General features: G+C 42.3%; 3 protein-coding genes across 4 annotated transcripts; all 3 read right to left on the reverse strand.

Moving 5' to 3' along the window:
- Positions 1-11,725: 11,725 nt before the first annotated feature.
- Positions 11,726-25,019, reverse strand: SERPINB8 (serpin family B member 8). 2 transcript variants are annotated; one of them, XM_066352755.1, is made up of 7 exons: positions 24,765-25,019; positions 22,565-22,742; positions 21,146-21,283; positions 19,560-19,677; positions 17,481-17,623; positions 15,603-15,755; positions 11,726-13,107 (listed from the first exon to the last, which is right to left on the reverse strand). In XM_066352755.1, the coding sequence occupies exons 2-7, from the start codon at positions 22,730-22,732 to the stop codon at positions 12,703-12,705; spliced, it is 1,125 nt and encodes a 374-aa protein (XP_066208852.1). In that variant the 5' UTR covers positions 22,733-22,742; positions 24,765-25,019; the 3' UTR covers positions 11,726-12,702. The 2 variants fall into 2 exon arrangements, with proteins under 2 accessions (XP_066208852.1, XP_066208851.1); XM_066352754.1 differs by lacking the exon at positions 24,765-25,019 and adding an exon at positions 24,279-24,371.
- A 1,662-nt stretch (positions 25,020-26,681) lies between these two features.
- Positions 26,682-39,934, reverse strand: SERPINB10 (serpin family B member 10). The gene is made up of 8 exons (XM_066353043.1): positions 39,856-39,934; positions 36,318-36,494; positions 34,600-34,665; positions 33,999-34,136; positions 32,901-33,018; positions 30,706-30,848; positions 29,356-29,511; positions 26,682-27,681 (listed from the first exon to the last, which is right to left on the reverse strand). The coding sequence occupies exons 2-8, from the start codon at positions 36,483-36,485 to the stop codon at positions 27,277-27,279; spliced, it is 1,194 nt and encodes a 397-aa protein (XP_066209140.1). The 5' UTR covers positions 36,486-36,494; positions 39,856-39,934; the 3' UTR covers positions 26,682-27,276.
- Positions 39,935-44,077: 4,143 nt separating this feature from the next.
- On the reverse strand, positions 44,078-58,680 carry SERPINB2 (serpin family B member 2). The gene is made up of 8 exons (XM_066353042.1): positions 58,501-58,680; positions 54,490-54,666; positions 52,492-52,611; positions 50,683-50,811; positions 50,052-50,169; positions 47,326-47,468; positions 45,787-45,951; positions 44,078-45,031 (listed from the first exon to the last, which is right to left on the reverse strand). Exons 1-8 carry the CDS (start codon positions 58,564-58,566, stop codon positions 44,627-44,629), a joined length of 1,323 nt encoding a protein of 440 aa, XP_066209139.1. The 5' UTR covers positions 58,567-58,680; the 3' UTR covers positions 44,078-44,626.
- Positions 58,681-71,237: the final 12,557 nt, after the last annotated feature.

Here is a 71,237-nt window from a genome sequence, read left to right on the forward strand (position 1 = left end):
AATGAATAGGCGATAAACTATACCTGATACCTTACCTTTATAAATACTCAATTGCTATAAAGTAATAATGGTCACAGTTTAGATTAGAATATACATGAATATTGCAATATGCTGAACTTACAAAAATATCAGGGAGTATGGTTCAACACCTAAATGTAATAAACTATAGTAGTATTTTATTTTAAAGGAAAATTGGATTGCATACTATCTTTCAAATAAAGTTAAACTGGCCCCTTCCTATCTCAAAGTGGCATTAACTATGTATCTTGAGCAAACTCTTTCAAGTCTCAGTTTTCTCATTTGCACAACCATTACTTCTATTCTCTCTGACATCTAAAAGTTCGAGCAGTAATGATTCATCTTCATGGAGAAGTTCAATACAATTACTGACTTGTTTCTCTGTATTTATTGTATGATCGTCCTGTCAACTGCCCAATAGATATATTGAAAAGACCAAGATAGGCCCACTGAGATGTGAACCTCTGTAAGCTGCTCTGATTTTTGCTGTTCTAGAATCTCTAAGTGTCCTGTGTCTTGTCTCTCTCTCTTCTCATGTCCTGATAGGAGAAGAGAGGGAGAAAGGATCCTTGATGGTTTGAGATATTTGGTTGATTCTAAAGACAACCATTCAGAAGAGGAGATTGGGAGAGCGAAAGATCCATATCCATCATGCAGGTGTTGCATTGTCTAGTATTTCAGCATTTCAGCACTTGCATTTAAAACCCAGAGCACATATATTGTGAGTCAGATTCAATTTTGCTCTAAATCAGTTGGGTGGGTCCAGAGCCAGGGTGCACTGGCAGTGAAGGTACCTGTTTAGGGAGATGATAAATGGAGTTCTTAAGTCCTTGGCAGAGGAGCTGACTTGGAGATAAGAGATAAGAAAACTAGTTTGCATAGAATCTCCAGTGATTAGTTGGGGTGGAAATCAGAAGGTCTCTCGCAGCCTTGATTATGTAATCAATTTTATTACCTTGGCACCTTAGTTGGCACATCAGCATTTTTTGCAACTTTCCGCCCTCCCCTCAGTCCCTTCAGGAACGTCTTTTGTTTGAGTGAACAGTAAATAACAAGGAGAACAAGGGACAATTAACTGTTACCGTAGCTCTATGACTAATGAAAATTCATACATTGCGCTTTGGGGGAAAATGTATTTAATAACATGCCTTCTGGGTGGTGGTGGTGTAAGTTAATGTTGCTGTTTTAACTTTGCTTGGAAGAAACTGGAGTAGAATAACATTCCCAAGGTTATCCAGCAATCTACAGCCGCCAGAATTACACAGAGATCCTCCCCACTATGGCCCTGAGCTACCTTGTGAAGGAAGTCCCAGGTACTGTGAAGAAAGTCCCAGATACCAGCAGCATCCTCTGGCCACACCCCAGACTCTAAACAAAGAACTCCTCTGTGCATAAAGAAGCTGCTTGGCTAGCCAGCTAAAAATGTATGTATAAAATCATAAATCTTAGTACTCCTGAATCTTTTCACATGCAGTCACACATTTATTTCATCATTTCTGAGGGGTTTTGAACCCAACAAAAACTTAAGATCAAAAAAAAAAGTTTTCATGGTGATGTGATGATTGGCAGGGTGGAGATCCAAGTCTCTTCTCCATCAGTTATTTCTTTATTAATTTAACCAAAATCTCCTTGGTCACATTCTGGGTAGTTCAGTGTGTCCATAGCACAAATCTCAGAGCACAGTAGTATTAGGTAGGGGCAGACCCTCAGGGCTTTCTTAATTTCTCCTGTAGTTATTGGTCAGTTACTGGGAAATTCTGTGCAGAGATGGGACTTAACTAGATTTTCTTGGCTGGTTCTGGCAACACTGGAGGACGGAGTGGAGGAGAAACTGGTGTGGAAGGAGGGGCATGCCCCCTCTTCCCTGAGAAGGAAAAAACAAAAAGAATACAAGGGAAAGGAGTCAGCAAGGCTAACCAAGCCAGCCAGTAATAAATTAACTATATCCCACAGTTACAATACAAAGCAAGAATAGCAGGATCTGTATGTAACTATGGCCAGTGATCTGGAAACCCCTTCCCCCTTGCTGACCCCACGGAAGCTTTCCCTCCCCTCTCCCTGAGTCCTGGGAAAACTTAAACAAAGAAATCACATGCCCATTGCTTAGATACTGTAAAGGTATATAACCTATAAAAAAATCCATTTCAGGGAGCCTGTGTTTTAGAGCTACAATCCACACATGCTCCGCTGGCTTTAATAAATTCTACTTCCTTCATCAAGTTGTCTGGGCATTTTTGTCCTCCTTTGATTCCTGCAATACTGGAGCAAGAGTTAGGAAATAGCCCTTTTCTGAGAGAGAGATGATGAGAACTTGAACCAGATCATTGGCCATGGCTATGGAGAGAGAAAGACGAATTGTGAGAGATGCCTGTGTTCACAGGACAAACAGGAAGTAAGAGGCGGGAGGAAGGGGACATCCAGAATGACTTCCAGGCTTGCTGGCTTGGAGAATGGGATGGATGATGGTGCCATTGGAATTACAGGAGGCAGGCGAGGTGTAGCAGATGCAGGGTCTCTACTTCGAACTGTGTTAAGTTTGAAATGCCTGCAGACAATCTGCAACAGAATTTCCTGTAGACAGTTTGCTACGCAGGTCTGGACTTCAAGGCAAAATCTGTACTAAGATAAAGATTTTATATTCATGATGTAGTTGACCTTCATGCATCTTGGCTGGCCTTGAGTCTTCACCCAGCTGCTGTTTGACCTTAAATGAAAGCTCTAGTCCTTAGAACTGAAAAACTAGAGACAGTTATTCACTTTCTTTTTGTCTTCATTATTAATGTGGTTTTTTTAAAGCCATGAAGAATTTCTGATGAACTTAGCAAGTACTAGGAATAATATGCTGTCAAATATCAAGAAATGTCTAATAAACTTTGGTGCACTTTTGTAAATCCATAACAATAGGGAATGTAACTCATGATTGTTTCCCCTGTCTCTTCTCTGTTTCTAATGGTTTTGCTGAGTATTTTTTGACATTTTCCTTCTGCCTCATGGGATTCATTAAAGATGAGTGCTTTGTGAGCTGCAAAACATTAAAAAATTAAAATGGTAATAATGATGATTAGACTTTATACATGTAAATCACTTAACAAAATGTATTCACATAATAAGTACTCAATCAGTATGTATTTTTTACCCACCTCAGTGGACCCAAATGCTAACAATATCTTCAGCACCACAAAAACTAGAGCAGTACTAATAATCAGATTACTAGTTGAAAAAAAAAAATCAATTTTAAATATTTCAACTCACTTTGCATTGATTTGACCTTGACAACATTTTAAGTTTTCTTTTGATCCTTTTATTTCTTTCAATACACCAAGAGGACATGGATGCAATAACTGAGCCTTTTTATTTTTAATTAGAGAAGATTTATTTGTTCAGAAATGTGTCTACTGAAACAAACCCAAAATTGTTAAGTTTTGAAAAATAATATTAAAAAGCAAGAAATTTAGATGGATTCTGATAGATCAATTTTGGCTTAGCCCAAAAGTATTTCTTTAAAATTGTCATTTGTCTGGAATATGTGAAAAGGAAATCATTGTTTGGTCAACAGACTAATAGCGACACCAAGTGGTATAGTTTTGGAAATGTTTTTGGTCTATTTTTTAAACATCTGAAGAGAATTAACAACCTGGGAGAATTGTTCCTGTGAGCAGTTTATCTGTAATCCTACTCTAAATGGTTGGACTTTCTAAAATTATAATGACAACCAGTGCTTCTGTGATAAAAATTTTGTCTCCAGCACAGACTCCGGGTCCAATAAAAAATTCGGGATATACAACCATGATTAGTATAATAAATGAGCATAAGTAATTTGCTTATCCTTTTGGAAATAAGGGGAGACAGGTGTTGGGCCATAGGACGTCAGCATTCAACGCAGCTGCTGATCATTTAGAGGAACCAAAGGAAAGATTCAACAAAAAAGTCAAATCCTTTCTTGCTTTCTATTAGGTATATGATTTGCAGCCCATTATTTAAAATCTCTCATTAATACATCCCCTCCCATCTCCAAAATAGGAAGATCTAAACTCAGCCCGATGAGGGGAGATTCTCTAATCCGTCATCTGTGTATTATATACTTACTTTTTCAAAATTAGGACCCTAATAAAGATGAGATTCAGGAGGGAGTGGATGAGTCTGGCCCAGAGGACCTAGGGAAGGGTTGGAGGATGGTAGAGTTTTAGAGAATCAAATGAGAGGTAGCAGAAAGGTAGCAATCGGGATGCTGCCTAGACTCTCTTGTTGTGCCTGGGTGTCTGCCGTCCCACAAATATAGAAGGAAGTGCAGAAACCACTCTCTGTTACTGTTTGCGATGGTGGAAGTCTTAGAGCTTAGAGCAGAACAGGTTGTGGACAAGAGACATCAGTGACACCAGTGGAGTCTCATGCCTCCCGTTCTTCTTCCACGCCTGTGCTTCAGGACTGCCACCAATAGGATTTGTGCTTCTGGGCCTTCGTTCAAAAATAGTTAATAAACTTCTATAATGTGTAAGGTGATGTTCAGGGTGCTGCTAAACAAGTTATACTAGGTCTCTGGGTCTTAGATTTCATAAAAGTAAGAGTGATGTTGAGATTATTCCTGAAATCCCTCCCTATTCAAATACCACATCTCTGTGACTTTCCAATAAACCACCCTTCCATCACTGTCACTCTTAGAGATAACAATGTGTTTATCCCTTCCACTCATCACCTGTGATACTTCTCTCTGATGTCTGCCTAAACGTACGAAGATTGTCCTTTAATCTCCCCTGAAAGCAGAGATTTCAGAGATCCTGGGCACATTTGTCAGAAGACCTTAGGGATCATATGGACAAACTCTTTCATGTTACAAAGGAGGAGACATTGAACCCAAAGGACTTGAAGTTACTTGTTCGAGGTCATATCACTGGTTAGCGAACTTCTGAATTGTTAGTAACTGCTTTCTTTGCATCCATGGAGTGAATTTCTGAAGTCCTCTACCTGCAAATCCACCTATGCCCACATATTGAGGGCTGAAGTTCAAGGTCATCAGATGCTGTGGCCCCCTGTTTGTCTTGCTGTCTTCAAACCTGCACTTCAAACCGGAGCAAACCTGATTTCAACCAAAACGATCTTGATTTCAAACCGGAACAAAAACACCTGGTTTCAACCCTGTTTCTCAGAAAACACATGTGCCCTGCGACCGGATTCAGCCAAACACTTCCTTTACAAGCCTTCGGAAACACTTTCTGACCCACTGGGTACGCGAGGCCTCCCCCAGCCAAAGGTAGGATGCATGTCAGTCACCAGCCGTGCTTCTCAGGGAGGGTAACCAGGTGAGCTGCGACCTGCCCCCAAACCGAGGACCCCAGTCCTCTCCTGGGAGAGAGAGGCACATAAGTTCCAGAATATAAATAAACTGACTTCCAATCAGCAGCGGGAAGGCGGCAGCAGCCACTGAGCCTTGCGGGGGTTCTTTGCTCCAAATCATGGTCCTGGAATTGAACGCCGGCTCTATCGGGAAGACAAGGAGATGTCAGGGGACCTCAGTTAACACGAGCAGGTTGCCGAAGCCCTCGCTCGGGCACAGGCAGCAGCCCTCAGAACCGTTAGCAAAGGCCTTAATTCTGATGACAGATCTTCAAAGGCCCCGGGTGAGAAAAAATGTGTCAGTGAAAAAATGTTGAAGTGACAAGTAGCGGTATTTCCGCCGACAAAAGACGAAGATGAGACAAATGTTAGAACAGAAAACATGATTTTATTTGGCGACTCTCTCCCTGGCAACAATCATCAAAGCCATGAGCTGAAATGAAAAAGGTGGTGATATAGCAAGTTACACTAGAGCCTACTTAGGTTTCTAGCAATGAAAAGTCATCTTTGAAATAACAAAAGCTTGTCAAGATAAGGAAACTTGCGATGCAGAAGGCCAAGCCAATGGCCTCAAATAGCCTCGTGCGGCACATTTGTCAGAGGACCTTAGAGCTGGAAGCCACTTAGGGATCATATGGACAAACTCTTTCATGTTACAAAGGAGGAGACATTGAACCCAAAGGACTTGAAGTTACTTGTTCAAGGTCATATCACTGGTTAGTGAACTTCTGAATTGTTAGCAACTGCTTTCTTTGCATCCATGGAGCGAATTTCTGAAGTCCTCTACCTGCAAATCCACCTTTGTCCAGATATTGAGGGCTGAAGTTCAAGGTCATCAGATGCTGGGGCCCCCTGTTTGTCTTGCTGTCTTTGATCCAGTCTGGGTTGTGCTTGCACAGACTTGCTGGAAGGCACCTCACTACCATAGACAACCACCCCCACAACTGCTGATTCACTCGCAGTTAGATCTGTCTGACACAGGATAGATAAAGAGAAAGACGGTAAGTTCCAGAAGAATCCTGGGCAAAAAGGATGGGGAGCTGGGGAAGGCATGGTGCAGCCTAGAAATGGAAGACCTCAGAATAAAGTATTATAGATCAGAGGAAAGCTAGAATGCCCCCTCACCCCCAAATTTAAACACTGCTTAGTATGAGAGGTCCTGAGGATCACTCAATAGGTGAGACATTCGGACGACTCACCTTTAGAAACTTGCAGGGAATTTGGAGCTCTGTAGCTTTCAGATAAACAGATTACACATTTTTTAAGACTATGTAAAGAAAAAAATTTTTAAGCAAATTAAAACAGAACTAACAACTTCAGATCAAAGGGGGGAAAAGCAGCATGAAAAATACTCAGAGAAAGACAATCTGGGAATGATCTCCGGCAGATCTAAAGATTCTGCATATGCAACGGAAATCAAGATGTATTATTTATGAAATGGGATCGCAGCATCAAGGAGAGAAGTGTCTGGTATGACAAGGCTGAGATCATCTGCAAAAGGAAGGATTGCTCCAGGGACAGTCAACCGACACCCTCTCTCCTCAAGTCCCCTGCTGTCCCAGCCACTCTCACGGCCTTTCATCCATCTGAAACAATCTTCTGAGCTCCAAACACAGCTAGGGCACTAGCTCCATGAAATAACATGGCACAGGAATCTCAATGTTAGCAAGTTTAAAATGGGACCCTCAGTGCCCATCTCACCTAAGACTTCCTACGGCTGATCTCCTTCAGCTATTCCCCATTGCAGGAAACACATCTCCTTCCATTCCCTTGCTCATCCAACTCTTTCATCACTTTACTTCTCATCACCCCCACACGTCTGCTGATACATTCTGTTCAACGCCTGGACCTCTGATTTCTTCTTTAAAAGATCATTCGAACACAGTCCCTTTCCTATATATATTTCTCCACTAATCTCATGTGAACAGCCCTATTGCTTGTCAAGACTATTAAATAAATCATCTTCCAACTGGGCTTCTTGTTTCAACTTTCACCCCCTCTATTTTATTCTCCATAGAGTAGTCCAAATAGTTTTTAGAAATTGCAAATTTAATTGTATTCCTCCTAAACTTGAAACTCTTTAATCATCAGTTTACTATAGAAGGACCAATATTGACACTCAGCAGAGTTGATCTGGAAGAAACAGTTAAGACAAGAATGTTAAAAATTCCATTTAATATCTTCAGCTAATTCTAGAAGTTATGCATGCTTATACACACATCGACAAACACAACACATAGATACACTGACATGAAAAAAAGGAATAATTGAAAGGCAAAAATATATATTTATGAAATGTAAAACAATATTGCCCCCAAAATCAGTAGACAGAGTAGGAGATAAAGTTCAAGAAATCTTTCAGGATTTAAGAATGGAAAATCGACCTGTGGTGGCGCAGTGGATAAAGCGTCGACCTGGAAATGACCTGAGGTCGCCAGTTCGAAACCCTGGGCTTGCCTGGTCAAGGCACATATGGGAGTTGGTGCTTCCAGCTCCTCCCCCCTTCTCTCTCTCTCTGTCTCTCCTCTCTCTGTCTCTCTCTGTCTCTCCCTCTCCTCTCTAAAATGAATAAATAAAAAAAGAATGGAAAATCAACAACACAGAGAAGAGTTGCACTGTAGGGTCCAACACTCAATGCATGTGCCTTCCAGACAGGAAGGCCAGAGGGAAGAAATAACCCTATAAATTACACCACGTTTCGTCAATTCTAAAATGACCTCACCTCTAAAACGCTTATGATTTCAAGTACCACTGAGGACATAAAAGCTCTGCCAATTAAATTACAATACACTTTCACTTAAATTTCTATTCTATAAATATATAGAATGTGTGTATATATATATGTTTAGGATAAGTCATTTTTGTTCATAAGTAAAATTAAACACTTGCAAGATATACTTCAAAATAACCTTAAAACGTACTCAAAGTCTGAGTCTCTTAAGCCATGATGGGGCCTAGAACCATGGATGCTCCTGTTTTGCATCACAATATTGTGCATTGTGCTTTCAAGAGCTTTGTTCTGTGGGCTTTATTACTAAACGCCACCAAATAGAAGCAAACGTAACATTCTTGTCTCTGTGATTTTCTCCCAAGCTGCTAACACCCTTTCTGCACACTTTGCTGTTAGCGTGAGATAGGTAATCTTTTAGCACAGCTTTTTGTTTGTCTGTTCTTAGCTCCTGAAAATCACGGTCATTGCTTTGCAAGAACAAAGAAAATTTCACTCGCTGCTCTAATATCAAATTCCACATCACTGTTTCACTTCAATAATGTTGACATTCACAATAGTTTTTTCAATAACAAGTAATAATAAAATCTTTAAAAAGTGACAACTATAAACACATATAGCACCAATAATAAAATGAAAGAAATTGTAGCCCTCCAGAACTACATGCAAATATGACAGTAACAATTATATCAAGACATATCCATTTCCAGTCTGTGAAGAGGTACAGAAATGGGTCATTGTGTAAAGTGCAGTGTTAATATTGAACTTTCTTATCCAACTTTTATGATTTATTTTTTTCTATGTTCACTGTCCAGTATTGAAAGAGATATCTTGAAGTATAAATTCTATCTTCTTTATGAATCACACCATTTTCTATATCAAATGACAGCATTTCTCCATTGTAATTCATTTCCTTAGAGTTCTGATATTGTTCTGATATTATTAATCGCTTGACTACTGATGTCCTTTTAAATTTGTCTGATAAATCTTTGCCTATTAGGTCATGTTTATATTTTGGGCCACTTTGAGAAATGTTAATTGAAATCTATATTTGGCAAAATACTGTTTTTCATTTCTGATCTAGAAGATTCTGTCTTTTAATAGGAATGTTATATTGAGTTTGTTAAATTTCCAATATTTAGTCTTATCTCTCTTAGCTGGTTGTGGTTCTCACCACATCCTATTACACCATGATTCATCTGTTCTTTTGTTAAATTTCTTTTCATTGTTAAAGGTATCATGCATATAATGCAACAGATTTACATACATGTATATTTAAAGGTTAACAGTAAATTGAATAAATATCTAATATCCACTACCCAGCTTAAAAAACAGATTGTCATGAATAACTTTAAAGCTCCCTGCTGACCTAGCTAATCATATTCTTTTCCTGCCCTGCATTTAATACTATTCTACATTTTGCATTAATTCCTTTTTTCTCTATAGTTTTACCATATATATATATATATATATATATATATATATATACATATATATACACACACATATGCAGCCTAGTAATCAGTTTGCCTATTGTTTAAAATTATGCAAATGTAACTTACACTTGTTATTTTTGGTTGGCATTATGTTTTATAGTGGTAGCTGTGATTAATTTATTTTGCCTAATATATGGTATTCTGCACAAACTTGAATGACCTCCCAAAGACACCAGCAACCTATGTGCTGTATGAAATGTGCCGACCGTGTGGATGGTACCCCAGAGCTGAGCGGGGCAATGATCTTCATTCCACTGCATGAATGCAACATGACTTACTCATTTTAATAATTCAGCATTTGTCCTATTTTTTTCTTTTCTTTCCTTTTTTTTTTTTTTTTTTTTTTTTTGTTGTTGAGCAATGTTGCTATGAGCATTATTCTACATGCCTCTTGAAAATAGTTTTTCTAAGGTTTCCAGAAATGGAATATCTTGGCATGGTATGTGGACATGCTTAACATTATTGAGTCATGCCACATTGTTTTTTTTAAGTGGTTTTACCAATTTCTGCTCCTTCCAGCCTTGTATGAGAGTTGCTATTGATTTTTGCCAAGATCTGGTATTCACGGACATTTTTTTAACCTGGAGATTAAAAAATATAATTTTTATTTTTTAAAGAATAAATTCAAATTTATTACAGGCCTATAAGTTTATGATAAAATAAACTTTTTATTGGCCTTGGCAGGTGGTTTAGTGGATAGAGCGTTGGCCTGGAGTATGGATGTCCCAGGTTTGATTCCTGGTCAGGGCACACAGGAAAAATGACCATCTGCTTCTCCCATACAATCTCTCCCCCTTCTCTCCTCTTTCCCTCCCATAGCCAGTGGCTCAATTGGTTTGAGTATGACCCCTGGCACTAAGGATAGCTCAGTAAGACTGAGCACATCAGCCTAAGGTACTAAAAATAGCTCAGTACTCTAGCATCAGCCCCAGATAAGGGTTGCTGGGTAGATCCCAGTCAAAGTGCATGCAGGAATCTGCCTCACTATCTCCCTTCCTCTCACCCCAAAATAAAAAGTATATAAAAAATAATAAGCTTTTAATCTATTTTTACTTTTTTTGCTTTGACATATTGGCAGAAACATTAAAAAGATGATTCAATGTACTGCAAAGATAGCACAAAGCAGGAGTTTTGACTCTTTTCCAAAAGCTTAGCTCTAGAGAAATTAGTCAAGAGAGAAACAAGGACTCTGGGAACTAATTAGTCAAACAAACAATAAAAAAATAAGAGTCACCAAGCAACAAGACAACCAAGGTGTCTGTAGGAAGCAGATGCTGCTTGAACTCATGTTAGGGCAGGGCACAGCTGCCACCTGGAAAGGGGACACCTGTCACCCACAGTGGGAAGGCAGGCTGGAGCAGGTCTTCTGGTTCCCTGCCTCCGTTCCTGGCGGCCATGTTCCCTCAGAACAGAACCCTAAATCAATAGCCTGGGTTAGCATCCTGGAGGTTATATCAGTACATTTAAAAAGCCTGACAGAGATGAGGAGTTGAAATAAACAGATGTGAATTGAGTAGCCTTTGACAGTTTCAACCTTGACCATGAGGTTTTCCTGATGGATTGACAAAAAATGTGAATCATCAAACTGGGTAGGATTATCACAAAAAATAAAAATGACCTGACTTTGAAGCCTTGCTCAAACCATTATCAGCAAACTACCTCTAATAACCCAAGATCAACTTGAATCTACAGGCCAAAAACCAGATGTTTGAGTAAGAAAAATACTAAATTGACCAACCTAAACATTTGAAGCAGAACTGTTACAGCAAACATTTTAAATAAGAAAATAAGATAATAGCGATGAAAAATAAACAATTTAAAATACCATATAAGAAAATATGTTGATTAAAATAAAAATAGATGGGAACCATAATAGTGAAGTTTGTAGGGAAGCCAAAGATATCTAAGATCGAACTATAAAAAGTGACGGTATTTCTCTACTCTAGAGAAAAATGACTAAGACATACTACAAGGACCTACAAACAAACAAACAAAAATACAACTTGGTCAAAAACAAATAAATGGAAATGCATTTAAGGGCATAAAGAGAACAATATATATGGGAACAGACAAGGCTATAAGTATGTTACTGCAAATCAAAAGGATGAGAGCAGATAGATTATAGTATGTAGGGGCAGAAATAAGATACAGAAGAACATGATTAACTTTTATTGATATGTTTATATATTTCTTTTTGTATACATAGAACAGCAAAAGACATGTATCATTATTTACAGTAGTGGTTGCTGGGTAGTGGAACTTTTAGTGACAATTTTTCTTTGTATACTTTTCTATAGTTTCCAAACTGCTGCCAGAACACGAATTTATTTTAATCAGAAAAAGAAAATGACGTAAGGAAGTCTGTTTCTAAGCAGGGGGCGTGGTGCTTGAGCCATGTCTGACCACATCCAGTTCACCAGAGGGTCACTGCTTCCAATCAGCGCTCGGGGAGGGTTCCTTCCCGGCTGTGTGTGTGTTTCAGAAGCAAAGGGAATGGAGGGGATGGGGCAGGTTTCAGAGATTTGGCTCCAACCTCAGTCCTGGAGCTCATTGCTGAGCCTCTGAACTCGTATCAGGTTTATGGCCAAAAGAGCTGAAGGAGTGACTGTCATTAGGGGCGTGCAGGGCTGTCTGTGGGACACTGACCAGGGAGCACCTGTCTCGGCTGTCCCGAGACACTGGTGGCCGTCGTGCTCCCTGTGCAGTGCCCACTCCGGCTTTGCGTGCAGGGACCTGGACACTGAGGTATCCAGGTGTGCCTGGCAGCGGCGGTGGGCACCGCAGTGATCTCTGAGCTCAGGGCAGGACAGAAGGGCACAGAGAGAGAGCACTTATCTGTCAACCCTTGACGTGCTCTAGAGACACAAACAGTGGGCACAGACTTTGAGGACAGCTGGCCATCTACGACAGGTCGGTGAGAGCGGAGTCTATGAAGGGGGAGGAGCTTCCCAAACATTCGAGAACGAGCACCGCCTTCTCCTTTGCCCTCAGGGGCTGTGGAACACCTGGTAAAGACGCGCAGGGACGCTGCAGGCGCACACACTTGATTGTGGCCCTCACACACCGCACCAGTTGGTCACAGGGCATCAGAATCCAGGCGGGGGCGGCAGCAGGAAAAGAGGCGCCTCTCTAGGGCAAAGAGAACCTGCCGCAGAACAGGATGCTCTTGGTCTTGTGGTGCCTGATGAAGAAAAGGAACGGGTGGTCGGCACAAAACATCGGCTCCATCCTGGCGCACCGGCAATTTCTGACCACAGCCGTAGCCGCGGCCGCCTCCGTGCCCTCCTCGTTGACCTCCACAAAGCACTTGTGGGCGACCTTGGACACTGGCACGTTCTTCTTGGTTGACATTCCGGAGAAGTCTGCCTTGGCTTCCTCAAAAGCATCAGTCATCCCTAAACTTCGAAGAAAAGACTCCAAGTCGTAGCTCTCCTCCAGCTTTAATCGGGGAAGGAACACTTGCACTTTATCCTCGGTCATCTTTTCTGGATCCGTCCACGCTCTGAACTTCTCATAGGTCAGTGCTTTTTCCACCTGAAATAACCAAAAGTCAAACACGAAGATCCAGATGGCAACAGCCTGGTGTGCACCCTCTCCCCCGTTCTCCCATGACATGCAACTAGATGGTGAGTTCCGGTTCAAGACAATCTACTGAGATCATCCCTCCCATAAACACACCAGATGTTCCCTCAAATTCTCACCTTTTCCCTGTTTTATGGAAACCAGAGTAAAACAGCAAGAAAACACCCGAGACAAGGAGAGGGGTTTTTTTAAACCACCTGTACCAAATTCATTTCAAATGTTTCTTTAGTTTAGAACCTTCTCCTAATCAACTGATTATATTCTATGCAATACACATTGCTGTGAGTTAGAGGCACTGTGGACAAGAGACAGAGAAGGCTCAGAACTCTGAGCTGTAAAAGGAGGACGTCAGAGGTCGTCTGAAGGGCAAGGGAGACCAGACGTGGCTTCTGGGGAAAGCAGAGCAGAAATGGGCGACTCAGCAGGACTGCTCCTCCAGCATCCTTGTTCGCTCTGTGCCTGCCCTGGAGATAGCTTCTAAGCCTCCAAGACCCATCACCCTTTCTATTTATCTACAAGGAAGAAATAAAGGAGGGAGAAGGGGCTTGCATCTTCCCCTTCCCTTTTTCACCTGGAGGCCAGGTGAGTGTCCCTCCCCAGTGACAGCTATTTGGATGTTAGCTCTACTCCAGGGCTCCCCTGATTTTCTCCTTGCAGGGGTCCAGCCCCGGGGGAAATCCAGGGGTCCCACAGGAAGAGACAGCGTTGGCGTGAATCGAGTGAGAGAGCCGAATTCTTTTTTCTCTTGAGCATTTACTGCCAGGCATCTCTACCAAATGCTGGTCTAGCTTTATTTTTATACACACACACTAAGTTACAATCACATGGTATTCAGAATACATTGATTAATAATTGTTTTTGTTTCACTTTGGTTACATATTTCTAAGTAACAGTTAATTCATTTCCATAGGCTATAAATCAGGTGGTAAGTCATTCTAAATACAGTTATACGATAACTTGAACAGCAATAATAATATTGGCACAAACTTCTAAAAGGTCAGTACTGATTAATAACTCTACCTTACCTAATGTCCTATTGTCTAGTCAAATTTTATTTATCTACTAATTATACACTAGTTAAGTTCTAACTTATTTTTCTCAGAGTGTTCCACCACCTGCAAGTCAGGTATGCAAGAAGAAAGGAAAGTTTCTCTACTCTACCACATGAAAAGGCTAGGGAGGTAAAGTGATGAATTAAGTGAAGGCTGAAAGTTACTGTTTCCTACCTATTCATAAGTCACAATCTATTTTCTCTAACATGATTAATAAGAAGGAATTCTCCTACAAACTTAACCCTTTTCAAGGGATATCATAGCCATCCTCTTATGTCTATGAGCCCAGGCAAAGGCGCTAAACAGGCTTTTCTGTGGAACTCACACCCTCTGTCTCATTTTCAAATAAATTACTACGAATCTACAGGGAAAGCACGGTGCTATTATTCCTGTGCCATAAATGATAGCACACACACCCAGAAAAGGGGGAATAAAAGGCCAAATTAATTCAAAAGGTCAAAGGGGGAAGTATTGTTGCATCTTTTCTCTGCTGTGACTTTGTCAACCAGCAGCTGTTGATCGGCTTCCGACATCTCCTGAAGTAGCTAGGTCAGATCTCGTCCTTGACTTGTGCCAACAGCTTCCTGACTCCACAGAGAAAGCAGGTAGGCCGCGCCCTCAACATCCTGTGCATCTGTGTGCGGGAGCTGGTCGTACATCTGGCACGAGTCCCTTGTTAAACCCTGGGTACCCTAACTTAGCCATGCGGGGGTACTTACACCATGAAATCAGCAAGCATTACACAGGGGAGCTTCTTCCATTCCCCAGGGACCCACACAACCAGCACGCTGCTGGTCGTGCACGACCCACCTTACAAGTTCACCTTCTTCTTGAACTCAGTCCCTCTTCTGTCATGGGAAGGGGAGTCTCCCCTTCTGTCTAAGGTAAATGCCTCACCTGCACTTCAGACTCTTGCTACTCAGAGTGTAGTCCATGACCAACCGCGAGCACCTGCATCACCTGGAATCTTAGAAACGCAACTGTCTCAGGCCATAGCCCTGATTCAAAACCTGCATTGGAATAAGGTCCCCAGAAGATGCAAATGTACATGAATGTTTGAGGAACACTGCCCAGATCGATCCTATCCTCTCCAGTACTTCCATTCAATCGTTACTGGGCCCTCAATGAGCCCCTCCCTTCAGAATAAAGAGCAATGCTCTTATATTCTCGGGACTTTCTCTTCTAAGCTTCATCACCACTTGTCCTTAACCACAACTCCATTCCTAGATATAGACTCAAGAGAGATGCATAGACATCCTCACCAAAGACACACAGTGGTGCTCATCCAGCACCTTTATAATAAACCTGACACTGAAAACTCCTCCACGGCCATCAGGTGGACGGACTTAAAGAAAGGAGCTCAGGCCGAACACTCGGACTCCTGCCCGGGCTCACCTCCGAGAGCTCCGTGTCCCCGCTCGGCAGCAGGATGACCATGCTGAGCTCCTCCCCGGCGTAGGGCAGCTCCAGGACCTGGCTCTGCGCCTCCTCGACAAAGCCCATTTTAAACTTAGCTTGCTTGAACATCATCTGCACTGTCTTCTTCTCCTAAAGAAAACATGAAATTAAAATCAGATGACTGGAAAATAAGCACAGTTCGCTAAAAATGTGTCTAATTCACAGAACTCCGAGCTCCATATAAGAGAATTATTACTTCTGTGCATTTATGCAGATAGATGTAAAGTCCTCATGATTACATATTAGTATTGAGTACAACATGCTCGTGCCCCGCAGATCAATTATAACCAGGTGAGAAAGACTAAACTGAAGAAGACAGACAGACATAAAACTCTCGCATTATTTTTGGAAGTTGTGGGGGTTTTTTTTTCTCTTTTGAGAAAATGCATAAAGAAGCACTTCCAGAAACCTTAAAATTAAAAATTATTTTTCCAAGCTGTGAGGAGAAGTAACTAATATCAGGCGTTTGGGCTGGAGGGTGAGGTTGAGAAGAGGTGCAGGCCAGAGGGAGTTGCACTGTTATTCTGAAAAGTTGCTCAGTTATAACATTGGTTTTACAGCTTTGGTTTTCCTGGAGGCGAGACCTTAACCAGATATGAAGGGCCCACCATTTTTAAAGCGTGTATCAGATGTATTCTAGAGGTTTAAATCTTGGTGCAATATTTTTTTTATCAAGTGATGGAGGTCAAATTCCAAGCTAATAGCTGCTGACCCCATCATTATCATATTCAAAAGGGAATGGAGAAAAGAATTTTCAGTGCTAGGCTTGTACATCTGGATATCTGATGTATAGAAGGGCGGCTATAATTAACAGCTCTGTATCAAATACTGGAAATTTGCTGACAGGGTAGATTTCAGGGGTTCTCATCATACACAAGAAGGTAACAGAGAGGAGCTATTTAGTTAGCTTTGTCATAGTAATGAGTCCGCTATGTGTGTCAAATCAGCATCTGGTATACCATAAATATGTACCATTTTTATTTTTAAAAGATCAAAAAAATTTTTTGGCCCTGGCCGGTTGGCTCAGTGGTAGAGCGTAGGCCTGGCATGCAGGAATCCCAGGTTTGATTCCTGGCCAGGGCACACAGAAGAAGCACCTATCTGCTTCTCCACCCCTCCCCCTCTCCTTCTTCTCTGCCTCTCTCTTCCCCTCCCACAGCCAAGGCTCCATTGGAGCAAAGTTGGCCCGGGCACTGAGGATGGCTCTATGGCCTCTGCCTCAGGCGCTAGAATGGCTCTGGTTGCAACAGAGCAACACCCCAGATGGGCAGAGCATCACCCCCTGGTGGGCATGCTGGGTGGATCCTGGTTGGGCGCATGCGGGAGTCTACTTGACTGCCTCCCCGTTTTCAACTTCAGAAAAATACAAAAAAAAAAAATTTTTTTTTAATAAATAGCCTCAACATCTCTTAACACTTTTCCCTTGTGATTAGAATTGTATAACCACAGATTCTAAGGCAATAAACAGGCACAGTCATCACTGACATTGTAAGAGGGTGTCTGAGTAGATGTAGACAGTGATAGTACAAGTATCATTCCAGGGCTTAGAAGAAATTTTCTTTCAATTGCAATATGACCAGGGATAGAAGGTCAACTTGATTGAGGATGAAAAATTGGAAATTATCAATAGAAAAATTATTTTCACTTCTCTCCTCCTTTTTCCAATAGCAGAGATACAGTGAGCATGAAATACATTCAGAAATGGATTAACAATCAAGATAGCGTGAAATAATTTACTGATCTGTCCCATTCATATCCTTTCCCAGCGTGTCACTTTAAGAAAGCAGCAGGGTCTCTGAGTAGCTCTGTCCCTACCTGCTTGACTTTGAAGGGCATCCCTCTGGTGTGCTTTCTGTCGAACTGCTCCTTCCACTTGCCTTTGAAATAGATCGCATTCACCAGAACCAGCTTCGTCAGTGGACCAACAGTGCCTACACCCAGAATCTCTGAAATCTTACCTGTAAGAACATGAGAGAAGTTTATTGCTACTTGAGGGAGTATAAACATTCTTTTACAAAAATCCCCACAACACAGAACATCGAAGCTTAGTTGACAGCTAGAATGGAATTATGGCTTCTCGGCCCCTGGTGGATCAGGGGGATGATGTTTTGAGCTTTGCACCCCCATGGGGTATTTTGGGTCCTTAACCCTTTGAGTGGTATGAACATTCATGCACGTCCTCGTACCTCCTGACCATACAGAGTAAAAAAAAAAATTATTTTAAAAATGTGTAAGGCAACATTCAAAAAAGGCAAATGTATGCTCTTTTTGGTTCCATATATTGGTTATCAAACAAACATGATTTTAAGTTAATAAAACTGTAACTGGAACTAACTTCATCTTTTGAAGAAAAAAAAAAAAAAACTCACTCCCAGGGGTCAGCGAGCATGAAAAATCTCACTACTCAAAGGGTTAAACAGCAATCCTGAAGCAGGCAGGTCAACTGTGGTTTTGCCCTCAATTTACAGGGGTAGGAATTCAGGTTCAGAGACTTTGCCTGACTTTTCTGCTAAGCTCACCTCCAGGAGGCAAGTGACTGAGCTGAGAAAATAATACAAGAGTTTTGATTTTTTAACTGTACGCCTCTAAACCTTGGCACTATAGTTTCTCAGCCATGCCCCTGCCGACAGTTTAGGCTGGATAATTCTTTGTTGTGGGGACTGTCTTGTGCATTGGAGGACGGTGGCCTAGCAGTGACAACCAAAAATGTCTTCGGCCATTGCCAAATGCCTCCTGGCGGTTGGTGCCAGCTGAGAATCGCTGCTCTATGTCAACCTCTCAATCTCATCTAGCTGGGGAGAGCCTTCCAAAGCATGGGCAGTCCAGCCCTGTCCACGGGAGAAGGCCGGCATCCTGAACGGAATGAATGGGGTAAAGGAATGAGGAGGATGCAATGAAGGGGCCCAACTTGAGCTGTCCAGTGAGAGCGAGGACAAGTGATCCCAAAGTCCCCCCAGCTCTAACAGTCCAGGAAAACATGTGGGTGGTCAGCCTGGTGGGCGGAAGGGAAGTGACAGGTGTAGGACGGTGAGGTTGTGAAGAAGCTCCCGGCTCCCGGTGACAAGATTGCTCCATCACCTGGAAAGCGAGAGACCACTGCACCTGTCACCTGTGGAAATGTGGTCACCCTTCCAATGGTCATTATTTTACTGGCTGTCAGTACAGTCGTGGATCCCGGCCACAGTGGGTGCGCCACAGAGACTGACCAACGGAAAGACAAGTGCTGGGCAGCGCGTGCAGAGATGCGAGACTACACTCCCCACTCCCTGGAGGCCTCTAAATCACATGTCAGCTATTTAGAGTGCTTAAGAGCACTCCCCTTTGCTCTGTTCTCCAGTCAGGAGCAGGCGGAGCCATTGCCGCTGGGACGGACTGTGGTCTGGGCAGGGGACTCCACACCAGCTGCAGCTCCTGGATCTGGAGAAAGCTCAGGAGAGGTCACAGCTCGTGATGAAGAAGGGGACAGCCAGGGATGAAACCAGACAGGCTCCCTTTCCCATGGCGAGATAACGTGAGCAGTGACCCCATCCCATCTGTCTCTAGTCAAATGTCCTTCTGCCCTTAGAGCAGGGCAAGGGTCCTCCCAGCTGGAAGATAAACGGGCCCCCAAGAGGAAGCATTGTGGGATTTTCTAACACAATCCACAGAGGGCATCTGCGATCCTTACACTCAGTGTACGTATTTATTTGAAATCACCACTTTGGGTTGTGATGAGCCCAAGAAAGATCGCAGAACTGCGTGGCCGGCCTGCAAACGCAGTGAACACACACACACACACACACACAGCCCGCGGTTCTGGGGTCACAGCAGCCACACCGCAGAGGGCACACCCCAGGCCGCCTTCCTGCCCTCTCCCTCACAACTTGCCACATCCCCTGAAAAGAAAGCTCTCACCTTCCGTCTTTTCTGTCACCCAGTCGTTGATGTGCTTCCGGGACTCCTCAGTGTCCTCAGCGAAGGGCAGCTCCTCCAGCTCGGCCTGATAGAATTTCCGGCAGGACTCCTTAAAGGCCTACAGATGCAAGAGACCTGGTGGGCCCTGGCAGCCAGGTACCCTCAGTGTGAAGACATTTGCTTTCTCCTGGACATGCGTCTCGCCTCACTGGGAGCACAGCTCACCCCACTCATCCATGCAATTAACAGGAATGCGCAGACCGCCCACCATGCATCTGGCCCTGAGCTCGGTGCTGGATGCCACGGTTAAGACGTGACATGAGACCTGAAGTGGCTCTCAGTCTGCTGATAGAAGTGACATAAGCACACAGACAGTCACAAGACATTTGAGAGCGTGGCCAGCAGCAGGCATGCACCGGGGAGCCCAGGATGAGCGCCCAGCAAACACTTCAACTTCATGGGGACTTTGTTTGGTCGTTGCGCCCCCTCCCCCTCCACTACGCCTTCTGACTTTCTGTTACTCATCTTTGCATCACCAGCACGAGCCTCTGTGTCTGAAACCCATCTGCAGAATGACTGGGAGGCTCCATGGTAGAACTGGATTATCAAGAGTCCTCCAGGAGTGGAATGTGACCAGCTTAGATGGGTGTGTGTGAGTGTGTAAGGGAGTAGGAGAAAAAGACACAGTGGCAGGAGGTGAGCCCCGAGATGCAAGGTGGGGTCCAATCAGGAAGGGCCAGTGTGCAGTACATAAACCCAAACCTAACTCGCCTCCCAAAAGCTTGGCTGCGGATGTACTGTGCCCAGCCATGGGCACCTCCCCCGTCTCCTGTTCTCACCCAGTTTAGCTTCTACAGAAGAAAGAAGATGTCGAGAGAAGAGCCACGCAACCAAGAAAAGAACAGAGGGTGGCTCCCTGTGTCCTCAGTACGTCCTAATTACAACAAAGACCACGCTGATGTTCAAAATGAACATCGGTTAACTAGGAGAGTCCTAGAATTGCTCACGCTTACCTAAGACCTCGCCAGGTGCAAGGTGCTGAAAGAGCCACAATCATCCCCAGTGGTTTTTATGCTCAGAGCAGGCAACCTCCACGGGGTAGCTCCCCACAGCAGGCCACACAGGATGAATCTGAACTCGCAGAAGAATTCGGGGAGCTGCTGGCCAGTAAGATGGCCAGGCTCGCCCTGGTCTTTTCATTCATCTCAAGATAGCATCACTATATAATTACAGAGCATCATTTCTGGACCTCACTAACTGAACTGTGGCCGGCTTTCTTTCCCTGGACTAGGGAGCCCTGGAATTATACGCTGCAATCAATAAGAACTACTCGGATCAAGGGGGAGAGGCAGGGGTGGGTGCCGGAGGATGGATAGACATATGAGACTGATGTTCAGGAGGAATGTACCAGAAACAACTTAAAAAGGACATAATTCAGAAGCCATCATAAAATTCAAAATAATCTTGACAGACTATATAACTCTAAGCCAATTTTTAAGGCATCAGAGTTACACTTTCTCTCTGTTCCTCAATAGTTTCTATTTTATGTTCACGTTCTTTTCAATCAATGTGTGAGTGCTACTTACCGGAAGGAAATCACACGTCTTTTCTCCGAAGAGCCTGTTGGCCGTTCTGAGCAAGCACTGGTCGTCGGATCCGTTAATGTCCGTAAGGAGTGCCTGGAAGCCTTGGTGGACGTCTCCGGCGTTGTTCAGGCTCAGGGCCTGGGGACAGAACGTGTGGACTTTAACAATGCCACTTTGCTCCTCCAAACAAATCCCTGCGCTGAGAAACTACAGAGGAGCCTACCTGAAATGGAGTTTGCTCTTACTGGCTAGCACAAGTTTCTAATCTTGGGACTACTGACATTTGGGGAGAGTTACTTCACGGTGGGGGCTGTCCTGTGCCCTGCAGGACACTGGGCAGCACTTCTGGCCTTTACCCAGTAGATGTCAGCAGCAGGTCTCCATTAGGACAACCAGTCTGCCATTGCCAAATGCCCCCAGGGTGGCCAAATCCCCCCCACGTATAATCCACTGCCCTCCCAGATTTACCCTGGCCAGGAAGGCAGGAGATGAAAACTCAGGTGGGAGACAGAACAGAACAGAAGGTAGCAGGGATGGATCTAACCTGACCAGGGAATTACAAGAATGAACAGAAATAAACATGAAAATGTCTCATCAGCAGATTTACAGAAGTCCTCCGCACAGACCGGGATTTAAATGTCAAAGCAGAGTGAGAACTCAGGTTGACCCTATATCACCCAACAACCCCTGCCCAAAGCCTCAGTCTCCTCAACCCCAACCTGGCTCTGTGTGCTGGAAGAAACATCCACAGTGGGTTCAACTGCAGACTGGGGACGCTTCTGTGCACTTCTGACATGCGTGGCAAAGTGACAAGCATATCCAAGTTTCTAGGACGCTTTCACAAGACAGTCAGAGAAACTAAGACACCAAGAGATTAAGGACCTCTTCCCTCAGGTTCTTCCACTATTCCGTGTCACACGTGAGGTCACAAATAACCCACATCAGAGCAATCAGAATAGATACTCCCTTCAGTGACTCCAGAAGAGACACGTCCACTTTGTGTTGTATTCTCCATCTACTTACACACAATCATACACTAAAATCAACTCGCTTGATGTAGCTACATTTCGACTGAAATGTGTTAGCAAAAAATTAAAATATAGTTTAAATCAGTGGCCTTTTGTGGGACAGAATTATAATTCTCCTTACTTATCAAAGATACAATTTTGCTGTAATGTACTGATGCTTTTATCCAGAGAAAATGATGCAATGACTTGATTTCTTCCATAAACACTATCCCCGTCTTGTACAATTTACCTTTTTTACTTACGTCTGCCCTTTGTCCATCGCCACCATGTCCCCCCTCCCACCCACCAGCCACACTGACCCACATCAGCTGGTGTAAAGATCCAAAAAGACCAGCTCTGTGGAAGCAGAAACGGAAGCATGCTGCCGTTCCTCAGTGACAGGCACACTTACCTGGGACATCTGGGCAGCCGTGTCTCCTTTGGCCCCCATGAAGACCATGGCCAGGGCAGAGGAAATGCTCAGGGGGGAGAGGAACACATTCCGTGAGTGGTCCTCTTCACCCAACATTTTTAATAGGTTGATGGCAAAAGTGCCATTTGCTTCCTTGAGATCATCCATCAGGGGAGCTCTGTATCAAAAGCATAAGGCAGAAAGCTTATCGGCCAAACCCTCCGTTACGTCACCTAGTCCCCTGTCCGTGGATGCTGGGTGTGGTTGGCAGAATAACTACACCCCCCAAAGATACTCACATCCATGTCTGATTCCCCAACCCATGACTACATTATCTTAGGTGGCATTAGGGAGTTTGCAGATGTGCGTGAGGTAGGGATCGTGAGATGGGGGAGATGCTCCTGAATGGTCCAGGTGGGCTCGATGGAATCACAGCATCCTTCTAAGAGGAAGGCAGGAGGGTCCAAGTCCGAGAAGGAGATGTGAGGATGGAAGCAAAGGTCAGAATGAGGCAGGGCCAGGAGCCAAGGTATGCAGGCCGCCTCCAGGATACTGATCTGTCCTACAGCCTCCAAGGGAAAATAAATAAAAGGAACTCTTGGGACCTGTTTTAGACTTCTGACTTCCAGAACTGTCAGATAATAAATTTTGGTTGTTTTCAGGCATCAAAGGAAAGTAACTTGAATAACCAACCGGCTCCTTTTTTTTCCCCACGTTTAACTCCCTCGTCCTGTTCCCTTCTGCCTATAAAAGCCGCTCAGTTAGCACAGCCCCTCCGGGGACCTTCCTGTCTGCTAGCTTGGAAGCTGTTGGATTCAAACGGATTTTTTGTTCAAATAAACTGTTAAATGTTTTCATATGCTACCGTTTATCTCCTAATAGACAGCTAGCTAATAATGCTGAGGAGGGGCCTCGAACCACAAAAAGTTTTATGAGGAGCCAGCACGGAATGGGGACAGTGGACATTCCCTGTGAGCTGTGTGGAACACACACTGCACTGGTGCCGGGAACAGAGACAGCCAGGGGATGTTGGTCAGCCGGTTACTCAAGATGAGCAGGAGTCCTGGAGGAAGAGATTGGAAGCCACAGCGTCCTGATTCCAAGGCACTCGAGGCAAATGGAATGACGTTACTCCGAAAGTACAGTGGAGGCAGAAGACAAGAAAGTCGCCTCGTTCTGAAAAATGTCCAATATGTGCAGGTAGTAAGAGGAAGAACACCTGGACGGTCGCCCTGGGAGAGCTGGGTGTGTGTGTGAGGGGCCCAGGGGAGCTGGGAGGCGGGAGGAGGGCAGGACGGTGGTAATGAACTCGCCAGGCAGTTTGGGCCTGAACCAGCCTCAGCAGGGAGAGGGAGCAGGGCCTTCAGCCGCAGGGCAGGGTAGCTGGGAAGTGAGACTCAGTCACATTCAGTAACTTCTGCGCCTGCGCTGCGCTGCGCACGAGGAGGTAGGTGGGGAGGCACTTCTTCAAGTTGAGGGAGAGCAACCAATGAAGAAGACCATATGAAAAAAAGGGGGAGAAGTCAAAGAATGGGAGAAAAATCGAAAAAAGAAAGGAAGGAAGGGACGGACGGTAGGAGGAAGAAAGAAAGGAGTCAGAGTGGGAGAGAGGAAGGGAAGGGGGAGAGAAGAAGGTAATGCGGGGGGTAGGGGGCAATGAGCTGGATCGCAGAGGGATAGGCATTTGCGCGGGAGGTGGCAGCCCCCAGCACACCTGGAACTTGCCCGGGGCTCCGCGGAAACTCCAGGCCGGGCGGCGATCAGCGCGCCAGGCTGCCCGCGCTCCCTGCTGTCCCTCCCACTCAGCTCCCCGAAGTTTCCGCCCGCCCCACCCGGTTGCTGCCACTCCCGCCTGCGGGCAAAGGGCACTCCCGTGGCGTCAGCAGGCCGCGGTGTCCCTCCCACCGCGGGGCCACCTGTGACCCAGGGCGGGTCGCCGCGCTCCGGCGCTCGGGTCCCACGCCCCCAGCCTGGGCGGACACGCTCCGGATCGCGCGGCTGGGTCCCCGGCGACCCCAGCCCAGCATCAGTCCAGTCCCCCCACCCCCGCCACCTTCTCCCTAGTCCTCACCGCCTCTTCCTTCGCTAGCGAATGACGTTTGCCTTGCCCCCTCCCTGCCTCTCTCCCGCGCTCCGCAGGAGCTCCCGGCCGGAGGGGCCGCGTGGGAACCCGAGCACCGAGCGCCTCCCAGCCCGGTACCTGGGAGATTCCGGCAGCGGCTGCTGCTCCTGTTCGGCCGCCGCTCCTGCTCCTGTTGGGCCGCCGCAGCTGCGCGTCCGGCTTGGTGGATGCTTCCCACCCGCTTTGATTTGGGGCAAGGCTTCCGGCTGATGACTCACAGCGGCACGAGATTGCGCCGGCCAGTGCAATCTCTGCCCCGCATTCCCAGGTTGGAGCCCCGAGGGGCCTGAGCCTCGCCCGGTGGCACCCTCCCGCCTAGGCCTCAGCGCAGAGAGCCAGTGTGCCCCGTCCTTCTGTGGGCGCTTGGGGAAGGCTTCCGCCGATGGGGGATTGGTTCATTTTCTTGGGTTAACAGATGCGAAATAACTAACTGTTCAGTGTCTCCATGCAAGAGCAGTTTCGAAATTGGGACTTGGCTTTGAAAATTAACTACAGGCAAAACCAGAAGTTCAAAATGGTCCCTAAAAGCCTCTTGCTTCCAAACTGTTTAGGCGGTACACCCATCAAAACAATTTTTGAGCACCCATCCTCAGTACCTATGTGGACTTTTGCATGCTAATATGTTAAATGGTAATAATGATGACCACTGTAAAACACAAAAATAGAATTAAAAATAAGAAAAGACTTGTATTAGAAATCCACAATTTGGTGCTTACAAAAATTACTTTAAAATTTAATGAGACCAGTGTAATTGAATGGGTGTCTGTTTTCATCTTAGTTTAAGGCTTTGAAATAGAATTAATTTGAGGGCCTGGTTTTAAGTGCAGTTTATTTCTAAACTTGCAATTGCTGGCTGGCAGGAGGAAAGACTTTTCGGACAATGGGCTCATTTGAATGGAATATAGGTGTCTTTGGTGTACTTACTAAACCTTGGCACTTGATTTTTTTTTCAATTCATATGCTAATCTGTAAAGATTTCTAGCAGAAATCTCACTTATAAAAAGCCATTCATCCTCTTGAAAATCCTTTCTACAAGCCGATTTTTAAAATGCTGTATGCTTGCTATTTTAACACTTTGAAGCCCACAAAATGTTTTTCTGCTTGAAAGATTTCTTAAGAAGTTTAAAAATTGTATTTCCAAGTTCAAGTGCAAATAGATGAGAGTTTTACTACGTTGTTAGTAATAAAAATCATCTAATGATGGAAATACATACCAGTAGATGTTCTCAAAATGATCCCGCTACGCTCTTCCAGCAAGTAGTTGATTTCTCATTCACAGATAAGATGTACCTTTTCCTACAGGCAACCTAACGCCTTGGGGCTGAGCGTCAGAGTTCTTTGAAGGTATGGCTGACACAAGAAGGAGCTGTATGCCGGTGGCAGAGAAATGTGCCAGAGGATAAAACTAGTTGGGAGAAGCGGCTGGCTATAGCAGGAGGGTGTGGGCGAGCTGGAACTAGCCTGTGGCACCAGAATGCCAGGCGGCCCAGACCCTGCAAGGGATTTCTTTCTTTGTGACTTAATGTGAGGTGTTGGGGTAGATAGAGGTAAATATTTCATAAAAATGTGATAAAGTGTCATATATAGAATAATTTGCCATCTTTGGAGCGAAGGCACGGAGTCATTTTTTATTCTAGAATACTGAACAAAGATTTGCTACAGAAAACATTTTTTTATACTAATTTATATACTGTTCAGGTCAGATCCACTCTTCCATTTGGTAAAATGAATGTCAAAAGGAACCTAGAGTGATACAATCGACCTATAAAATTAGAATAACAGCTGGTGAGATTACCAATAAACGTTTGTGTGTGAACATTTTTGTAATAAATTAGAAAAACAGAAAATTTTATGGAGAACTAACATCGCTAAAAACCTCTTCTTAGAACTAACAATACATATTTATATAAATTAGAAATTCATATAAATGAATTTGACTTCATAAGATTTTTAAAAGCAGAGATGTTAGTATGACTAAACTTTTATACACAATAATTATTTTAAGTAAAATCTTTATTTTGGAATATTTTTAAATTCACAGAAAAATTGTAAAGGTAATACAGGGAATTCTGCATTCTCCTAACACAGTTTCCCCAAATGATTTTCACTAGTTTTTCCATTAATGTCAATGTAACTTTTTTAAGCAGATGACAGAAAGGGGGATTCAATTGTCCAATGGTAATTTATGAATTGTCAAAATTATATTCCTGAAAATATTCTTGTGTATCCCTATATCACCTTTATAAAGATTTTTCTTCACTAAACAATGCATGTGAAATATAATTGATAATAGTGACCAGACAGCTTAAGAATTATAATGCATTCAGTTGAGTAACATAGTATTTCTGCAATGTAAATAGAAGTCACATTAAGACAAAACGTTCAGTGGTAAAAATAAAATTCGCCATTCTCTCTAGCTATAAAGATAGGACAGTATCACTAGAATGAATTATTTCAAGATTTATTTGCTAATATTCAAATGTGAAGACTATCCAGACTACAAACTAGTTTTTCCATATAGTTGTTTTTCCATCTTATGGCGTATTTTTCACACCGTAAGATGGTCTTGTTTGATGAGAAAGATGCAGGCTTAGGGGGAGGAGAATCGCCCATAAAAGAGAATGCTATTGGTTTTGTTGTGCCTGATGAAGAAGAGGAATGGGTGGTCTGCTTTGAATTCAATGGACGGGAGTCGAAGTCGAAAACCCACCTCGCTCCCAGTGCCAGCTGCGGCCTCTGTACCTTGTTCATTTATTTCCACAAAAGACTTGTGGAAAACATTGGAGAGGAATAAGTTTCTCTCTGTCGACATTCCAGAGAAGTCAGCCTTGCTGGGGTTAAAGGCATCGCTCATCCCCATGCTGCTCAGGGCTGACTTGAGATCATACGTCTCTTCCAGCTTGAACCTGGGAAGGTGCAGCGTCACGTCATACATCTCCATCATGTCTGCGCTGGTCCACTCGCTCAACTTCTCATAGGTGGCGGCCTTTTCCAGCTGCAGGTGTGGGACCAAGGAAGAAAGAGTCAGTGATTCCAAAGTGGATTGGGAAGTATTGGTTCAATGAGATCTCAGTGTAATTACCCAGATGAATTGGGATTATTCCTATTACTCAAGGTCACAAAACTCACACATATGAAAATTCTTTGTGTCGTGTCATCCTTCACTTGGTTGACCTACAGAATCTTTGTTTTGCAGATTGATAGTTCTCAAGATATAAGAGAATTTGATGTTGATTCAAAAGGAAAGAACTTCTATGATAATATGGAAAATGTCAACTATACCCTCAAGTCAAAATAAATAGTATTTACATGTTGTCCACACAAAAACATGTACTATATAGGACAAAGTCTGTCAGGGCACAAAAACCATTAGTTTTATTAACATGGGAGACAGTTCTTTGAAAACAAAATCTGAGATAAAATGTCTATAATCACAACAATATGAATTTAGTAACCATAAACTCTGAAAAAAAAAAAAAAAAAAGCAAAAAAGAAAGGAAAATACCCAAACCTTAAGAGTAATAATGACTTTTTAGAGTGGTTTTGAAGGTGCTTATTCTCCTCTTTATATTTAAGTTTTTTAAATAATAAAAATATATGTGTGTAAGTATACATACGCCTATGTGTATGTGAGGGGAAAAAAGATGTTTGAGTTTTTGAATAACCTGTTTGTTTCAAAGTACATGCTTTTGCTATTTTTTCTAGACCCAAGTATTCCATCAATGACATACTTGTAAATGATGTATATTAATTATGTGACAACTCCATCAGCTTGGGAACCTGCACTCTTAGGAAAAAAGGCTTATCTTGTAAGGGTGTAACTGATGGTTTAGTTAGTGTCCACACTTGGCCTTATTTTTACCATCCTCTCCAGTGTCACAAATTTTACAGTACAATTGGAAATCTTTTCTACACACCAGTAGGGCTGTGGGAACCTACAAGTCTGAAAATTCTCGCACACATGAAAAATTAGGTGCTTGACAAAGAAAGAGGCCACCTGTTGCAGAGAAGCCAGTGTTCTATTTAGACATGCGAACTGCTCAGGAATGTCATCCGACCAAAGTTGTGGCAGGCTTCCTAGAAATTTGGATGACAAACAACTTAAATGATACACTACTCACAAAAATTAAGAGGTATTTTATCACTTCATATTCATTTTGAAATATCCCTAAATTTTGTGGGCAGTATATTTGAAGATGATACTTATATACAAACCATTTCTCCTGAAGACTGTTCTGAAAAATTTTGGAAGTTAAGTGTTTTAAAAATGTGTATCTACTGCAACATTAATGCAAGTGATTAAAAAAAATGAATCTCCCATTACATAGTTCCTTCCAGGAGGAGAAAAAAGCCCTAGACCCAATGAAAGATGGTTATGATCAGCCCACAGTTTTGTGACTGGCAAAGAATATCCGTATCTGTTGTTCACGTGCATGTTGGTGTGGCTACCCATGCTGCAGGTGTCAATCAATTATGTCAATTTTCTAAGGAATAGTAATATCATCCTTACAGAGTTTTGTAAAGCTGAAATAATACTGTGAAGGTGAAGGACCCAGAGCTCAAAGTAGGTTGGTTGCCTTTCTCTACAGAAATTAGAGAACAGGGCAGCCATGCTACATGGGCAGTAAAAACCAGAACCATCTTCACGTCAGACAGACAATGTCTTTACCTGATCCAGCCCACTTATGTCTTCGGGCAGCAATATGAACAGGCTGAGGTCACGGCTCTCATAGTGGAGTTGAAGGCCAATGGCTTGTGGATTTTCTACGTAAAAAACAGGAAGTTTTTTTTTCATCGACATCATTTGCACGGGTTTGCTTGTAGTCTATAGAAAATAAGTAGCAAAGTCATTAAGGAGTTTTTCCACCACATTCTTAATTCTCTATCATCATTGGTCCCCAGGAGTCTGGGATGTGGGTAGAATTGACAGTCCTCTGCTAAATGCTCAATACAGTTATTCAGACCTTGCTTTCTGGAAATATGTATTTTACTTGATAGCATCATTAATAGGTGATATAGAAACTTCATTTCTAGCATTATTGTGGAAACATGTACGTATTATAGCAAGCTGATTCTATCAAACACTTAAAAGAATAGATAATCTTATGCAAACTATGTAAGTACCAATGATTCTGAAACTGAATAAGGTATATTACAAATGGAAACATTTTGAGAAAATATTTCAGTATCATAAAAATGGAAATTCACTAAGAGAATGAAGAGATAAGCAATAGACTAGGAGAAAATATTTGCAAAACACATCTGATAAAGGACTGGTAGGCAAAATCTATAAAGAACTCATAAAAACTCAGTGATAATAAAACAAACAACCTGTTCTTATAAATAAGCCATTGTGGACAGGGAAGAAGAGAAAGTTAGACCTCAGCCTGAGAGAAGGATGATGGGAGAAACACTTGAAAAGATAGAGAATGAGTCCTGACAACATTTGAATCCTTGTTTTCACACGAGTCCCAAGACCCAGCCACCTTCCAGCCCTTGGATTCTATGAGATGTATTTGTCATCTTACGTTAGTCTCTATATTTCTCGTAGTGAATTCCTATTACCAAAACCAGTGTGTTGTGTTTGAACACAGAGAGACACCCCAACGAAAGAGGTGAGATTTTCAATTTGTACTTACTTATTTATTTATTTGGTAGAAGATAGTATAGGTTTAATAGAACAAAAGCAGAATTAATAGTGAATACTTTGGGTTATGGTTCTGGTAGACTTCTAACTTAGTCACTTCACCCTATTGTATTTCTCACCTGAGAAATAGATGCAGTAACTACTCTCACTTAGTGGTAGCAAGGACTGAGTGATAAAACATGTGAATAGTCTATTTTCAGAAAAGAGGACTTCAAGGTGGGATGAAACTGGGGTCTCCCACTTTAGCCATCCATGCCCTAGTATGAGCCATACTTTATGAGAACATATATTTAGAAAGAAGGGTGAGTTTAAAATAGAATTTCCTTTACAATGCCACGTGAAAATCCACACTGATTATTAAAAGGTTCCCACCTTGTTTATTCGAAAAGGCTTTTCTGTGGTGTCTTGGACTAAGAATTGATGTTCCCATGTTCCTTTAAAGTAAAGGGCGTTCACCAGCACCATTCTGGTTGTAGAATCTACAGCATCATCTGGGAGGAGGTCCAGGATTTTTCCTACAAGAGCAAAAGTTTCAACCAGTATAGTTATATCCCGATGACATGCTACCCTTACAAAAGGGATGATTGTGAAATATTGTTAAATGATATATCCACCAATAATCCAAGCCAGGAAGTTAGCCTTGATAGAATACTATTAACAGATCTTCAAATTTTATCAGCTGTTACAATAACTTCCTCCTCTAGACCGGAAATCAATCTGAGATTTCAAGTTGCATTTAGTTGTCATTTCCGTAGTCCTCTTTTCATCTGGGAGAGTTCCTCAGTTAATTTTTGTCTTCTATGACCTTGAAACTTTTGAAAAATTTTTCTAAGGGCCTGACCTGAGGTGGCGCAGTGGATAAAGCATCAACCTGGAATGCTGAGGTTGCTGGTTCGAAACCCCGGGCTTGCCTGGTCAAGGCACAATGGGAGTTGATGCTTCTTGCTCCTCTCCCTGTACTCTCTATCTCTTCTTCTCTCTCTCTCTCTCTCTCCTATCTCTCTAATAAAAATAAATAAATAAAACCAAAAAAATAACTGAGGTTTCTGAACTTTAAAAAAATAAATAAGATAAAAATTAAAAAGAAGAAAAAGTTTCATAAGAATGTCCATCAATCTCAGCTCAGATTTGTCTGGTCTTTCCTCAAGATAATATGTAGGTTATGCATTTTTGTGAGAATACTGCTGTTGAATTATGTCCTCCAAAAAACGTATGGCAAGTTGTAACCCCTAGAGAGAGGGGAGCCAGCTCCTGTCAGCCTCTGCTATGGGCTCCGAAATCCGCTTAGCTGGTCCAGTCTTCACAGAGGCATCTCCCCATCACTGTGCACCTTTGTTTAAAATTCTGAAGACAGTACTTCTAGAGACCCCAGTAAATCTGAGGTGTGTCTTGGACAGGTCTACTCAAAACAAAATAAAATAAACTCCCCTCCCCCCGTGAAACAGATGTCTTGGTTTTAGAAATTGAATTTAAATGTGGTTTTCAGTGCTGCTGTGGAAACTTCCTGAAACACTTTTGTATTTCTTTTTCTATCTGATTAAAGGCAGAACATTAAACTTAGTTTCAAATTCTTTTTATGATTTAACATGGATAGTCCTTCTGTGTCATTTTTTTAAATACCTTTTTGCACATAAGTTTTATATTTTAAAGCTCTGTGTCATGCTAAATTAATTATACTATCATTTGATAGAGTCCTAGTAGATGCAAATAGAGACCATATCGAGGATTGAGGTTTTACACAGATTGATCTCAAGTAGGTTGAGATCCAGTTGACTTCGGTTTTTCTGGACAGCCCTGTAATCTGGACAGTTGTCATGCTCCCTGAGCATGTGAGTCTACACTGGGGTAGTGTGGCAAGGACCAAGCTATGCAGCGTCACACAACAGGTCTCCTCTCAGCTCTGAATGGCTTTGCTGGGTGTAAAAAGAGCAGATTAGCTGCTTGCTCCCAGCCTTCCTGTCTGTAGGGTTCCCATCTGTCTTCCAGACAACAGACTCAGTGCTGGGCTAAAAATCTGCGACCAGAGGTTTAGTTCAGTTCCTTACTCTTCTCATGCTCACCTTTACCATATGGAATTGGACTCGTGTGTGACAACGTGCTTTTTCCTATATAATCCCATTTGCTCCTCATGAAAACTGGAACAGTCCAACTAGGTAGTAACAGCTGGCTAGTTCTAATTCTCTTTCTAAAATTAAAGAAAAAGGAGGAGGGGGGAGGGACTTACTTTTGGACAAATCCAAATCAGGAATAAGTATAATGGTCGCTCTTGACTCACCCCAGTTTTGGAGTTGCTAGTTCAATGAATAAGGAACTGAGAATTCAGGGCTGCCAACTTCCTCAATTCATTCTAATGAACATTAATGTTCCGAATAACAACTATAAGTGAGCCTGTTAGCGGTTCGAAACTGAGACTCGAATATGACAGCTACTGTACATAGGAGTCCTTGAGTCTAGCAGCAGAGGCAGATGAAACGAAGGGTCAGCATTAATTTCATAACACTGTGGACAGGGGCAGCAGTAAAGCGAGGCTTGGGGAGAGCACTACCTGGCTCACGATGGAAGCTTACCTTCTGTCTGGCTTTCAACCCAAGAGTTTATCTCCTTTCTGATTTGGTCAGAATCTTCCAAAAAGTTAACAGACTGTGGCTCTATACCAAAGTATGTTTTCATGTCTTCTAAATATTTCTGAAAGATAAAGGTAAAAAGCTCTTTTTGCAGAGTTTTTCCAAAACTGAGAAATCAAGTTCTATTTTGATTATCAAAAAGCTAAGTAGGGAAGCAATTGCCCACAGACACACACACATCCCATGCTCTCTTCTCTCTTTCCCGGTCCTGTTTTGGTCAAAGACTACACACACACCCTCTTTAAACTTTGCTGAGCACTGACTAGCCACGCAGAACTCCACTTATGGAAGGAAGGCTTGCCACCCACAGCTCTGACATCATTGCTTGAAATCTCAAGATAGCTCTATTGTTTACTGCTGTCTCTCCACTCTATCCAATGTCCTTGCTTTTTGCCCACTGGACACCTGTGTCCTCCTGCACCTTTTTGAGATGCACCAAAAGATATGATGGACAAATGTGAGAGAAGTACGTGCTTGTCCTGACTCTAGGTGGACCCCTCTGAGGAGCCCTTGGGTCTGAACTCAGGATAGAGTCATGGTCTGCACTATGCGGTTCTGACCATCCAAGAAAGTGCGAAGTTGATATTATTCCATGTTAAGAGTCTTTGCAAAGTCCCTGAAGTCCTGATGGGAAGTGACTTGTCTGATTCCAATGTCGACTTTGCTTGCAAATACAGTTTCCAGGCACACTCCTGTGACCAACACCACCCTCTGCTCCTTCAGATTGACCTCATGTCCCTACTCTATCTGTTTTTATTCCATTTCCCATGAAACAAATGTTGGCACAGGCATTATATATAAAACACATTTATATATTATTACTTTGGATAAAAACCTGATTACTAGACCTGGTTTGAGACCGATTATCAGTTTTCTTTACAACTAGACACTTATTGGTTGGTCTAAATGGTTGTTTACCAGAAATGCTGACTACATTAAGGTGGTCCCTGGGGTCCTTAGAGAAATGTACAGAGGGGCAACTGATTGGTCTCACATAGCGCTTTCTTTCCCATCAGCTTTAAATGGCACGTTTGCACTTACAGTGAGAAATGGGTAAGTTTTCTCTCCATATATCCCGTTGGCTGTTTTAAGGACATAAGCATTACTAGGATTGTTGATTTCGGAGATGAGTGCCCGGAAATCAGACTGTATTTCTTCAACCTTCCCCAGGTTGAAGTGCTTTCAAAGAAAAAGGGATTAGTCAAATAAAAACATTGAACATGAACTGCATAGATAAGAACACCCTATAACTAAATGAAATAATTTGGTGTACTGTGAACAAAAGTTGAAATCAATTCTAAATTGTAGTTAAAAATATTTTCTCTAATGTCATCAGTACAAAAAACATTGTTTTTGAGGACATCATTTTCTTCACATTTAGTTTCCAAAAGCAGGGACAATTTTGAAAGTAGAGCAGTTTTAAAAGGGAAGCCAAGAAGTAGAAGAAGTAAGGGCAAATATATATATATATATGACCCAAAAAGTATAGACATTTGGTATGATGAAAAGTATTTCTATAATTTTAATACATATTTCTAAGAATATCTACCCAGTAAAGGTTGCTTAAATTAGCCACTAATAGACAGGTGCTAAAAGTGGTTTCCCCTTAATCATCAAAAGGACATTAAAATGTGAAACATACCATTTTCCTTTTCTTTTCACTTTGAGGACAAGATTTGCTATCTTGATCTCTGTTAAACTGAAGCACCTGTGATTTCAATAAAAAGAGCATATGTGAGCACAGTTTGCACAAAAACAATCATAGATTGTTTACCTCAGTAAATACAAGTCGATCATTCCTAAATAAATTTTTTAGAAGTCTAATTTAAGTTGCTCTTTTTAAAAATACTTCTCTAGGATGCTTAGAGTGATGTTGGGAATGCCCTTAGAGGTAAAATTCTCCTGTTTTCCACGCTTCATTTTTAACTATGGTTTCTTTGAAAACAAGGCTAGGTGTTTGTTCAGTTGCGACATCATTTAGCAATTTAAGCGAAAGCCACCACTATCCTGATTATCTGGGAAATGCAGAAGGTTTAATTATTGTTTTTTCTAGTCAGTACTTTCATTCCCATAGTCTGTCACCACTTGATATATCAATGTATTCTTTATTTTCATCCCAGAATTTCATTAGTCAGTAAACAGAAAGGCTGGGGATGCCCTCGTTTCCCCTGAACTGTACAGCAGTGAAAAACAAGGAGATGCGTTCATCCTCCATGTCCCAAACCCAGCTCACAGTGAGAAACAACGTCTGTTTGAGCAAAGCTTTGTTGGCACCGTGGTGGGAAGACCATCAGGAGAAGGGGGGCACAGGCAACACACTAGACTCAGTTACAAACTGAAGCCTTTAGTGTTTAAATGGATATTAAATAAAACAACACTCCAACAATATATTTATATAAAATAGATTAAAACTGGAATTGACCTAAGATTAAATCTATCACATGAATGGTCAAGACTTTAAATAATTATTAACCAGGAGTCTGTTGTTGCAGTTTTAAACCATATAGTACCTTATGAGCTATAAGAATAAGGGTGATACCTTAAACCTAAACTCACAAAGTATATATTCTGCTTGTCTCACTCAGAATACTAGCTGTATCCATTTCCATACTTGGCACAAAAGACATCTTCTTGGATGGAAATTCTGTCATTTGGATTTTTTGTTGTTGTATGACTTAAGGCTGGATTTACTCTTCTTGTGTGTATTTATTTTGATATAAATGCAAATATATATATGTATATGTTTACACATGCATACATACACATACATGTGTGGCCATTTTACTATGTATTTTATTTATGGCTACACACACACGCATACACACTATGTTCTGAGGATGCTTATAGCAAATCAATAATTCTTATACAATAATATTGTTTTGCATTTTCATGCTCTTAATGGGCTTTTTAGATCCATCTAAATAGGAATTGAAAAAAGAAGCAATCAAAGTACAAGTAAGAGAATTCACGTGATTTTTCTATTTGTGTTTTCAAGAAAATTCTTCTGAAATGAAAAACATACTAATTCTACTACTTCAAATTTAAGCCATTACTTCTTGAAATGTTTTGGTAATCAAAATAAAGCTATTTCTGGTTTCGAACCCAACTTCATAACCGCATCATCTTTGTTGATTTTGCTAGAGAACAGAGGTCCTTAGATGCTTTCCTTAGCAAATTAACTTCTTTTCTCAGACTTCTTTTTTTATGGTCTAGAAAAATTTTTAAAGTGCGTCTTTTATTTTGGAGGATAGAGTTGTAAAATGCGAGCTATTTAAAAGTCAGGAGAAAAATGAAGATAAAAGGTAAAGAAAGCTTTTTTTTTTTTTAAGGCAACAGAGGATGACGAGGCATCCCACTCACCTGGGCTACTTGGGCTGCAGTGTTCCCTCCGGTGCCCAAATACACCATGGCCAAGGAGCTCGCGATGCCCCAGGGGGAGAAGAAAATATTTTTACCCTCAGAAGAGGCAGCTATCTTTTTGCTAAATTCCAAGGCAAATTGGTTGATTGATTTTGCTAAGGAATCCATTGGGAAAACCTAAGAAAAATAATTCAGAGAGAGAGAGAGAAAAAAACATGTCAATAATTCTTTCTATTTATTTTACTTTTGTAAAAGAATTTGTTAGCTTATATATTACTTTTAAACTATATTTCAGTGAAATAACAAAAATATGTATTATTCAATTTATATTCCTGAGACCTGAATGGACTTCTGGACTTTAACATTTTTTTAATCCAACATTTTATTTTTACCTATTGAAAAACTGAAGTCCAGAGAGTTTTGGAGAATTGCCCCAAATGTTAGAGCTAATACACACCAGAGAACAATCGGGTTCCAGTCAGTCCGCAGCTCCTTGAGGAGAACGTCACGATAAACATGGCGGTGGGACCAGGTCCCCTCCCCAGCATTTCTGTTCAATACACTACAAACCTGCTGACTTGACACGGAAAGTGAGAACTAAGTGCTTACCTTTTCAACTTTGTACTTTTTCTCTCTCACTTTTCTTACATATTTTTATATTGTTAATCTTATTTATTATTTTCCACCTTTATATGCTATATTCCTGGTTCCTGGAATGCCTTTATCTTTTTTTATTCTATAGAAATCCAACTCCGCCCAGGTTCCTCTCTTTCTCTGAAAGCTTTTCCTGACCTTAGGGTACACCCAAGTCCCCCAACAGGGTTTCTGCCACATACTTGACGTTTATCACACTGTTAGTACTGTTTTCATAAGTTTCTATCTTTTCAACTCCAGGGTAAGTTCCTCCAGAGCAAAATTCTCTTACACGACTTCAAACAACCCCTAGTACCTAGCTCAGCAGTTTGCACAAAATCAATGCCTGTGAATCCTTGTTTATCCTGTTCATTGTTTGGGCTCTTTGCGACCATTTTTTTAAATCTACTTAAACTTGAAATTATGCACAATTTAGTGGGAAATGCTTGTAGAGAAGTAGAGAAGCCAACATTCTTTTGCCTTTTTTCTCACTCACTTGAGATCCTCTGAAGCTGGTCTTCTTGAACAAATGAACTCATATTCTCTCTCTCTCTCTCTCTCTCTCTCTCATGCTATTATATTTAACTTCCTAATGTTATTTTTAGTTACCCTGATATTTTAACTTAAGTTTTATTTAAGACTAGGTCTCTATTTTTAAAATGAGCTCAATTTACTGTCATTTAGTAGCTAAACAACTCCTCCACCTGGTTAGGTGACTAAAAATAAATCAAATTCCTGGGCCGAGCACCTCCTATTAGTGCCAGTGTTGGCTAGAACTGGGTCTTCCACTGATATCACCTGTCTGGCTGAGAAAACAAGAAAAACTAGAATGAGAACTTAAGAAAAGCCAGGAGTTCTCTCTCATCAAATAGTTGAATGGAGGGAGAGGCGTGTGTTGATAAATTTTGGTTTCATCATGACGGGGATTAAGTGATACTATTGAAATCCTTCCTGGCCACAGGCTTGCACGTAACAGAGTAGCTTCCCTGCCTCTAATCATTCCCTGGTTACAGCTTCTGCCTATTCCAGCACCGATACTAATCCCGGGCTGGCATTGTTTAATTAAAGAAAGAAAAAAGAATCAAGTCTAGTTTGTAGTATCTCTACACTCTCATAAAATGTTTGAAACTTACCTGTGAGCATTTTTTTTCTTATTAGATTCAATGCCATCTTGGAAATACCTTCCCTATTTCCTTTAGGGCAATATTCACTCAAATAGTCCTTTCTTGGTTACCTGTATATTTTATCTTTTTAAAACTTTATCTTTTTAGAACTCATGAATTATATTCATATGGAAAATGCTCAGCTTATTGACCAAACCATACCTACCATGAAGGGAGGAGAGGAGAAAATATTATCTTAGGGGCGGGGATTTTTATCTTTCTACCTGTGGTTATTCTAGAATTTAGTTACTTGTAGCAAATTCCTAAGAACAATAATTCCCTCTAATGAAAGAGCTAATTTCTTGTGAAAAATTAATATCCAATTATCTTCTTCTTCATGAATTTTTTCATTAATATCATCATTAATATATCAAACGTAGCCCAGATACAAGCAGAAAAATTCCTTTTTTAAAAAAAATAAATTTACAGAAACATTAAACCAGCCATCAGTGAAAATTGAACTCAACAGTGGAACGTGTTTTCTGAAGAATACAAAATTTTAGGGTGAGATTTTATGGGAAATAATTTGTCCATATAAGGGCTGAACAGTAAATTTTTTCAGAGAAGATTATAAATCTCTAAATCAGAAGCCAACTGTTCCATTTTTAGAATGAAAAGCTCTTTGCTCAATCTGTAAGAGGGATTAGGGGAGGAGCTACAAACTATCCAAATAGGAAAGAGATTGTGTCTTCCATCAGAACATCTCATCGCAGACACACGTACTTTCGCATATCTGAATCCGAAAGAACCTCCGAGTCCCTCTGCTCCTCTGGCCTCATTTTATCAGCTGAGAACCCGAGACCCAGGGAGGTTGAATGTCCCAAGTAGCATGCCCAGCTCCCTAGCAACAAAGTTATCACTGCACTGTTCTCTGGACTCGGAATACACAGTTGCTGCTAAGATTTTCAAGGTAAAAGGCAGGAAGTGGGCTAGGAAAGGACAGGAGGAGGGAGAAAAGAGAAACGAAGATGAGGAGGCATGCATGGGGAGGGATCTATGCCCTTTTCCATAACAGGATGTCCAAAGTCCCTGAACTTCCTGGTGATATTGATGGCGTCACCCCCTTCACAGAGTTGTGCAGATCAGAAGGCGACATCTCTCCCCAACCCCCCCCCCCATCATGTTTATATTCACGTAACGCGGTTTTCCGAGGGAAATAATAGTTTGGGGTGTTTTATGATGAGCACCTAGTGTGAGGTTGCGGGGGACAGGGTGGTTGTTAGGGGCTTAGATTACTCCGTGAAAGAGAAGAAAGTTAATGCCTTTGTGGAATGGCAGCCAGGACAGGGTGCTGGGTGGGGACAGGGGGTAAAGAGTCAAGCCATTAGTTCCATACATTAATGACTAGGATCAAATTCATGTTGCCAAGAGAAAGGTGCGGGCCCAATTATTCTGAGAGCATCCTATTTCTCTTCATACAAAAGTAACAAATTCAGAAATGTGATTGGAGAACACTCCACTCACGGTTTTGCAATCCTGATAAAACTATTTCTTTAACTTCTTTGGAAATGAATGGTCTCTGCCCCTTAAGCCCTCTTTCCAGTAGAAACTTTGAACCATCTCAAAGTTAAATCTCTACCTTGCACAGAATTCTTGGGGGGTAGAGCTCTAGCTATTATTTCTTGGTTTTGAGGGTATTTTTGAAGGGGTGTCTTGATCATTTGTAATTTAGGTAAACACCTCACTCAACAGAGAAGGAACCCATAAGTAAACATTTTAAAGCAAAGAAATATTTACAATACCTTGTTTTCTTCCCCTGGAGCAGAATTGGAAATTCGTTAGTGAAGTAAGAAACTGTAGCTGAGTTAAGTAACTTTTAACTGTAGAAACTTAAAAAAAATCATAGCGCCTCCCTCTTCCTACCCCACCCCTTTGATTCACTTCCACAAGCCCGTACACTCTTCCTTTCAGGTTGATCTTGGCCAGAAGCTCAAATCAAAAGACCAAGAGACAGGTGATTAAGATTTTGCCTGAATTCTTTGATCACCCACATTTTCCACGTCTGTCTACATGTGGAGACCTGAATTCTGACAAACTGTAACTCACAGTTTCCATGCATAATCTCTTCTTTCTGTAGTCTGCCAACTGGCAGTGGCTAGAGTGCTTGTCCTTCCAAAAAAATAAAAATTAATAGGAAGCTTCAAATAGTGGGATAAGAATGAGCAATGGAATGGAAATATTGTTGGTGAAGCATTTACTGTGAAAGTTCCTCTTCGCACTTGTGTTGGTCTAGGACCCCGAGCAAGACTCCAATGAGGGAGATGTCTATCCCCTGCCTCAGAGACGGAGAGTCTAGTTCTCAATGTTTTAGACACAGTGACTGAGTCCAATGCTTTCTCATCATTTTCTGGTTCTCTCTTGTTTCTCTCTATAAATGTTCATCTGATTCCTCCATATTTATTATTATAGGTTATAGCTTCATTTTCCATCACAGAATGCACTGCATGGAGGAATGGAGAAGGGAGGGAAGGGACTAGGGAACAATCCAGAAGGGACGAAGAATAAGGAGGAGCCCCTTTGTTTATAATGTAGTTGGCATGTTTTCTGTCATGCAGTTCTTCTTGTTCTCCGCATAGGGGCACGCACAGGTACTGGTAAACTGGCTCAGAGTTGAATATTTGAATGTTGATGTGGAACTTACATCAGAATGTTCCTCTGGATGTCATGAGAAAATATGACTTGTGGTAGGAAACTCTGGAATGCCTGCCTGACGTGTGCTGAACAGACAGCATTATTCATGGATGCCTCAGGCTATTATTAGCTGGAAGGAACACATAGAGGCTCTGAATCAGGGGTAGTCAATCTTTTATACCTACCGCCCATTTTTGTATCTCTGTTAGTAGTAAAATTTTCTAACTGCCCACTGGTTCCACAGTAATGGTGATTTATAAAGTAGGGAAGTAACTTTACTTTATAAAATTTATAAAGCAGAGTTACAGCAAGTTAAAGCATATAATAATAATTACTTACCAAGTACTTTATGTCAGATTTTTGCTAAGTTTAGCAGAATAAATCTTTTATATATATATATATATTTTTTTTTTTTTTTGTATTTTTCTGAAGCTGGAAACAGGGAGAGACAGTCAGACAGACTCCCGCATGCGCCCGACCGGGATCCACCCGGCACGCCCACCAGGGGGCGATGCTCTGCCCACCAGGGGGCGATGCTCTGCTCCTCCGGGGCGTCGCTCTGTTGTGACCAGAGCCACTCCAGCGCCTGGGGCAGAGGCCAAGGAGCCATCCCCAGCGCCCGGGCCGTCTTTGCTCCAATGGAGCCTTGGCTGCGGGAGGGGAAGAGAGAGACAGAGAGGAAGGAGAGGGGGAGGGGTGGAGAAGCAGATGGACGCTTTTCCTGTGTGCCCTGGCTGGGAATCGAACCCGGGACTTCCGCACGCCAGGCCGATGCTCTACCACTGAGCCAACCGGCCAGGGCCGTGAATAAATCTTTATAAAACAACTTACTATAGTTAAATCTATCTTTTTATTTATACTTTGATTGCTCCGCTACTGCCCACCGTGAAAGCTGGAAAGCCCACTAGCGGTTGGTAGGGACCAGGTTGACTACCACTGCTCTAAATGGAGGGACTCATCGTGACAGACAGTCGTCCATCAGAGTGTGGCTTGGGCTGCATCTCTGCATGGCATGAAGACCCTCTGGTTATCATACATTGAAATGCATCAATGCAGATGCTGCTGAACCAGCCAAGAAATTGTTTTGTCTTCATTAATATCATAGACTAAGTTTTGTTTCCTCCAAAAACCTTCTCCAGATTCCTTTACCACTCAGCTCTTGATAAAAACCTTACAAATAGATAGACATCAAGAGAAACACGGTTGTGCATTATTTTGATGCCTGTTGGGGGGGGGAGTAATAGTATCCTAAGTTAACATTATAATATGATTAGCATAATTTTGTTTGTTTGTTGTTGTTATTTACGGCATGACCTATGTGTATTTAGCAATGTGTGCAGATATTAGTAAGGGGCTTGAAGGAGAGGAACTAAATGAATGGGGAAGACGGGTGGGTGCGGGAGTTTTTGTTCCAGTCTTTTATGATATTTGCTGTTTAGACAACATGAATTTATTAGCCATGCAAGTAGAATGGGAAACACTCCAAGTGAATGAGTATCATTCTAATAGGAGTCCAGAAAAAAAGTAGGAGATGTGGGGCAGAGAAAATTGCGTAGATGACAGCTGCCTTGTTCGGTTTCGTTTCCTGTGACAGAAGCCATTGACTGGGAGGCTTAAACAACAACCATGCATTGCTGACAGCTCTGGAGCCTCGACGGCTGAGATCAGGGTGCTGGGCGGTTTGGGTACTTGGTGAGGGCTCTCTACCTGGTTCACAGAGGGCTGCCTCTTTTCTATGTCTCTACGTCCCCTTCATCTCCTTATAAAGGCACTAATTGCATCGTAGGTACTATGCTCATGACCTAACCCCAACTCTAACTCGCAATTGTCCCACTTCCCAGTACCACTACACTGGGGGTTCGAGATTCAACACATGTTCTGGAGTGGGAGAGGGACACAAACATTTGGTCCATAGCAATGGTTGAGAATTTCCCACAATCAAAACAAGATACACAAGATTGGGGGGGGGGAGCTGCTGATGAACAAGATCAGTTTTTAAAAACCATTTTTAAAAGTACTCAATGCAAAAAATTTCAAGAACACTATCAAGAACGAAATTAAAACTATGCTAACTACAAGGAACAAGACTGAGCTTGACATCAACATTCCCATCATCAACCCTGTGCCAGAAGAAAATAAAATCAAACCCTTAAAGTGTTGAAAAGTACTGTGAACCTAGAATTCTACATTCATACTCTAACTTAATAATGAAGGTAAAATATGGATAGCTTAAGACTCACAACAGTTCAGAAAGCTCCTTGTTATTGCCTTGCTGAGTGAATTATGAACGTACATGGACATATGAATCTAAAAGTAAGCAGGAAAATGCACCAAGCAAGAACCCCTCATCTTCAAGAATGTCTTAGAGGACATAAACCACAATTCAAGCCTTAAAAAAACTTAAATGAATAATTTTCTAGGATTTTATGTGTGACCAGCTGACAATAAATAAATAAAACCAGAGACAGTTTATTATTTACAAAGATAAGAATCATAATCACTATTTTTAAATACTGTATATGCCTGTATTTTATGCTTGTTATGCATGAATTCATTTAACATTATGGGAAAAGCGTTATTTTCTCTAATTTACACTGAAAGAAAAGAAGCAGAAAGAAGCACAATTCCTCGCTCATGGTTAGAGGACTCATAAGTGTTAGAACTGGGACTGTCCTGAGGTTACTTGTTCAGCCACCACCAGGCTCCATGGGTCATCCATCCCTGCCTCCCCTCCATCGTAGGGAGGGTGGTCACTGGCGTACATTTCCAGGACCCAGCCACACTTCTGCAACCAGACTCTCAAGCCAGTTCAGACCCTCCAAACTTTAGATGTTTTAGCTCTTAGGTCTTACATTATGTTCTAGTCTACCCCTGATCCACTCCAATGCATGGAATGCTATTCAGAGCATACGCCCTTCAAAGAAGCCATCTTGTGTCCCCCTCCCACTCTGTCACCAGCCCACCTTCACTCCTCCGAACTCTCAGTGACCTTGAGTCTATGTCCAGATCACTGGACTTGGCATTTATTCCTGATGTTCTTGAGGCTTAAACACCAGTGTCCAAAGGGCTCTAACTCAGGCTGTTCTTCTGAATTCCCACACCTTTTGCCTCTGTAAGAGGTAGCTCTAACCCACTTATCACACAACCCCATTCCACCCCAACAGTGGGGCTCCTTCTGAGAGGGACAGCCATCCCCGTGGCTCCTGAATCTGGTAGTTTTTTTCTTGGTTCCCACAAAGGAGCCTGATGCTTGATTCCTGGGAATGAAGCTATAATGGGCCTCGTGATCCAAAGACCAAATAGAGTAGCAACAAACAGACGGTTGTGTGGAAACATGTTTATTTATATATATTTGCAATGTTACATCAGTGGCAGACACCTCTATGTGACACATAGTGTTATTAATGTACACATATATATATTTGCCTGCTGCTCGATGCTTTCGTCAAGAATTTTATCATAGAAAGCGACGGAAGGGCACCTATTCATCCTTCCTCATAAAAACAAATAAACGCACTTCTTTACAAAGAAACATAACTGATCACCTGTTTTTTGTAACTGTATCAGCATGTGAAATCATTAACCATAATAAAAAATTATATAAAATAATAAATAATTCAATAAAAGTTAAGGCTATAAAATACACTAAGAGTAAGGAAGAACTAAATGTGACACCATCACATTTCAGGAGACCAGACAATTAATTAGGCTGTAATGTTATAATGGATGGTTGTCTGGTATTTCTGTATTTATATTTAGTTGTGTAGCAGAAGTTGTTCAAGAAAACAGAAATACAGAGTGAAAGCCCCTAGGTTTTTGATACGCATAGCAATTCTGAGGCTTATAGCTCAGAATCCCGTAGAGAAAGAGAAACTTGCCATTTTAGGGTGAGACGAATCTGCCAAAAAAGAGGACGGTCTTGGCGGTTTTGTGCATTATAAAGAAGAGGAAAGGGTGATCCGCCACAAACTGTGGCCCTCCGTGGCCCGTTCTCCCTGTTATGACGGCCCCAGTGCCAGCCGTCGCTTCAGTCCCCTCCTCGTTGACATCCACAGTGGCTTGATGAAACACTTCGGACAGAAACAGGTCATCCTCTTCTGACATTCCTAAGAAGTTGGCCTGGCCCTTGACGAAGGCGTCGTTCATGCCCATGCTTCTCAGAATGGGTTTGAGTTCATAGTGCTCCTCCAGTTTGAACCGGGGGATGTACGCCTCAACATCATCTTCAGCCAGCGTGTCTTTGCTGATCCACTTATTGAGACTATCATACGTTATTTCACGTTCCAGCTGCAGATCCAAAAATTAAAAAAAAAAAAATTTACCAGTGAGTGCTTAGAAAAGAAGAAAACAACTTCTAAGTGTCATGTTAAAAATCAATGACTTGAACGCCACTACATTGTGAGTGATGAAAAAATTTAAGATTGGTAAAGTTTTTGCAAGAAAGTACCATGGGCGACATAAGTTTAAGGCTCTGAATGAAAGTTTGAGACATGCCATACTTCCTATCAACCAATTCACATATTTCTGTAAAGAAACTACACTCCAGGCCCTGGCCAGTTGGCTCAGTGGTAGAGCATCAGCCTGGTGTGCAGAAGTCCCGGGTTCGATTCCCGACCAGGGCACACAGGAGAAGCGCCCATCTGCTTCTCCACTCCTCCCCCTCTCCTTCCTCTCTGTCTCTCTCTTCCCCTCCCGCAGCCAAGACTCCACTGGAGCAAAGATGGCCCAGGCGCTGGGGATGGCTCCTCGGCCTCTGCCCCAGGCGCTAGAGTGGCTCTGGTCGCAACAGAGCGACGCCCCGGAGGGGCAGAGCATCGCCCCCTGGTGGGCAGAGCGTCGCCCCCTGGTGGGCGTGCCGGGTGGATCCCGGTCGGGTGCATGCAGGAGTCTGTCTGACTGTCTCTTCCCGTTTCCGGCTTCAGAAAAATACAAAAAAAAAAAAAAAAGAAACTACACTCCATTTCCTAAGGTGTAGACATGTTCATCATGAAAGGTAAGTTCAGTCCCAGAAGTCTAAAACAATTCAAGTTGTAATGGCTTACCGACTCCAAGCCAGTAGACACATTAGAAATTTCATCTGGAAGCAACAGGAACATGCTGGCATCTCCGGCATATGGGAGTTCTAGAATCTGAGCCTTTAGGTCTTCTAGGTATCCAATGTTCAGCTTCTCACGCAAGTACATCATCTGTACAGATTTACGCTGAGTCTAAAGTGATTCAAGAGTAAAATATAGAAGTTAATATATACTATGTTGTCAAGAGATTTACAATTTGACATAAAAGAGAATGGGTTCTGCTTTCATGTTTAAGAAGTATGTTTTTAAATATCAAAAAATAAATTATTTGTATAGTGTATTCTGATCTTACTAACTCTTTTGAAGATTATACCCATATGGACAATAATAATAATACCAAAACATTTGTTAAGTACCTACCATGGACCAAGAACTGTGCTAAATCTCATTGAATCCTTACAGTAACCTTTTGAGTTGGATATTATTATTATCCAAGCTTTACAGATAAAAATGGAATTCATGAAACATATGTAGGATTATAGCTGATAAGTTATAAAGCTTACATTTGAGTCCAGGATGTAAGTAGAGAGCCCATGGTTCTTCATCGTTATTCATATGACTTCATAAAATTACTGAGTGATATTTAGTAGCTTGAAAGAGTCAGTCAATTGTTTAATATCTACTACTTATAAGTAGCACATCACGTAATGACCAATGAATGGTCTCTATTTTTCCTTTCTCTGTCTTGTCTAAGACCCTACAATACATTGTTTTAAAAATCTGTGTGGGCCCTGGCCGGTTGGCTCAGTGGTAGAGCGTCGGCCTGGCGTGCAGAAGTCCCAGGTTCGATTCCCGGCCAGGGCACACAGGAGAAGCACCCATCTGCTTCTCCACCCCTCCCCCTCTCCTTCCTCTCTGTCTCTCTCTTCCCCTCCTGCAGCGAGGCTCCATTGGAGCAAAGATGGCCCGGGCGCTGGGGATGGCTCCTTGGCCTCTGCCCCAGGCGCTGGAGTGGCTCTGGTCGCAACAGAGCGATGCCCCGGAGGGGCAGAGCATCGCCCCCTGGTGGGCAGAGCGTCGCCCCCTGGTGGGCATGCCGGGTGGATCCCGGTCTGGCGCATGTGGGAGTCTGTCTGACTGTCTATCCCCGTTTCCAGCTTCAGAAAAATACAAAAAAAAAAAAAAATCTGTGTGTGTGTGTGTGTGTGTGTGAGAGAGAGAGAGACAGAGAGAGAGAGAGAGACAGAGAGACAGAGAGTCAGAGAGAGGGACAGACAGATAGGAAAGGAGAGAGATGAGAAACATCAATTCTTTGTTGTGGTTCCTTAGTTGTTCATTTATTAATTTCTCATACGTGCCTTGACCGGGGGGCTACAGCAGACCGAGTGACCCCTTGCTCAAGCCAGCGACCTTGGGCTCAAGCTAGTAGGATTTGCTCAAACCAGATGAGCCCGGGCTCAAGCTGGCGACCTCGGGGTCTTGAACCTGGGTCCTCCACATCCCAGTCCGATGCTCTATCCACTGTGCTACCACCTGGTCAGGCTAAAAATCTGTCTTGTCTCATACCAAGTTCACCCGGAAAGGATAAAGTCCACTTAATTTCTTCTCAAATGGAGTTTTCCATTTTCCTTTGAAGTAGACAGCATTCACCAGGACCATCCTGGTCTCTGAATCTACAGAACCTTCAGGTAACAAGTTTGAAACTTTACCTACAAAAATAAATTATGTATGTTTAGGTTTCATGATCAAAAATGGGGAATTTCTTTTCTTGAATCTTTTGAGTTGCCATCAAACCCAGCAGACACATTTGTCAAACTCTACGAAGATGCTGATCTTCAAGCTCACATTTTTCTCTTGATTTATTTAAAGCATAAGTAAAAATCAGACCAAATTCCTCAGAAGATTTTGAAAATTCAACAGAAAATGAAGAGGCCCTGGCTGGGAAGCCCAGTTGGTTAGAGCGTTATCCTGATATGCCAAAGTTGCAGGTTTAATCCGGTCAAGGCACATATAATAATCAACCAATAAATGCATATGTGGGACAACAAATTAATGTCTCTCTCTCTCTTCCTCTCTTTAAAGTCAATAAATTTAAAAAAGAAAATGAAGAAATAATGCATATAAAATTTAGAATTACTATCAAATTTGAAGTGGAGCTTTTCACTTCCTTTTATATTTCTTAGTTTTATAGCTGTATAAAGTTATTTAATTCAGATGGAAGTGAGAGTCTCTTGAGGTAGGTAGCAGTACCTTTCCACAGCATGTCACACAGTGCCCCTGATAGATCTGGTGTAGAGAGTCGATGGGTCTGACCCACTGATTCATTCAAAACAATTATTTTGGAAGTTTAGGCTAGACCTATACTAGGAATAATGCAGGTTCATGAGCTCAACAAAAAAGAATTGTCTTTGTGGGGCTGAGTATTATTGGAAGAAACATTCAAAATCAGTTGTGAGAAACGTGTGGTAAGTTCTATAACAGAGCTAAATAATGCAAAGTACTATGACAATACAAAGATGGGAGTAGATGAGTAAGCCAGAGAAGGTTCGCAGAAATGAAAATATCTGAGTGTGATAGTTTGGGTTTTTTCTTCTTTTTTTTTTCCTTTTCCAAGTGAGAAGAGGGGAAACAGAGAGACAGACTCCCGCATGCACCTCAACTGGGATCCACCCAGCAACCCCCGTCTGGAATGAATGCTCTGCCCTTCTTGGGCCATGTTCACAACTGACCTATTTTTAGTGCCTGAAGTAGAGGCTCCATGGAGCCCTCCCAGTGCCCAGGACCAATGTGCTCAAACCAATCGAGCCATGGCTGCAGGAGGGGAAGAGAGAGAGGGAGTGAGAGAGAGAAAGAGGGGGGATGAAGAAGCAGATGGCTGCTTCTTCTGTGTGTCCTAACCAAGAGTTGACCCCGGGACATCCACACACCAGCCTGATGCTCTACCACTGAGCCAACTGGCCAAGGCCATTTTTTTTAACTTGGTTTAAGACACAGCCCATTTGTAGTGAATACTTGCACTATAATATTCACCCAATAGGTACATTGTTTTATTTAATCCTCACGTCTACTCTATTACATGAGTATTAGTGCCATTTGACAAGAAAGGTCACCATGGTGACAGAGCTTAGCAATATTCTCAAGGCTACAATCTTAGTAAGGTAGTCAGGATTCTGTCTCCACCGTCCTCCACCCTCCAGTCCTACTGACAGAAGAAGGACCAAGAGAAAGGTCACTGTAGTCTGACCAGCTCCAACACAACTATTCCATATCCCTACTCAATGTATCCCACAGGCAAGCACAATTCTTGGTTACTATTGAAATCTACTACCATTTTATTTAATTTTGTGATGCATGTGACAGAACTAGTATATGATCATAACAAATAAAATAGAAAGTTCTCTCAAATTATTATAAAATCTGGCAAACCAATCAGCTCTTATGACTCCGTGGCATTTTGTCAATACACTTACAGCCCAGCCGTGTGATACAATGCTTAGAACATCTATGCTGCTCCCCAAAAAGCAAAACACTCTTGTGTCTAACTTTGCACTTTGTTTTTACTTTCACTTCTGTTCATCTCACTTTTCCTGCCTCCTTGGTGGCAGTCATTTGTTGGTGGTTTAGAAATCCACTGTGAAAATGAGGAAGTCATATAAATAGATCAACTGCTTTCAGAGAAGCAAAGATCTAAAATTCTACAGAATTTAGCTCATGTGCTTTTTGTCCATGATGTTAGCTGAGAAACCAAGACACAAAAATATTCCTTAAAATGACGTCTTAAATCCAGAAGTTAAGAAAATCCTTTTTTTTCCTTTGTCCACAGTGGATGGAGTGTCACAATTATTTCAATACTGATATTTCCTATGTTTGAAAACATCTGTCATTGCTCATATTCTATTCTAAATGTAATAATGTCCAACATCCAATTATTTGAATACTGGACAAATGTTTTCTATTAATAGACCTCAATTAAAACACCACTGCACTAAACAAGAATATATTTGCATTAACTGAAATGACTAAGGTTGAATGAATTTGAAGGGATTAAGGACTAAATTCAAGGATGGTGCTTTAGCTGGATAGCTCGGTTAATTAGAGCGTTGTCCCAAAGCTCAAAGGTTGCCGGTTCAATCCCCAATCAGGGCACATATAGGAATAGATTGATGTTCCTGTCTTTCTCTCTCTTCCTCTCTTGCTAAAATCAATCAATAATTTTTTTTAATTCAAGGATGGTTTTAAAAATAGATAAATTTTCTAAGTAGAAAGAACAGAAAACATTTCCTTGGTTTTACCTTTGGTTTGAGTTTCAACCCAGAAATTAATCTTTTTTCTGGCTCCTTCTGCACATTGTAGGAAGTCGACTTCCTGGGGTTCTGTAGAGTAATATTTCTTAGAGAGTTGTATGTATTCCTTTAAAGCAAGAAAAATGCAGGAGGTTACATAGGATGTAAACTGAACAAGCCTTGGTATAATTGTGAATTATGGGTTTCCTGTCAAGACTAGGGGGTCTGAGGTTGGGGTAGCGAAGGCTGGCTATGGGGGTGCTGAAAGAAAATGGTGCAGATGACAAGCAAGTAGTGAACTGACTCCACACTCCAGCCCCAACTCTATCTGCCCTCCCACATTCTTCACATTGCAGCCACTGAATAAGAGGAAGGCAAGGCTTGCAGATAGAGGCTCTGGAAGATAGCTGTGCTCCTCCTCCTCACTTACTACCTTGCAAGTGGGACTTTTACAGCAGGGAGAGGAAGCACCAACAGGGGGTGCACAAGGATAGCTGCCATGACCAACAGTCTTCGGGAGCCTTCAAGAGCTGTGTGCATTTCTGACTCTCTCTCAGTGTATGAATCGTAGAGAACAGCTCTTAAAGTGACCTCACTGCAGGTTTATAGTCCTGCCATTTCAGTGACCGGTTTTACTTACTTCCCTGAATCTTGCAGACTTCTCCCCAAACAGCTTATTGGCACTTTCCAATACGTAATCCTCTGTGGGTGCATTGATGGCAGAGATGAGGGCACGGAAGCCTGAATTGATTGCGTCTTCAGCTTGTACCTGGAACAGAAAGCCGGGATCCCCTTTCAATATCGCTGGACTACTCAGCAAGATAGTTCTTAAGCAATGGGTTTTTCTTTTTCCTGTACAACAATAAAATGCTGTATTAATATATTCTTTTTCTGGTGCTTTAGAGGAATCTCCAAGGAAATACTTTTGAAATGAATGCAGTGCAAAACTAACAAAATAAGGTGTCGCTTGTTTCATATTTGCCTATGGTTTGGACTGAACCGTGAAGTAACCAACATCCTAGGTGAATGCCAGGCTCCTTCTATTGTTTCCTAAACTCTGAGGTCTCTAAGGAATTTTTCTGGCATTAAAATGTTACTTCACGTGTCGGCCCGGCGTGCGGGGGTCCCGGGTTCGATTCCCAGCCAGGGCACACAGGAAAAGCGCCCATTTGCTTCTCCACCCCTCCCCCTCTCCTTCCTCTCTGTCTCTCTCTTCCCCTCCCGCAGCCAAGGCTCCATTGGAGCAAAGATGGCCCGGGCGCTGGGGATGGTTCCTTGGCCTCTGCCCCAGGCGCTAGAGTGGCTCTGGTCGCAATAGAGCGACGCCCCGGAGGGGCAGAGCATCGCCCCTGGTGGGCGTGCCAGGTGGATCCCGGTCGGGCGCATGCGGGAGTCTGTCTGACTGTCTCTCCCCGTTCCCAGCTTCAGAAAAATACAAAAAAAAAAAAAATGTTACTTCACAACCGTTCTTTCAAAGTTCATATAACTTCTCAAAGTCCCTACCAAAGAAGGGATTGTCGATGCCATGGAAATACGAGCTTTAGGAAACTGGAAAACTGAGGGAGAACTCCAGTCTACAACCTAAAGTTTGTCAACATGAAGATGGACATGGGCCTCTGTCACAGCGGAAGGCAAATTCGTGCAGATGACTGCCCGCTGTCTCAGGACACCTGGCTGACTCTCCACACCAGGCCCTCTCCACCTCCGCTAGCCCATAATTCCCTGAAGAACAGCCAGATGGAGCATTAGTGTCCTCGAGTAGGAAGCTAGGGGAGATGTCTCTCCATGAACTTACTCAGGAGTGTAACCATGGAAGTTGGTTACCAGATGGCACACATCTATGTCCAGTTCATATAATTTAGCTGGATAGCTGGTATTTAAGGAAAGGAGTATTGAGAAAAAAATAATACTACCTGAGATAAATAGATGGATAAATGATAGATAGATAGATAGATAGATAGATAGATAGATAGATAGATAGATAGATAGATGATAGATAGATGATAGATAGATAGATAGATAGATGATAGATAGATAGATAGATAGATAGATAGATAGATAGATAGATAGATAGATAGATAGATAGATAGATAGATAGAATATACATAGAAAGAGAAATATGGGAGGGATATGTAAAGATCATTGGCCTCTTATGAAGTTATCAAACCTGACTTTCTCCATTCCTAACTAGCAATAGGGTGGTGTAACAATTTAGAAAGAGTCTTGGCCAACCAGTCAGCAAGTCTTCTTCTGCTCTACATTTGTCCTTTCTTAGTGGTGGGACCAGAGAATATTTACTTAAGGATGCAAGTCTTTGTTTTCTGGGGTGTTTTTTTTCTGGGAATGGGGGAAGTGGTAACAGGCCCCTTTTCAGTCTAATGTTGTGACTTTAAGACAAGAAGATTCTAAAATAAAATACAAAAGAAATATGAATGAATGGGTCAGATACCTTCAAAATAGCATCAGGATAAGTGACCTGCTGGATCTGCTGCCTGAGTTCACAACCGGTGACATTCTCTGGGGTCGCTAGGGCGACTTCTCGGACTCCAATGTTGTTAAACTGAAGCACCTGCAATTGGATAGAAGGAATGGCTACATTTTCCTGCTAAATTACTTACCTTTTTAAACCATTGCCAACAAGTACCTTTTAGTGGTCTTATGTCTATTTCCCTGTCAATGTGCATGGGGTACAAGCATAGATCGTTTTTACACATGATGTGTAAATGTCAGCCAACTGAAATTTCCCTCGCTGGAATCAGTAGGAGGTATTTTATGTTAATCTACAAGCTAGTCATTAGCCTCTAGACTCCAAGAGCATCAATGCCTTCACTCACACACCTTGTAAAGAGTGGCAGAGCATTCAGACACAGATAGGTCTTGCCACTAAAGTCTGTGCTTCTTTCTCCAAGCCGAAGGGCTTCTTCTCTTGCTTCTTAATAGGGAATTAACCAAATTTGCCTTTGAATTTTAAATCTGTGCATATAGCAGAGTTATAAGTAAACAATACAAAAATCTTTGCATAGTCCCACGTGCTCAAACACATTCCAGATGCAGAATAGCTGTACTGTGCCCAGAGAGACCCATAAGCTAGTTTTCTTTTGATATCAAAATCCATTGCGTTTTAACAAGCTGGAGTACTTCCTTTAGCATTTGCCCTCAGCACATATTGCTTCTGCTAGTGATGTCCTTACACTTGAAAGGTTAAGACCCTGGTGTTCTCTAAAGTCTTCAGGGCATTTCCTGTCTTTGTTTTTTTTCAAGGCAAAGGAAATAAAGGGGAAGGAGGGTTGCAAAATGTTGCTGGTATCAGAATTGAGCAACTAGGTTTTGTTGTAAGTCTTGATATTTAAACTGCCAAAATCACAAGGAGTAATGCAGCCCTCCCTTTCCTCCCGCGAGGACATTGACCAACTCTCTCGTTCTTCAAACAAGGTTCATCCTAAATGGGTCACCATGTACCTGGGAAGGATGTAGACACATTCAGGTGCAATTCTCATGAGAAACCTGAACATAACCAGCAGCACTTTGGTGTGACCGAAAGCACAATACGTGCCTGTGAGAAACCAGAACATTCAATTGTCATGTTTGTGTACCTGTGTATATGGAAGAATTTTAATTATAGGCTGACCTTGTCTGAGTCGCTGCCCTAGGACATAACAGGGTCATGTGACTTTTCAATGTGTTGAACTCATCCCTAGGAACTTTGCAGTTTAAGTAGTCCAATGTATTTTCAAGGCCCTGGATTCAGAGGAAGGGTCCCCTGGCTGAGCCTGTGACTGCCCACCCAGGAAGGAAGCCAGCTGCCCCACACCCTGTCCATTTTGACTTTGAAGGCCAACCACCAGGCCAGGTCTCATCTTGTCGGCATTATCTCACGGGGTTGGTAGCATGGCTGAGTCAATATTGACCGCCGTGCATCTCCAAGAGCGTGATGGCCACAGCCCTGGGACATTCTTTTCTCTTTGTGCCACTCTCTTAAAGCTATTAGGGGGAATTATTTCTGAGAATGGGAAACAAAGCCAGCAGAGTGGCTGAGCAAGGGAAGGAGCCTGAACTAGAAGTGAGGAAAGTTTAGGAGACCTGGGGAAGGAGTTTCCTTCACAAGGCTAGTCTTCCCGCCTGCAGAATGGCACTTGTTTTAAAAACAAGAGCCATAAAGCATGCAAAACACTTTAAAATATAAACAGTATATTATTAAAAGAAAGGACGTCACTATTCATCATTTCTAGCCTTATAGTACAAGAAACTGATGTGCCTTCTGATATCTACAGTGGGTGGTTCATGGTTTGGGCTGTTTTATAGATTTGAATCTCAAGAAACCATGTTGTAATGGCAGGTGGCGATTGCAGACCTTTCGATAGACCATCTCTAGCAAACAAACAGAGCCATTCTACAATCCGGCTCAGGCACCAGTGTGTCCTAATCTGGCGTCTCAGTAGAAACTTACCTTGGCCATCTGTTCTGCGGTGTTGCCTTTGGCACCCAGGTAGACCATGACCATGGTGGATGAGATGCCCCATGGGGAGAAGAAGAGATTCTGGGTGGTGTTTGTATTCGCCAGATGCTTGAAGAAATTGAGGGCAAAAATTGTGTTTGCCACATAAAGGTCTTCCATTGTTTCAGGCTAGAAGGAACGTGAGGAAGAAAACACAGCTCTAGAATATGAGGTGTGTTGGGTGAGTGATGTCAGCAGCGGGGACAGGCCATGCCTTGCAGAGAGCAGGGATTCCCTCTCTGTCCTTCCTTTCCAGAACAACACAAAGTACAGCAGGGACAGCATGAGAGCCACGTGAACTGTGAGGCCAAAAGGGCCCCCCACTCGGTGTAAACTGCCACCATCTTGAAAATCTCAATAATTTTAAACTAAGGGTTCTACATTTCCCTGTTGCATCGGATTCTGCAAATTATGTAGCCGACTCTGAGGTACAGTGAACAGTTGTAGGATGAGCAGTGACACTCTATATCATAATAACAATAACTAAAATAACAATAAAAAGCATTTATTTAATTCCTACTCTATGAGAAGCTGTTTTAAACACTTTACCTGTATTCACCATTCTGTTCTTAACCCAAACCCTCTTTTACAAAGGAAGAAGCTGCTTCACAGAGAGGATAAGAAAAGTGACCGGGTCACTCGACTAGGGGCAGGGCTAGGAAATGAAGCTAGGTGGGTGGCCTTCAGGGTCATGTCTCAACCTTATGCCACACATGACACACACACAACCTGCACATACTCATATGTGCCACGTGCACACATATTCGTGTTGTGTTGGCCCCATCTGAGATGGTAAATCTTTCAAATTTCTGCTTCTGGAAGTGTGTGACAGTTGGGATTTTCATAGTCCTACTTCCATATCTGCCCCCCTACACACACACACACACACACACACACACACACACACCACATCAACCCTCTGAAGAAAAATGATAGGCATACCCTTCCATAACCAAAGGCTTTCCATGAAGCCAAATATTTGTACACGCCCAAGTGTGTGTGGACGGGAGTACCTGTTGGTTCTGGCCAATGGTCGTCTTTCTGGCTGTACATTAGGCTTTTGTAATGGCTTATAACACACCTTACAATTACCAACATACATAAATATACCAAACGGTGCTGACACCTGCCATTCCGCAAGAAACCTTGGGAATGTGGTTTCCCAGAACCGGGAGGGAGTCGGGAAGGCGGGGGGCTGAGGCATGCACACAGCCCTTGTCCAGGCCCCTCGGTGGGGCTCCCAGCCAGGCCAGCAGCCCCTTCTCTACCTGGGCTGTGGGTGTCTGGTGTGAACACTCTGCTCGTGGACATTTCTTTCTAAGAAAGTGATTGCAATTTGTATCAAAGTTTCTCATTTGAAACACCCCCGTTTGTATTTTATAGAGACAAAACAGTAAACTAAGTAATACTTATCCCTGAAACTCTCCCATATCTTCTTATTGAAACTTCAGGATGTCTATGAAATCCATACTGTTATCTTCATTAAAAGTGTAGGTTCCATCCTGACCTCAGAGAGGTGAAGGAACTTGTAGAAGGTCACACAGTTTCTCCATAAGGGTTCAGGGAGTCAAGACTAGGCCAGCTTCGGAAACCTACTCTGTCCAATGTCCCACATTGTCTCACCTGTTGGTGTTCAACTTTACTCTGATGTATAAGAATTTAGGCAGGTTTCTAGTTTAAGAAAGGCTAACAAGAGGAAATGAAAAAAGGGGAAGGTCACAAGTCTATAATGCTCCTAGAAGGCTTTTTAAGTTAAAAAAAAAATGACCAGGTTTTTTCTTTTGGTTCATCACTGAGATAAGATGAACTTGAGTAACTCAGTTTGTTTCCTCTTCCTTCTATGGATTTTTTTAATGTCTTTATAATTAATTAGTCTTATTGGGTAGATGTGTTTTTGTAAATTATCTCAATGTTTTAGAAACAAACTGGGAATTAATAAATAAAATATTTCTTTATTTCCATGGGGGAAAAAAATGAATGAGAGATAAGAACCAAACAAGTAAATGTACATTTATCTTGCAGCTAATTTTTTTTTTTTTGTGACAGAGACAAAGAGAGAGAGACAGGAAGGATGAGAGACGAGAAGCATCAATTCTCCATTGCGACACCTTAGTTGTTCATTGATTGCTTTCTCATATGTGCCTTGACCAGGGGGCCACAGCAGACCAAGTGACCCCTTGCTCAAGCCAGCAACCTTGGGCTCAAGTCAGCGACCATGGGGTCATGTCTATTATCCCACGCTCAAGCCAGCAACCCTGCACCCAAGCTGGTGAGCCTGAGCACAAGGCAGATGAGCCCATGCCCAAGCCAGCGACCTCGAGGTTTTGAACCTGGGTCATCTGCATCCTAGTTCGATGCTCTATCCACTGTGCCACTGCCTGGTCAGGCTTTTGCAGCTAATTCTTTATAATAACCTGTATAGTCAGTCACCTAGACACTAATAAAATTTAATTGTCAAGACAAACTATTAGAGAGGGCTTTTAATGTCAAGTTAGAATTTCAGGAGACTTTACACAGGAAAAAAAAAAGATAAGGACAAAAATACATTGTCCCAAATACATTTACTTCTTTTAAAAATAGGCTCAATTTTATTTTTAAAATAAGATGGAATTTATAAAAATAATAACTGTATTGAACATAAAAATAATATCTTATGTCTATATTGCAGTTACCAAATATCTTCAGCTGAGTTGTTTTATTCAATTTGCATAATTACTTACCCATAAAAGCCTAGTAATTCCTGTTATACAGATGAAAATATGAAGCTATAGATTGCAGATAGTCAGTTTCGAAGCCTCCACTGAATCTCAGCCTTCTGACTGTAACTCTACGGCTTTCCCTACACACCCTTCAAATGAGGTTGAGAAGTTTATAGTTTCAGAAATCTCTGGAGGCCTACGTATATATCTACCATGTCTCCTGTCCTTCAGACAGGTCCATGGCTTACATTCGAGTGGGAGATCCACAGAAGATAATGTAAAATTATCATCACAGAGTGACATTAAATGGCATGATCTCCCAGAACAGGGAACGCCTGTTGTGAATTTCTTAACAAGGGTGAGTTGTACAACTTGGTTAACTCCTAAGTCATATGCTGGTAATTCATATTTACTGCTGCCCTCGAGAAGGTGGATGAGAGGCACGTGTGGAGCCGGGCTCCGTGGTGTCTGCAGCAGAAGGTCACAAACGTGACCCTGAAACTTGGCTCAGGTAACAAAAAACTGGGGCGGTGCCACCAGGTACACCACCACAGTCCCCTTCCTTCCTCAAGGGCGCTGGATGTCAGATCTTAACTTACTGTGGTATGTAAAATAAAACTTTTTTGTGACTACACAGTGCCAATAGTTTGAAACTGACCACAAAAATCAATGAGAACAAAGAAAACAATAATTTCAAGGAAACTTTTGGTCCCAAACAACCAAATCCCCCCTCCAATTATTTAACTAAATTCTCTATATATTTTCTGGTATTGAACTGAACCAACCCAGGAAGCTGCTTAACTTCTGATTATTATAGATGAACACTTAGTCAACTCTTATTTTTTTCGTGTTTACCTACAACTGATAGATTACTTTTCAATGGCTTTAAATTAATATAGTTTCATTAACTTGACTATTTCCCTTACATTCAGTGTCAAAACACCAGCTAGTAGAATATACATATTCTAACCTGGTCAAGAATATTGGCATCACAACTTTAATGTACATTTTGGTTTGGTTAATGTTACATAGATATTTGCTGGCTTCTGAGATTCAAGATTAAGCCTTACTATAAATTTAATTCAAACCTTGAACTAAAATATTTTCAGTTAAACAACAAAAAAAGAAAACACCATTAAATTTTCACTTATTCTCTAGAAACACCGCACATTCTCAATTTCATTATATTAATGATACCAGGATGAAGGGAGAGATACAATGAAACCATGTTTCACAGAGGCGGCCACTGAAATCACTGAAATACCTTGCTGTCCTCTGAGGTGCTGTCTGGCAGGAACCGGTCCTCCGAGAGTTGGTAGAGTTCAGACATGGTGGTGACTGGTTTTATAAAGCTCAACTCCTCCCACAAAGCTTTTTTTTTGGTCTCCCTCTTTCTAATCGGAAACCTTTGAGTGATTCAACATTTTACTCAGAAAGGCTTTACTCAAATAGCAATGCCTGTTTGCTAAGGCACCATTTCAGAAATGTGTTGGGAGGATGACATCACTCAGAAACTTATAGATTTGGCAAGATCTACACACGCCTGTTAAAATTAGCTGAAGCCTGTCAGCCCCAGTTTCAAAGGTCCTCCTCTGAACCTGCACTCAAGGGTATTCCAAATCATACCGTTTTTCCCCTGTCCTTTGGCAAGGCGTGGCCTGTGCACTCTTTGCAACGTGTAAAAGCAATGGACTCCTTTCTCTCTTTTGATTCTAGGAGCCCCCAAGAGACCTTTTGGTCATGAGGAGGAAACAAACATTATTTTTTCTTTCTTAGAAGTTCTCTGTTTTTAAATCTTACATTTTTCTCAAGCTGTGATTTTCTAAATATTTCTGGGTTCCACCCTAGCCTCTCATCACCAGCTACACCCAAAGCACTCTTCTTCACTGGCCCTTGTTTAGAACATTGATCTCAACATACTGAACAGTGACAATCCACGGTGTACTTGAAGTTGAATTTTTAACTCTGGGTAAATCACAGGGGTGGAGTAGGAATTGTGATGTTGAAGACTTGATTGAGAAAATCGTTTGATTTTTAGTTCCAACCAGAGGAGACTGAGGAACAGAAATAAATGAAAGATATGCATGAAAATATAACATGGGTCTGAAAATGTTCCTATGGTTAGAACTCATTGAAAAGTGTTTGCGTGTGCCTGACCTGTGGTGGCGCAGTGGATAAAGTGTCGACCTGGAAATGCTGAGGTCGCCGATTCGAAACCCTGGGCTTGCCTGGTCAAGGCACATATGGGAGTTGATGCTTCCAGCTCCTCCCCCCCTTCTCTCTCTGTATCTCTTCTCTCTCTCTCCCTCTGTCTCTCCCTCTCCTCTCCAAAAAAAATGAAAAAAAGAAAAAGAAAAAAAAAGAAAAGTGTTTGCGACATATTGTAAAAATGGCTTCACTTCTCCTCCCTTTATATGTATGTTGAGGAAATCCCTAAGGGTTAGGATGATGGAAGCTCCATGTCTGTGCATGGAGAGCTGGGATGACAATGGGAGGTGCCAGGGAGTCCACGGCTGTGCCCTTGGGTCCTGTGTGAGCTTCTTCTCAGCTGGGCCATGGTCCACAGGGCCCGATTTGCCCTTACCTCATATTCCTGGTGTGAATTTCTGGTCAAAAATGAGTGGGGTTACTGAACCAACACCCCTTCTTATTATTAGAAGGACAACGGCATAGGTGTGTTCTTCAGACACTTTGTCAGGCAGTCAAAAGCCAAATGACAGTCATGTGCTTCTTAATGATGGGAAGAAGTTCAGAGAAATGCATCACTAGGTGGCTTCATCGTTGTGTAAACATCACAGAGCGCCCTACACAAACCTAGATAGCATAGCCCACTACGTACCTCTGCTGAATGGGATAACCCACTGCTCCTACCCTACCAACCCATATAAAACAACATGGGATTAGAGATGAAACCAAGAAACCCGGGGTGTCTGGGCTGTTGTGATATAACACAACATACTGTTTTACAACAAACTTATTCTTTTAAATATAAACCATACACTTTAAAATAACAATAAAAAGTATAGTATAATAAGCATATGAGCCAGTAATACATCATTTATTATCACTATCAAGTGTCCTGTACTGTACATAATTGTGTGTGCTATACTTTAAAATGACTGGGAACACAGTAGGTTTGTTTACATCAACATCAATACAAACGTGCAAGAGATGTATCACACCACCATGACTTTATAATGACTACAATGTCACTAGGCAATAGGAGTCTGTCAGCTCCATTTATAATCTTACGGGACCACGGTTGTGTATGCCATCCATCATTGACCTAAACATCGTGACGAGGTGCATGACTGTATTTGAGTGTTTTATTACTGGAAGGTCTCAGGCCACACAAAGAAAAAAAGCTGAGATTTCACTTCCAACAATGATCTTTCAACAAAGTTCCTTCATTGGACCAAAAAGACCATGTAGGCAGCCAATGACCATTTTACAAGCTTCAATATCCCTTGGTCCTTGGCCGGGTCTCTGCTTCAGTGACTGTTCAGTAGATGCTATTGGTCGGTGGTCTAGGTTCATCGCTCCTGTCAACCTCAGTCCCCTGGAGGGCCCCCGCTGGCCACGTCTGTGTGACCCATCTGTTCAGTGGTTCCTTACCCACACCTTGGCAGCGACAGTCTGCGGAGCCCACAGCAAATGTGCCTAGAACTTTGTGCCGCTCATTCTTCAGGCTCTGCTTTCCTCACCTCCTTGTTTTCACTCACACTCCTCTTCTCAAAGGGAATGTCATCCTTCCTTCTCCCCACCGATCTGAATCCCATGCCTTGTGACTGTCTGCACCCCTTAGGGCTGAGCTTGCCATATAACAATGTATTGTCAAGTAAGTAATTAATTAATCTTGTAGATTCTAGCTGTTTGATCTGAGTGTGGCCTCTATCTCTAACTATTTTCTGTTCTGATTTTCCCCTCAGCATCAAGAACTGTGATGAGCATCAGTGGGTCCCAACTAAATACTTTTTGATGAATTAAGACATTAAAACTCTTTAGGAAGGCCCTAAAGTGTGGCGAGCAAAGATGTGGACTCTGAAAGACTCAGAAAGTTTGATTTAATTATTTTTTTTAGAGAGATAGAGGGACAGACAGACAGGATGGGAGAGATATGAGAAGTATCAACTCATAGTTGCAGCACCTTAGTTATTTATTGATTGTTTTCTCATATGTGCTTTGACCGGGGGCTGCAGCCGAGCCAGTGACCTCTTGCTCAAGCCAGCAACCTTGGGCTTCAAGCCAGTGACCTTTGGGTTCAAGCCAGCGACCATGGGGTCATGTCTATGATCCCATACTCAAGCTGGTTTCGAATCTGGTCTTCAGTATCCTAGGCTGAAGCTGTGTCTACTGTGACCAATAAGGTCATTTTTTTTTTTTTTTTTTTTTTTTTTTTTTTGCTATTTTTTAGTTGTAGAACACTGTACAAATTTCTCAACCACTCTGAGCTTTAATTTTCTAATAATATTATATGGCAGGTACCACTCATTGCCTACACAAAAGTGATCCACTTTTGCTGTCCTTCTTCCTGATTTTGTATAGGTATTCAGAGATTCCTGGGTCCTGAGAAAGGAGGGCCTGGACTAGGGAGCAGCTGTCTAACCACATCTGGTTAAGGAGATGTGGGAAAAGTCTGCTGGAAAATGTTTGGGGGGAAATTTTTCCTTCCCAATAAGAAAGACATGCCAAGAGAACCTCCCTATCCCACATCGTCTCTTCCTACCTGACTTTGAACTAGCTGCCTGGGACCGTGATCCCGGGAGATGCTACTGCCATATTGCAACAATAGCGAAAGGCCAGGAGGTTTGAAGAGAGGCCAAACCAGAGCCCTGACATCAGAGAACTCCTAAGCCAAAGTGGAAACCACCCACCCCCAGGTTTTGTTTCTCCATACATGAGATAAGAAATGATCAGCCTGTATTGTTTAGGCAATGTTAGACACCTTGGGTCCTCTGTCATTCTAGCCAAAAGTATCCCTAAATGATGCAGACTTTTGTGAAGAATAGATGAGATACTGTCTGTTAAGTGCTTAGCATATTACTTTTCTTTCTTTCTTTCTTCTACTTTTTTTTTTTAGGTAAGAGGAAGGGAGATAGTGAGGCAGACTCCCACATGCCCTAAATGGGATTGACCCAACAACCTTGTCTGGGGCTGATGCTCCAGTACTAAGCTATTTTTCGCACCTGAGGGTGATGCACTTGGACCAGTTGAGCTATTCTCAATGCCCGGGGCCATGATTGAGCCACTGGCTGCAGGGGGAAAAGAGAAAGAGAAGGAAAAGAGGGAAAGAGGGAGAAGCAAATGGTCACTTCTCCTATATGATCTGACTGGGAATCAAACCCAAATGTCCATACAGCAGGCCAACACTCTATCCACTGAGCCACCAGTCAGAGAAGCATATTATTTTTCATATAGTAAATATTCCATTGTGTTAGCTGGTATAGCAGAATGATGATTGGTGATCAGATGTACGAGTTGCCTTCTTGCTTAGATCAGAGCAATTTTATGAGCTCAGCACAAGAGGAAAAGATGTTTGCACATCAAACAATTAAAGAAGGTTGTAAAAGACAATATATGATTAAGAGCTAAATTGAGGGGCACCAATGGTGTAAGCCATAAGAAGAAGAACATATTAAGAAATGTGTGTTAGGCCTTCCAAAAAAAAGGAGGGGTCAAGGTAAGTGAATAAAAATTGAATGTTGAAAGAGAAAGGTGCTGAAATGATAGAAGTGGGAAGGAAAGGTCATTGAGTGGCTGTCTGGGGTCGGTCTGGCACAGAGTCAATGCTCTCAGGGAGGGAGAGAGAGACAAGGGGAGGCAGCGCCTTCCAGAGACAGGGGCCTCTGATCCCAGGCTGAGCTGAGATCCAGTCCAAAGGCCGCCTGCTGCAAACTCTGGAGAAGGGAGTGACTTGGAAAAAGTGGTGTTTTGAGAAGAAAAATCTGGAAAGTCTGGAAGAAACCAAAGGGTAAGACACCTCTTGGGAGATCACTGCAGTAACCCCATCAGTGTTCAGTCAACTAGAAGAAGGAGCCCAGCCACTGCAAAGTGTCCCTTACCATTATAAAGTAAGATTAAGGTCTCTTGAATGACCTGATGTAGCACATGCTCCAGTTGAAGGGCAGACCGCCTCTGTGGAAGCTGAGACCAGTGAAACAGAAGGCTTTCACCTTCTCATTCCATCTTCTAGAAAAATGTATATGAGATCATCATAAGTGGGGAAAAGGATAGAAAACTGTATATGCAATATGACTCAACTATATAAATAAAATATATACAGAAATATGACTTGAAGGAAATATATGTATCAAAATGTAAACGGGAGTTATCTCTGGGTGATAACTATACATTCTTGCCAATTTTTTTCTCTGTACTTCAAAAAATTTCCCACATTTTCCATAATAGATGTGCGTTCCTTGTAGGATCAGAAACACGTTATGAAAGGATATGGAGGTGTTTCTTTTCTTCCCAGAAGCAGTACAACGAATCATGTACAAAGGAGACAGAATGCCCCAAATTAAAAAGGGAACTTTATGAACAAAGTTCTAATAGTCCAATTTAGAGATGGCATACGCTGTGCCATTTCTCGGAAGTGCCTGTCCCCACGGGGACTAAATGTCTTGGACAGTTAAGTAGACGGTGTCTACCTCGTTGCTGGGTAGTGAGCCCATGACTTCCACACCCACAACAGTCTTCCCGACGACAGAGACAGGCCCTTGGCTCCTATCGGGTGCTCACTAAATGTATGCTGAATGACTTACTTATGCTCAGCACATTGCGATGTATTTCTGTTCTCTTCACTTCGAATGAGCAATCACAGGCACTTCCATGATTACCCTTTACCTGTGATTTACTGGCAGATGGGAAATATACAAATTAGAAAAATGTATCATCTCTACGTCAGCAGTAACGTCACTGCTGAAATTATCCCACATGAGATCATTGTAGGTCAAAGAAAAAGAAGTCTTGTTTTGGCATAAAATGCCATATAATAATTTTTATTGCTGATTTCCAGTTAAGTATATTAAAACTTTGTTTTTATAACAAAGATCACTAACACTCATTAGCCTCAGTATTTAGATAGTATGGTTTGCTCTCGAAATTTAAGGAGCTGTTGCTGTGATCATGACCCAGTGTATGTGAAGGTGGTCGCCTCAGCGTGTGAATCTGGGGTCCCCTTGACTAAAACAGCCTCTAATGTGTGTTTCTGGAAATATCTTTGTCGGAGTACAAACATCTCCTTTGATGATTAGCAATAAAACTTAGTACTATGTTAATTAATGGCTCTGGGAGAAATAGTACATGTCTCTAAGTTCCTGCAGAGAGGGTTCAGATGGGGTGGAGGGAGAGTGGTCCAGGAAGCAGTTTCGGGGTGTGTGAAGAGGATGCAAGCAAAAGAATGAGAAGTCTTTGAATGAGAGCAGGCCTGGGCCCCAGAGAGGGACAGCCCCAGAATCCAGAGCAACAGAGAGAAAACCTCGCCTATCCTAAGATAAAGCCCTGGGCCAGCCCCAAGTGTGAGAAAGTTTGCACATGAAACAAGCCTTGCTAGGGAGTGGAATACCTCAGTCAGAGTTATTTATCTTGTTGCCAAGTGACAGCTCCAACATAGATGCCATAGTCGATAGACTGTGGGAACAAATATCCAGTGGTCTGTGAGTCAGCACTTGAAAGAGCCAATCACCTTCCCAACACTTGTCATGGCAGAAGCACGCCAAGAGAAATGATACTTTCAGAACGGCTCCGGAATGCATGGTGAATCACGGATTCACTCATCATACGCACCCAGTGAGACTGCTTACAGTGATGCGTTTCCGTCGTGGACCTGATGACATAACATCGGGCTTGTAACCACAACGGATGCATCACTCAACTCTCTGTTATCTGGATTATGAGTGGATAAATGGATTATTGTAATACTTACCAAGCCTTAATTTAGCCTCTCTTCTTTGGCTTATCTCAGCCAAAGCTGTATGCCTAATAAAAGTAACACATTTCAATGTTAACTTTCATAAAACATACTTAAAAGGCAAACATAAAACCACATACATTACAAATCCAGGTGTCAATTACTTCTTTCACCCTTTTAAAGATTTCTGGGTTTGTTTTTTTGTTTTGTTTTGTTTTGTTTTGTGGTTTGTTTGTTTTGGTCATTAAGAGTAGATAAGAGACCAGAGACCAACCCACACTTACTACTAAAATACACACATGATTCACACACAGAACACAGACTTCAGAAGTGGTCTCATATACAATAACTGGGGGGAAACTCTTGATTTCTAGGAAGCAAATGTCAAAGAAAAAGTACAGGGATGCGTTTTATCACAGGATTGGACCAGAGAATCTGCATTGTCTTCGAGTCATGATAATCTTCATTAGACTTGTGTAGAAATGAGGAGGAAGGAGGGACAATTATTGCTCAGTTCTTCCCTGTTGATTAGTCATAATCTGTGAAGTACACAGACGGGAGTATGGAATGGAATGTGGTGTGAAGGTGACTGTGGAGGGGACAGAAAAGGGGTCAATAGGCTCCTACCAATCTATCTCCCACCTTGACCTCTCCCCTGACCTTGAGACTGCCAAGTCTAGCCTCCTAGTGGGCATCCCTCTTGATTGCCCATGGTCACTCCAGTTGCAACATGTCCACTCCTGGACAAATCATCTCCCATCATTCTCCCGGACCTGTTTCCCCTCATCCACTTCCAATCTGTCTACTGGTCATCCAAGCCAAAAATTGGAACAACCTCCTGGATCCTTCCTTTTATCCACATTCACATCTCATTTGACAAGTTCCACTGATTTTAGTTTTGGGTTCTTTCTCTCTGAAATGACTGCTTGGCTCTGGTCTTCCTCGTCCCTGGTCTGATCTCCCTGTCTCTAATGTCTTGTCACTTAAGGCATAAGCTTGGTCTATTTACAATGTGAATCTGATCGAGTCATGACTCTTCTTAAAATTCTTCAGCGAGTCCCCATTAAATACAAGATGGAGAGCTAATTGGGTTCACGTGAGACCAAGACCCTCTGTGATCTGACCCCTGCCTTTCCCTCCACTTATGTTAAACTCAAGACTCTAGATAAGCCTTTATCATAATATCCGGCACATAGCAGGTACTCAAAATTGTTGGCAGTAATGATCACTGTAACTTTTATCTCTATGATGCTACTTCAAAAATTGAATTGAATTTCTATTTTTACTTATTTTTCCCTATTAAGGCTCTGATGAGTAGAAAGTGGGTATCTCGTTTTTTACACTTAGTATCATATGTGCTCATTGGGAATGCCTACTTGGTGTTTTTTAAACTAAACTCAACACCAACTCTTCTATCCCGATTCTGATGCTCCCTAACCCTTCTGAGATAACGCAAAATCCAGGCCTTCCTTCTCTCCCCTTCCCTTTCTCCATGAGGATAGGAAAGTATCTTCCAGGACAGGGAGAAGTCAAGGTTGCATCCCATGAACTAGCTCTGCAGTGGACGTTGGGTTTCTCGGTCTCGGAGCTGAGGGAGCTTCAGGGCAGTGCCAGGAGAGGACTCCACAGGCAAAGGAACAGAAACTGTGGCCTTGGCTAGCTGCGACAGGCAGACAGGGGATCAGGCCCGGGGAGGGGAAACATCTCCTCTCCGCCAGGACGTGGGTGACAGCATCACAGAACTGACAGCCCAGGATTTCTGAGAAGTGAGCATGTATCAAGCACGAAGGAAGGAAGCAGAGAGCTAAGAGAAGATGGTAAGGGTTGGGGCCACAGGACCAGGGCTCACAAGGGAAGAAAGTTATTTCGTTGTCCTCGATTTTCCAAGTTTTGTTTTGGATACTTGACTACAAACAGAAATGAATACAACTTTTAATTGGGGGGACATGCAGAAACTTTGAAGATGCTGTGCTTAAACACCCTGTACCAGGTAATAAATTACATAAAATTGGCAAGAATATTGGCTTCAGGGAAAGAAACACTTTGAATAATTTATGTATTAGACATTGAAGTGAACAGGCTAATGTGAACACACAGATTAGAACATCTCAGATTTTCATCAGGTCTGGACTTGAGATGACTTGTTTTTCAGTTCTAGATACTTAATCTATCCATTTGAAACTCTCGCTTACCAGAGATCTTTTCTACTAAGGGAAGAAAATTCCCCCAAAGTAGGTTATTTCTCAGTGTTTTCCATTCTTATCACCCTTCCAACACTATTTTAACCACGCTTTTTGGTGGTTTCAGTATTTGTGCCAGTATACTTGTCGCCTTTATATGAAAGTGTGGCTCCTCTTTCCACATGCTGGCAGAGCACAATATTGAGCACAATAATTTAACTTCTCTACAGTCACAATTTCTCAGTGATCAATGGCTCTCAGCATCAGCTCCGTATTGTATCAGTCTCCAGTCTCATCAAGTGCTGCTAGAAATCCAAATACATGAAGGGGTAGAGAATACATCCACACCATTTATTCAAGGAAAGTTCTAGACTTCCCCTGGCACTTAAGGAGGCATACTTTCGTGTCCATCTTTTAAAGTTTCAAATACTAACAACTCTTACTCCATCACAAGTTCCTGTTTGCCTGGACCTGAAGACCGGAAGCCTGTTTCAAAAAAAGATATTTTGGAAAACTTCATCAAGAGAGAACTTTTTGTCATCACATTTTTTCTAATTAAAAAAACCATGACCCCTTAGCCTGTATCTGTGACTCACATGGAAAAAAAAATGTTGCATAATTTTCATAATCTTGCAATAAGATCCTCTTTTTTTATTGTACTAATGTGGAAAATTAAGCCCATATCCTGCATATTCAAACTTTCTCATAGAGTCATTTAAAATATAATAATGCTCATGAGTTCCAACAACTCAGAATATAATTATAAAGTAAATTTTAAAAAGTTTGAAGAGTTCTAACTCCATTTTTTATAAAAGAGACTTTAAAAGAGTCACATATTCTCTATACAAAACTATTGTTACAAATGAAATAATTTAGGTGAAGCTTTAGGCAGAATGTCTAATCATAATAAGCACTCATTATTATTATTATTATTATTATTAAGTATTGTATTATCAGTAATCATCTCCACTTGAGTGTTATACCAGTATCTGATGATAGCTGTGTGATCTTGGGTAGGTCCCTTAACTTCTTTGGATTTCCCTTTCCTTACATTGTAATAGTCTCATACAGTTTATAGACCATTTCAATGCACGTTATCTATTCAATGTGTCCAATGACTGTTTAAGGAGGATAACCTTGTTTTACAGCTGAGGAAACAGAACAGTAGAGTCGTCAATAACAGTAGCCTCACCATTCATAAACGGTAAGAATTAAATTAAACCCAAATGTTTTAGGTCAATGCTCTTCCCACTGACACTACTATTCATGGCTCTTTCCAGTTTTGAAATGTGTGGTTCTACGTTTCTGTGATTGCTTAAGGAGCTGTTAGGGCCTCGAGGCCAGAGCCAATGCCGTGCTCACTCCTGACTTCGCAGTCCCTGGCACTGTAATTAGCACATGGTAAGTCCCCACTCCCTGCGCAGGGTGGAGCCTCCCCTGGCCACGCTGCCTGGTCAGGTTCCTCAGCACCACTGGATGCTGTGCAGAAAATATTTCTCTCGTTATGATCAAAGATACTGTGTTATCATTTCTAAAGAGTCCTTGCCTTTCCTGAGATGTACTGAAATATTTGTGGATAAAATGAAATGACACCCGGAATTTGCTTCAAAGTCATCACCACTGAGGAGGAAAGAGGGTGGAGCTAGAGGTGAAACAAGAGAGGTTGTGGGGAGATGAGAGTCGAACCTGGTTGATGAGCATATTGAGAGTCATTAAACTTGTCTCTACTTTCATATGTATTTCCATATTAAAAAATAGAATAAGATTCAATCCCCTGATACAATAAAAGACTTTGGTCAATTACTCCATGGTCCCATGTGGAGCAGTGGGTGTATGAATGGTCTGGTTAGGCAGTCATTCCCAGACCCAGATTAAGATTCCTTGTTATTTTGCAAAAGAGCCTTGGACCAACCTTCCATCAGCTCATGGTTATTACAGGATGTAATTCCAGGGCATGGAGAGGGAAAGGAGAGAAGGGAAGTGAAACAGAAGGAAGGGAAACTATTACCTAAGGGGCCACAGCTTAAAAACCAGCCAGATGCTCATTTGCACAGGGCATCTCAGAGGAGCTGTAGGAAATTGCACAGCTTGGAACAGTTCTTCAAAATGAAAACGAGAGGCATGTATCCATAGGCTGATTCTAGGCTCCCGTCTCCCTGATTCAAGCCTGTTCTATAGAATCTTAACTGTCGCAGTGTCTGGGCTGTATTTCCCAGCTGCTCTGCACAGCTGCTGGGAGAAGCACCTAACATGGAGAACGCCTTGATGTCATTCTTTCGTTTCACCTGTTTTCCTGAAATGTTCCGAAATACTTGTCAGCCTATTGCTCCTGCTTTAGCATGGGGCACCAAGAAGCTAACTGCTCAGAAGAGAGTCTGGAGGGAGGGGAGAAAAGTGTTGAGTGGAGAATGCTCTAGGTGAGCTGTCTCTGTAAGACACCCCTCCGTGTTATCCTCAGGTGCCCAGAGAAGACAGTTCCCACCTTCTTCCTGCAAGATAGTGGCAGCCAGATCCCTGGAACCCAGGGAGGCGGGTACAGTTTAGAATTCAAATGTCACTTACTCATCCTTTTTCATCGTGGCAAACTTGATCATAATCTAACTCTGGGCGGACGTTATCTAAAGGTAATCCTCTGTTTTCCTCTCTCTACAGAACCAACCTCCAGTCACCTGCCTGCCTTCCGGGTGTGGGAGGGACAGTAGCTGAATGCATGGAGTGTGGGGGAGAAGCTGAATGTCAAACTGTTGCCATTTGTGTATTTTGGGCTCCAACCTGCACTTCATTCCTGAGGTGCCTGGTGCTGCCAAGTGTTCAGCCTTCAGAGACATTCTGTGAGTTCACCAAACTGATACCAGCCTTTTCTGGGTTCACTTTCTAGAATTCAACTTTGTTGGTTCATCTAAGTCAATGACCACTCACAATAACCAATCCACTTTTTAGCCTCCAAAAAGTTATTGCTATTATATTCTTTTTTACTCCTTTTATACAAAACAACAGCAGCAACAAGAGAACTAAGAGAACTCTGTGTGTGTGTGTGTGTGTGTGTGTGTGTGTGTGTGTGTGTGTGTGACCTTAGGAAGGACCTGAAACTTGAGTGTAAGTAATCTGCCAACTCTTATCCAGATGTCTCCGCAAATTTCTTGCAACAGCCCTCTGCGTTAGTTGTCCCTGTGTTAGCTGACTGAGTGCATTGTGACTCTGATGACATGGCAGGACTCTTCCATGTTGCATAAGAGACATTTTTGCACTGCTGGGGGCCTTTTGGCAACCAACTTATTTTTAACCCAGAGGTCACTCCTCATGTATGAGTTGTGTCCTGACCACTTAATGAGGCATATGAGTCAACTGGTTTACCTGTGACTTTTCAAAATGCCTTTCAAGCTTAAATAGTGGGATCAGCTCTAAATCTTGCCTGATTTGGGGTTTGGGCTTTTCTATGTCCACACCCCACCCCTCCCTCCTTTCTTTCTCCCCACCCATTCCCACCCTTTGACACCCACAATGAAGTCCCTTCTGGATGCAGTAATGGATGCTTCCAAGTCCGGGAATTAGGGACCCGCAGGCCTGACGAGATAGACCGTGGAGCGGGGAAGGGGGTGCTGCCTGCTGTCCCCTGGGATGGTTGTCTGTCCGCTCAGCCTCAGCTGCTAGACCAGGGAGCCTTGAGACTGAGGCCCCCCAAATCCACCACGGTGCAGCTCTGACCTTGATGCCGATTCCTGCCACTTTAGGAGTTCAGTAAATCATTGCTCTCTTTTCTGGAGCCTGGTTGCTTAGAAATGAATGTGCACACGAATCTGCAGGTCTTCATCCTCAGATTCTGATGAACTCCGTCCTCAGTGGAGTCTGAGATTCCACCCTCCTAACACGCTTCTTGGTGGTGACCCCCTGTTAGGACCACTCCCTGCA

This window comes from Saccopteryx leptura, chromosome 11 (genome assembly GCF_036850995.1).
Source record: "Saccopteryx leptura isolate mSacLep1 chromosome 11, mSacLep1_pri_phased_curated, whole genome shotgun sequence".
Classification (NCBI taxonomy): Eukaryota; Metazoa; Chordata; class Mammalia; order Chiroptera; family Emballonuridae; genus Saccopteryx; species Saccopteryx leptura.

What these genes read in the sequence shown, in the direction of transcription:
- SERPINB8 (XM_066352755.1), bottom strand. Translation starts at nt 22,732, where the DNA reads ATGGATGATCTCAAGGAAGCAAATGGCACTTTTGCCATCAACCTATTA. An exon ending in CGGCTGCCCAGATGTCCCAG is followed by an intron (nt 21,284 to 22,564) that starts GTAAGTGTGCCT and finishes TTCTGTCCCCAG; the next exon opens with GCCCTGAGCCTGAACAACGC. An exon ending in AGACGTGTGATTTCCTTCCG is followed by an intron (nt 19,678 to 21,145) that starts GTAAGTAGCACT and finishes TTGCATCTGTAG; the next exon opens with GCCTTTAAGGAGTCCTGCCG.
- SERPINB10 (XM_066353043.1), bottom strand. Translation starts at nt 36,485, where the DNA reads ATGGATTCCTTAGCAAAATCAATCAACCAATTTGCCTTGGAATTTAGC. An exon ending in GGTTGAAAGCCAGACAGAAG is followed by an intron (nt 30,849 to 32,900) that starts GTAAGCTTCCAT and finishes TTGCTCTTGTAG; the next exon opens with GAAAAATCCTGGACCTCCTC. An exon ending in ACATAAGTGGGCTGGATCAG is followed by an intron (nt 27,682 to 29,355) that starts GTAAAGACATTG and finishes CCACACCTGCAG; the next exon opens with CTGGAAAAGGCCGCCACCTA.
- SERPINB2 (XM_066353042.1), bottom strand. Translation starts at nt 58,566, where the DNA reads ATGTCTGAACTCTACCAACTCTCGGAGGACCGGTTCCTGCCAGACAGC. An exon ending in GCACCTCAGAGGACAGCAAG is followed by an intron (nt 54,667 to 58,500) that starts GTATTTCAGTGA and finishes CGTTCCTTCTAG; the next exon opens with CCTGAAACAATGGAAGACCT. An exon ending in AGTCTGCAAGATTCAGGGAA is followed by an intron (nt 50,170 to 50,682) that starts GTAAGTAAAACC and finishes CTTGCTTTAAAG; the next exon opens with GAATACATACAACTCTCTAA.